This window comes from Scyliorhinus torazame, chromosome 5 (assembly GCF_047496885.1).
Source record: "Scyliorhinus torazame isolate Kashiwa2021f chromosome 5, sScyTor2.1, whole genome shotgun sequence".
Taxonomy (NCBI): Eukaryota; Metazoa; Chordata; class Chondrichthyes; order Carcharhiniformes; family Scyliorhinidae; genus Scyliorhinus; species Scyliorhinus torazame.
This window is the reverse complement of record NC_092711.1, coordinates 69457766-69528762: the sequence shown is the minus strand read 5'-3', so window position 1 is coordinate 69528762 and position 70997 is coordinate 69457766. Positions and strand designations below refer to the sequence as shown.

At 48.7% G+C, this 70997-nt stretch overlaps 2 protein-coding genes and 3 long non-coding RNA genes across 8 annotated transcripts; 2 read left to right on the top strand and 3 right to left on the bottom strand.

Moving 5' to 3' along the window:
• Positions 1-898: 898 nt before the first annotated feature.
• On the bottom strand, positions 899-5477 carry LOC140418311 (uncharacterized). 2 transcript variants are annotated; one of them, XR_011944926.1, is made up of 3 exons: positions 5255-5477; positions 3709-3824; positions 899-2221 (listed from the first exon to the last, which is right to left on the bottom strand). It is a non-coding gene; the product is annotated as an uncharacterized lncRNA (long non-coding RNA). The 2 variants fall into 2 exon arrangements; XR_011944927.1 differs by having other exon boundaries at positions 5267-5476.
• LOC140418312 (uncharacterized) lies at positions 5246-8477 on the top strand. Its single transcript, XR_011944928.1, has 2 exons — positions 5246-5338; positions 7359-8477. It is a non-coding gene; the product is annotated as an uncharacterized lncRNA (long non-coding RNA).
• An 8184-nt stretch (positions 8478-16661) lies between these two features.
• Positions 16662-23738, bottom strand: LOC140418310 (uncharacterized). 3 transcript variants are annotated; one of them, XR_011944925.1, is made up of 3 exons: positions 23674-23738; positions 22480-22746; positions 16662-17200 (listed from the first exon to the last, which is right to left on the bottom strand). XR_011944925.1 is itself a non-coding variant. In XM_072501776.1 (2 exons), exon 2 carries the CDS (start codon positions 22396-22398, stop codon positions 21028-21030), a length of 1371 nt encoding a protein of 456 aa, XP_072357877.1. In that variant the 5' UTR covers positions 22399-22746; positions 23674-23738; the 3' UTR covers positions 16662-21027. The 3 variants fall into 3 exon arrangements, 2 of the variants coding, with proteins under 2 accessions (XP_072357877.1, XP_072357878.1); XM_072501776.1 differs by having other exon boundaries at positions 16662-22746; XM_072501777.1 differs by lacking the exon at positions 23674-23738 and adding an exon at positions 23147-23667 and having other exon boundaries at positions 16662-22746.
• A 3286-nt stretch (positions 23739-27024) lies between these two features.
• LOC140422639 (uncharacterized) lies at positions 27025-32178 on the bottom strand. The gene is made up of 2 exons (XR_011947530.1): positions 32125-32178; positions 27025-27661 (listed from the first exon to the last, which is right to left on the bottom strand). It is a non-coding gene; the product is annotated as an uncharacterized lncRNA (long non-coding RNA).
• Positions 32179-32564: 386 nt separating this feature from the next.
• LOC140422638 (uncharacterized) lies at positions 32565-53121 on the top strand. Its single transcript, XM_072507640.1, has 2 exons — positions 32565-32722; positions 52016-53121. The coding sequence occupies exon 2, from the start codon at positions 52109-52111 to the stop codon at positions 52976-52978; it is 870 nt and encodes a 289-aa protein (XP_072363741.1). The 5' UTR covers positions 32565-32722; positions 52016-52108; the 3' UTR covers positions 52979-53121.
• Positions 53122-70997: the final 17876 nt, after the last annotated feature.

Sequence of the window (70997 nt, the reverse complement as noted above, 5' to 3'; positions counted from 1 at the left end):
ACAATCTATATAAATGATCTGCAAGCGGGGAGAGAGTTTAACATAGCAAAATTTGCAGATGACAGTAGAATAAGTCGGAAAACAGACAGTGAAGAGGAGATCAAGATTTACAGACAGATATAGGTAGTCTAGGAGATTGAACCAAAATTTGGCAGTTGGAGTTTAATGTAGACAAGTGTGAGGTTATCCGTTTAGGCCAAAAAAATAGAAAGGACAATTATCTAAATGGAAAGCAGATTAAAGATGTGTTGGACAGAGGGATCTGGGTGTCTTTTTTCATGAATCGCAGAAAGTCGGTCTGCAGATACAGCATGTAATTAAAAAGGCAAATGGAATGTTTGTGTTTATTGCAAAAGGACTGGAGTATAAAAGTAGAGAAATGTTGTTGCAATTGTATAGGGTGTTAGTGAGACCACATCAGGAGTATTGTGTCCAGTTTTGGTCTCCTGATTTGAGGAAGGATGCGGTGGCTTTGGAGGCAGTTCAGAGGAGGTTCACCAGATTGATTCCCGGAATGAAAGGGTTGAGAGATTAAGCAGTTTAGGCGAATACAAGCCAGATGTTGAGAAGGATGAGGGGGGAAATGATCAGGTGTATAAAATACTAAATGGGATTGATAAAGTAAACGTAGACCAAATGTTCCCCCTTGTGGGGCAATCGAGGACGAGAGGTGATAGATTTCGAACTGAAACGAGGAGGAACTACTTCTCACAGAGGGTGGTGAATTTGTGGAACTCGTTGCCCCATAGTGCAGTGATGTGGAGATGCTGGCGTTGGACTGGGGTGAGCACAGTACGAAGTCTTACAACACCAGGTTAAAGTCCAACAGGTTTGTTTCGATGTCACTAGCTTTCGGAGCGCTGCTCCTTCCTCAGGTGCATTCACCTGAGGAAGGAGCAGCGCTCCGAAAGCTAGTGACATCGAAACGAACCTGTTGGACTTTAACCTGGTGTTGTAAGACTTCGTACCATAGTGCAGTGGAATTGGAGTCATTAAATGCTTTCAAGAAGATAAATATATTTCTGATATACAAAACAGATTAAAGGGATAAAGGGAATAGATGGGAGGTGGATTTGAGACCAGGAACAGATCAGCCGTGTTCTGATTGAACAGCGGAGCAGGCTCGAAGGGCCGAATTGTCTACTTCTGCTCCAAATTCCTATATTCCTGCGTACTATCCAGGATAAAATTAATGTATCACATCTGCTTCTGTGGATCATTTCAGTGGAAAAGTGCTCTCGCTGAAAGAGTATCAGCCCACTGGAGTGAACATTGGAAGACTGGCCAGCCCACAGAGAAACCTTCTGATCGCCCACTTCACCCACTGTTAGAATGACCGTGGTTCAGTCCTGAATGTGATCAAGAGCAGCAAATATCAGCAGAATCCAACCGCTGTAATTACTTGTGAACTCGCTGGTGTTTCTGCAGGTAGGATGTACTGCTGAATCCTTTCCCACACGTGGAGCAGGTAAACGGCTTCTCCTTAGTGTGAACTCGCTGGTGTCTCAGCAGGTTAGATGAATTAACAAATCCCTTCCCACATACAGAGCAGGTGAATGGTCTCTCCCCAGTGTGAACTCGCTGGTGTGTTACCAAGTTGGATGAATTAATAAATCCCTTCCCACACACAGAGCAGGTGAATGGTCTCTCCGCGGTGTGAACCCGCTGGTGTGTCAGCAGGTTAGATGAATTAATAAATCCCTTCTCACACACTGAGCAGGTAAACGGCTTCTCCCCAGAGTGAATTCGCTGATGCGTTACCAAGTTGGATGAATTAATAAATCTCTTCCCGCACACTTTGCAGGTGAATGGCTTCTCTGCGGTGTGAACCCGCTGGTGTGTGAGCAGGTTGGATGAATCTATGAATCCTTGCCTACACACCGAGCAGGTGAATGGCGTCTCCCCGGTGCGAACTCGCTGGTGTGTCAGCAGGTTGTATGAAGTAAATCCCTTCCCACACTGAGAGCAAATGAACAGTCTTTCCCTGGTGTGAATGTGTCGATGAGTTTCCAACGCAGACAGGAAAATGAATTCCTTCCCACAATCCCCACATTTCCACGGTTTCCCCATGGTGCGGCTGTCCTATGTCGGTGATTTTCCAGTCACATTGATGATAAAATGGCCAATGGTATTCCCCGTCCTGATGAATCGAGTGACTGTCAGATCTCGATGTGAAGTTTCGTTTGAGATTTCTTGCTGCAAATCCTCCCCTTTGAACATCCTGTTAAAGGAGTTTACAAATGTCATCACTGTCAGTACAGCTCAGAAATTCAGAACAGACAATTCTAGTTGCTCGTTCCCCAAAAGCTGTAAATTTTCACGTACGCATCTGTACAAACAAAAAACACTCTCTCCTATCTCGCCCCATCCATTCTCACTCCATATACACACTCCTTATTCTCCTGAAGGTGCTAATTCATGCTGATTGACAGATCGACACTCAGCATTTCCTGATCTTGACCGAGAGATCGTGATATTCCAAGAAATAGGAGCAGGAGACAGTCATTCAGCCCATCAAGTCTGCTCCATCATTTAATAAGATCATGGCTGGTCTGATATAATCTCAAATCTTCAATTACAGGGAATAAATATGGAGCAGAATTTAATGGTTAATCAGTTGATGAACAGAAGAGAAATTATGTCTAGAACATAGAACATTACAGCGCAGTACAGGCCCTTTGGCCCTCGATGTTGCACCGACCTGTGAAACCACTCTAAAGCCCATCTACACTATTCCCTTATCGTCCATATGTCTATCCAATGACCATTTGAATGCCCTTAGTGTTGGCGAGTCCACTACTGTTGCAGGCAGGGCATTCCACGCCCTTACTACTCTCTGAGTAAAGAACCTATCTCTGACATCTGTCCTATATCTATCTCCCCTCAATTTAAAGCTATGTCCCCTCGTGCTAGACATCACCATCCGAGGAAAAAGGCTCTCACTGTCCACCCTATCTAATCCTCATCATCTTGTATGCCTCAATTAAGTCAACTCTTAACCTTCTTCTCTCTAATGAAAACAGCCTCAAGTCCCTCAGCCTTCCCTCATAAGATCTTCCCTCCATACCAGGCAACATTCTGGTAAATCTCCTCTGCACCCTTTCCAACATCCTTCCTATAATGCGGCGACCAGAATTGCACGCAATACTCCAAATGCGGCCGCACCAGAGTTTTGTACAGCTGCAACATGACCTCATGACTCCGAAACTCAATCCCTCTACCAATAAAAGCTAACACACCGTATGCCTTCTTAACAACCCTATCAACCTGGGTGGCAACTTTCAGGGATCTATGTACATGGACACCGAGATCTCTCTGCTCATCCACACTACCAAGAATCTTACCATTAGCCCAGTGCTCTGTCTTCCTGTTATTCCTTCCAAAATGAATCACCTCACACTTTTCTGCATTAAACTCCATTTGCCACCTCTCAGCCCAGCGCTGCAGCTTATCTATGTCCCTCTGTAACTTGTAACATCCTTCCGCACTGTCCACAGACTTTAGTGTCATCTGCAAATTTACTCACCCATCTGGTGCAAGAAAAACAATTCCTGACCACGGCAAGATAACGATGGTAAATCAGCAGCACATAGCCGAGGGATGGGCAGCAGTGAAAACATAATTCAGAGACATTGGATAACAAAGCACAGATAATAAAGCACAACACTGAAAACTCTAAATTATAGGTGAATGCTCAATAATACTCACCTCTGGAATAATTTCACTGTTTTCAAATTTAAAACCTCTTATGGAGTCTGCAGCTGGAAAGATATCAGAAGCACTGGAATCAGTGAAAAATCACAGTCTTCCAATCTTCTAACTCCCTGTAAAATGAGATTACAAGAGTCACGTGTCAATTGTCGTCAGAGATTACCATTTTTTCTTTCTCTCAGATTGTTGTGTGTAAATCCTCCCGTTCTAGCTCCCTGTAAAAGTAGTTTCCAAAGTCCATGATATAAATTCCTAACACACTCTCCCCATTTCCTGGCGTAGGATTACTTAAGATGGGATATACTTACATTGGAAGCAGTTCAGACATGGTTCACTCAGCTGATTACTGGCATGAAGGGGTTTGTTTTATGAGGAAAGGTTGCACAGGGTGCGTGTATACTGACTGGATTTTAGATCATAAAATTTACAATGCAGAAGGAGGCCATTCGGCCCATTGAGTCTGCACCGGCCCTTGGAAAGAGCACCCCACTTAAGCCCACACCTGCACCCTATCCCCACAACCTCACCCAACCTTTTTGGATACTAAGTGCAATTTATCATGGCCAATCCACATCTTTGGACTGTGGGAGGAAATCAGAGCACACAGAGGAAACCCACGCAGACATGGGGAGAACATGCAGACTCTGCACAGTGACCCACACCTGGGACCCTGGAGCTGTGCTACCATGCTGCCAATAAATAAGAGGTAATCTTAAAGGAGCAGAAATGATTCTGAGAGTACTTGACAGGTGCTGGAAGGATGTTTCTCCTCAACAGGGAATCTCGAACTACAAGGCCAGTTTAAAAATGAGTGTCTAAGACAGAGATGAGAAGAAATAGCTTCTCTCAAGAGGGCCAGTAGCCAGTGGCACTCTCTCCCTAGTGAGCAGTGGAGGCGGGGCCATTGAATTTATTCAAGGCTGTTTTACCGACTGAGGAGTAAAAAGTTAGGGATGTTGGTTGTCTGAAGGAAAATGGAGTTAAGACAATGATCAAATGAGCCACGAGTTTATTAAATGGCAGAGCAGCCTCTTCCTGCTCCTAATTCTGATAATCTTATTCTTATGTTATTGGGATGGCCGCACATGTGCTTTGCAGCCCCTTCCCCCCTCTCACATCCCTTTGAGATCGCTGCACTCATTTAATTCCAGCCACTTGAGAATTCCTGATTTTAATCTCTCCACCATTGCCAAGGCCTCAATTTCTGGAATTTCCTCCTTAAAACTCTCCGACTCACTTCCCTCCATTAAGATTCTCTTTAAAAGCTAATATATCCTCATGTGGCTCAGTGTCAATTTTGTCATTTTGTAATGTTTAAATGAAAGTCTTAAAAGTTTTATTCTGTTCATGTCATAATATAAATTCGAATTATTGTCACTGCCCTGGACAAATATTCTGCCCCATAAATAGGAATTTGTAACTCAGAGTGAAGCAGTTTGCTGGACATTCTGTTATGGAAAAACGTTGCCCCCAACAATGATGGCGACCAAGCCTGCGCTCTGCTGCTCGTGCCCCGATAAAGATGGTGGGTGCGCATGCGCACCTCTCTCAGTACCAAATAAAGATGGCGGCTGCATAGTCTCGGCTGTAACAAAGCTGCGGCCTCCGCTCAGATCCCCAGGCACCGGTAGGTTATTTTTCCGGATTTTCGATGTGAATAACATGTTCACGAAGCGTGTCTAACGACCCGACTGATTCATCTCTCCCTCCGTCCCGCCATTCCCACCTTCACGGATTGTGGATCCGAGAACGAACGTTTTTCTGCGTCGCCATTAATCTCACTGCGCATGCTTCACTCAGCCCAGTGCCGCCTCCTTATTCACGCTGATTCGTTGGAGGACCAGTTACTCCCGACCGGTCCTCCGGACCCGCCCCCTCTCCTCCTATTGGTCCGGTGCTGCCGTCAATCGTTGCCCGGCCATTGTGAGGTGCCTGGTGAGAGGTCAGGGTTTAGAATACCGAGTGTGGAACACTGAATATTCTGCACTCTCCCGGTCCCGAGGTAAGTTATTTATACTGACTGTCCCGGAGCTGCTCCTCCCCGGATTCGCACCAACCCCGCTCCCTGCCGACTAGGCCGTGAATCCCCGAGGTAAGTTATTTATACTGACTGTCCCGAAGCTGCTCCTCCCCGGATTCGCACCAACCCCGCTCCCTGCCGACTAGGCCGTGAATCCCCGAGGTAAGTTATTTATACTGACTGTCCCGAAGCTGCTCCTCCCCGGATTCGCACCAACCCCGCTCCCTGCCGACTAGACTTTCAGTGAATTCAAATTTTACCTTCTGCGTTGATGAGATTCACACCTGGGTCTCTGGAAAATCATTATGACAGTCAAAAAGATTGTTTTGACCATTTCTCTTAAGCGGATATAAAAATATTGAAAATGGGATAAAGGTTGATTGTCTGACAGTCAAACACTGTCCTGTAAGGGAATGAGTCCTTTTGCTTCCCAATTGGCCGAGGAAGGCAGTGTGTCTTACCATAGAATTTACAGTGCAGAAGGAGGCCATTCGACCCATCGAGACTGCACCGGCTCTTGGAAAGAGCACCCTACCCAAGCCCACCCCCCCCCCACCCTATCCCCATAACCCAGTAACCCCACCCAACACTAATGGGAATTTTGGACACTAAGGGCAATTTAGCATGGCCAATCCACCTAACCTGCACATCTTTGGACTGTGGGAGGAAACCGGAGCACCCGGAGGAAACCCACGCACACACTGGGAGAACGTGCAGACTACACACAGACAGTGACCCAAGCCAGAATTGAACCTGGGACCCTGGACCTGTGAAGCAATTGTGCGGTCCACAATGCTACCGTGCTGCCCATATCAGCAGCATCTGGGTGTGGAAGGTAAAAGGTTTGTCTGTTCTGTTTGTGAGGGGAGATTTCAGGTCTCAGTGTGACTGGAAATGCCCTAAGAATCACAAACCCTGGTTAGACCAAATCGGGAAAACTGTGTTCAGTTCTGGGCAACAAACCTGAGGAAGGATAGAATGGCCTCGGAGGGAGTGTAGCACAGCTTTACCAGAGTGATATCTGAACCCCCCTGGGGTTAAATTACAAAACTAGATTACACAAAAGAGTCAGAGACATGATGGCGCAGAGAATGGCATTCAGCCCATTGAGTCGATGCTAGCTCTCGGGAGCAATCCAGTCAGACCCATTCTCCTACTCTCTCCCTGTATCCTCGCAGGTTTATTTCCCTCAAATGTCTATCCAATTTCCATGGGCTGCATGGTGGCACAGTGGTGAGCACTGCTGCCTCACGGCACTGGGCTTCTCAGCTTCGATCCCAGCCCAGAGTCAATGTCCCTGTGGAGTTTGCACATTCTCCCCGTGTCTGTGAGCGTCTCACCCCCACAACCCAAAGATGTGCAGGGTAGGTGGATTGGCCACGCGAAATTGCCCCTTAATTGGGGAAAAAAGAATTGGGTACTTTAAATTTATTTTAAAAATATTTCTATCCAATTTCCTTTTGAAATCAAATTATTCAAACACCCTCGTAGGCAGCGAGTTTCAGGTCATTGCTGCTCGCTGTAGAAAAACATAATCTCATATCTCCTGTACCTTTTGCATACAAACTTTGTGTTTTTGTGGGTGTTCTCTCCATCCCTATTTTCTGTTTTAAATCCGTTTCACAAGGTGTTCAAAGGAGAGGCTTCAAAGTCCGGAAACTCAAACCAAGCATCACATCAGGATCGGACAGTGTCCTCAATTTATCATATCCTGAATATCAACGTACTTTGAACATGGAAGGAAAAAGCATCGTTCACAGTGGGGAGAAACCGTACACGTGTTGTGTGTGTGGAAGAGGATTCAGTCAAACATCAGGCCTCACAAGCCACAAATGCAGTCACACTGAGGAGAAACCTTGGAAATGTGCGGACTGTGGGAAAGGATTCACTTACCCATCCTACCTGGAAACTCATTGACGCAGAAACACTGGAGAGAGACCATTCACCTGCTCCAAGTGTGGGATAGGATTTATTCGGTCAGCGGCCCTGCAGAACCACCAGCGAGTTCACTCCAGGGAGAGACCATTCACCTGCTCAGAGTGTGGGAAAGTATTTACTGTTTCAGACCACCTGCTGAGACACCAAAAAGTTCACACTGATGAGAGACTGTTTCATTGTCCAGACTGTGGGAAGTGCTATAAAGATTCTGGGTGTCAGATTCGCCATCAACGTGTTCACACTGATGAGAGACCGTTCAGGTGCACACAGTGTGGGACTGGATTCAGTCGAGCATATTACCTCACTGAACATCAGCGAATTCACACTGGGGAGAGGCCATTCACCTGCTCCAAGTGTGCGAAGGGATTCACTCGATCATTTGACCTGCAGAACCACCAGCGAATTCACACTGGAGAGAGGCCATTTGTTTGCACCATGTGTGGAAAAGGATTCATTCACTCATCCGCACTGCAGAACCACCAGCGTGTTCATACTGGGGGGGAGACCGTTCACCTGCTCCAAGTGTGGGAAAGGATTCACGCGGTCATCCCACCCGCAGAGGCACCGGCGAATTCACACTGGGGAGAGGCCATTCGTCTGCATCGTGTGGAAAGGGATTCACCACTTCATCCTCCCTGCTGAGACATCAACGAGGCCACAAGTAACGGCAGTGATTGGATTTTGCTGTTCCTCACATTCAGGACTGAACCATGTTCATTTGGGTCTCTTTCTGCTGATAACAAACTCCAGCCCATTTACAGGGGCTAATATTCTGGCTAAAAGTCAAATAAATTAGATTTATGTTAAATGTGCAGTGTTGAAACTTTTTAATATCTCTGACACAAGTTAGTTCCTTTTGAAGTACTCTCGCTCTCACATTCTCTTCCATCCTCACCAACAAGAATTGTGAGGAGCGCTGGGCAGCACGGTGGCCTAGTGCTTAGCACAGCTGCCCCACGGCGCTGAGGTCCCAGGTTCGATCCCAGCTCTGGGTCACTGTCCGTGTGGAGTTTGCACATTCTCCCCGTGTCTGCGTGTGTTTCGCCCCCACAATCCAAAGATGTGCAGGTTAGGTGGATTGGCCACACTAAATTTCCCCTTAAGTGGAAAAGATAATTGGGTACTTTAAATTTTAAAAAATCCGAGTAAATCCGATCAGTTGCCTCTGCTGCTTCCCTCCCTTCCACGATCCCACCGGACCAAACTGTCTCTACATTTCATCCTTTTGACTTCTGGTGGCGGCCATGGAGTCGGAGGTCGCGCATTTGGTAACTCCCGCTCGTGACGGACCTTTTGGACTTTTCTCCTGATTTTCCGGAATTTTATTAGAAACATCGGTGGAGAGTGAGACAGTGAGGAGAAATCCCCCACTGGTATATGGAGCCATGGACCAGAAGTGGTTGTATAAGAAGAATTAGTTGAGCAGCGAAGGTGACTGTAGAACCTGCAGCACGGGAAAGCATGGCGGAGGCGCAGGATCCCAGTTTGGTGGCACTGGTCACCACTGAGGGCCAGGAACTTTACTTTGAATCGCCAGACGAAGCGATGGACTTTATCAAAGACAAAAGGCTGGCAGGGGTTTGAGGACATGGGGTGGACAGCACGGTAGCAATGTGGATAGCACAATTGCTTCACAGCTCCAGGGTCCCAGGTTCGATTCCGGCTTGGGTCACTGTCTGTGCGGAGTCTGCACATCCTCCCAGTGTGTGCGTGGGTTTTCTCCGGGTGCTCCGGTTTCCTCCCACGTCCAAAGATGTGCTAGTTAGGTGGATTGGTCATGACAAATTGTCCTTAGTGTCCAAAATTGTCCTTAGTGTTGGGTGGGGTTACTGGGTTATGGGGATAGGGTGGAGGTGTTGACCTTGGGTAGGTGCTCTTTCCAAGAGCCGGTGCAGTCTCGATGGGCCGAATGGCCTCCTTCTGCACTGTAAATTCTATGATAATCTATGACATTGAACCTCGGGGGAGGGTATTGCGGTATCGATTCTGTTTAAGTGTTCTTAGTTTTTATCTGTATATGCATTGCTCCCTGTAACTTTTTTAGGCCGTTGCTCAGATTTGTAAGTTAACTTTGTTTCAGTGGGTGGAGGGATTTTTTCGACTTTTTTGGGCACTGTGATGTTTTGAATATGTATGTTTGAGTGGAGGGAGGGGGGGGGGATAGGATGTCTGGCACCATGGGCGGGGATTACCAGGATAGTTAGGTGGGCCTCCTGACTAGGCTGATCACATGGAACGTTAGATTGAGGAAAGGATGGGACGGCCAAGTATTTCATTCAGGGCTGGACTCTAAGACCAGGGGGATCGCCATCCTGATCAACAAACGGGTGGCATTTGAGGCAGGGAGAATAGTGGTGGACGTGGGGGCCAGGTACACCCTGGTGAGTGGGAAGCTTGAGGGGATGCTGGTGCTACTTGTTAATATATATGAACCAAACAAGGACGATGTGGAATTCATGAGGCGGGTGTTAGGTCAGATCCCGGACTGAGAGTCGCATAAGCTGGTCATGGGGGAGACTTCAATATGGTCATTGACCCAAGGTTGGACCGGTCGAGTTCATGGACAGGGAGGGAGTCCTTCGCAGTAGCGAAGGAACTAAAGGGATTCATGGAGCAGATGCGGGGGGGGGGGGGGGAGGGAGGTAAACCCATGGAGGTTCAGACGGCCAAGAGTGAAGGAGTTTTCTTTTTTCTCTCGTGTGCACAAAGCATGCTCCCGGATCAATTTTTTTTTTCTGAGCAGGGTTCTACGGGCGGGGGTGGTTGATACCGAATATTCGGCGATTGCTCTATTGGACCATGCCCCACATTGGGTGGATTTACGGGTGGGCAAGGAGAGAGGGCAGCGCCCGCAATGGAGGTTGGATGTGGGACTGTTAGCAGATGAGGGGGTGAGCGGGCGGGTGAGGGAGTCCATCCAGAACTATTTGGAAATAAATGACACTGGGGAAGTCTCTGTAGAAGCCAGGTATTTCAAATACAACTAGTATAGGTAAAAGATAGCTGTTTAAGCATAAATGTTGAGCCCCAGTTTTAAATACCCATTTATACAGCATAATTCACTTTTACTGAATTCCGTTGTTCTGGCAAATGCATATTTTCAAAGACAGTGTGACATTAAAACAGCACAGTTGCAAGATAATTTGACACTGCTTGTGCTAATTGCCAAGGCCAAGGGATTGAATACACAGCAACATGAAGGCACCATTGTTCACAATGCAGATAACAGCTAGGTCAGAAAAGCTGATGTTGCACATTGAAGATGGACGGCTTGCCATCAAATCAAATGTGTTTGAGTCTAACCCAAACCAATTAGGATTATATTGGGGTGGGATTAGATGACTTAAGACAGATATGAAAGTGTATAACTGAAAATTTTCCGCCCGCCATTTTAGTGTGTTGTCTGTGGTGTATTGTCTTTGGGTGTGTGTTGAGGAGATGTCTTTGTGCTGTCTTTCTGTTAGTTTAGTCAGTTTTGTCCTTTATAGTCTCCATTTTAGAGATGTCTTTTGGGGGTTCTGTCAGTCTAACAGTCTGTGTCAGTGATGTTAGTCCACTTTTGACTTTGAGTTTGAGTTTAGCTGAAGATTAGCTTTCTCTCTCTCTCCATGTTTCATTGCCAGACTTTGACCTTTTAAAAGTTACTTTCGAGCTGTCTGCCTAAGCAAAGAAAGATAATGTCTGTAATTCTCTGAAAGCTTCGAATTGTCTACGAATTGCCTTTTAAATGACTTTCAAATTGTAATCAAGCGACTACAAATAAAACAATTCTTTTTGGCACCTGAGGAGTTTATACTGCAAATTTCTGCTGAGTTCCAGTATTCGCAAAGTGCTACTGATAACCGAATAGCAGAGATGATATAAATTCCTTCAACTATACACAGTCGAATAATACAAGGAATCGAACTACTTAACCCAGTCTACAAATAGTACAAATCTTACAACTTGTCATATTGCGCCAGGACTTGATTCATCAACTAAGCTTCCCCCAAACTTGGCGTAGTTCGACAGGTTAAGATCCCATAAATTATAAGATTCCTTCAGTCTCGGCAGCAACGGTTTGGGAAGCGCTGAAGGCAGTGGTTCGGGTGGAGTTAATCTTGATATGGGCTCAGAGGGAGAAGGTGGAGCGAGCAGAGATGGATAGGTTGGTTGGGGAAATACTCCAGGTGGACAGGAGATATTCGGAGGCCCCGGACATGGGGTTATTGAAGGAGCGGCAGAGGCTGCGGATGGAGTTTGGGCTGTTATCTACAGGGAAGGCAGTGGAGCAACATGAGGGGGGCGGTATATGAGTATGGTGAGAAGGCCAGTACGATGCTAGCGCATGAGTTGAGGAAAAGGGAGGTGGCCAGGGAGATGGGAAGCGTTGAAGGACAGAGATGGGAACGCGGTCTTGCACCCAGCAGGGGTGAACGGGGTGTTTAAGGAGTTTTATCGCAGGCTATATGAGCCGGAATTCCCAACTGGGGTAGAGGGGATGAGGCAGTTCCTGGGTGAGTTGAAGTTCCCGAAGTTGGAGGAAAGACTGGTGGAGGGGTTGGAAGCCCCAATTGGAATTGAAGAAATAGTGGAGGGGCTGGAGGCCAGTTATTGGGTAAGGCCCCGGGACCGGACGGCTACCCAGTGGAATTTTATCAGAAGTTCTCGGAGATGCTGGGCCTGCTGCTGGTGAGGGCATTTAATGAGGCAAGGGAGCGGGGTGCCCTTCCCCCAACCATGTCACAGGCCTCCATCCTGAAGCGGGAGAAGGACCCAGAGCTATGAGGGTCATATAGGCCAATCTCCCTATTGAATGTGGATGCCAAACTGTTGGCCAGAATATTGGCCTCCGGAGGTGATCGGGGAAGACCAGACGGGGTTTGTAAAGGGCAGGCAACTTACGGCCAATGTCAGAAGGCTCTTAAACGTTATGATGCCCTCAGAGGTGGGCGGGGGGGGGGGGGGCGCGGGTTGATGGAGGTGGTGGTTGCGATGGACACGGAGAAGGCCTTTGATCGGGTGGAGTGGAATTATTTGTGGGAGGTGTTGGGAAGGTTTGGGCAGGGCTTCATTGATTGGGTTCGGCTGCTGTACCAGGCACCAGTAGCAAGCGTACGAACGAATCAGCTGATGTTAGGTTATTTTAAGCTGCACCGAGAGAGGAGGCAATGGTGTTCCCTCTCCCCGCTGTTGTTTGCTGTGGCCATAGAGCCATTGACGATGGCTTTAAAGAGCATCTAGGAATTGGAAAGTGTTGGTTCAGTGGGGGAGAGGAACACAGGGTCCCGCTTTACGCTGACGACCCGCTCCTGTGTATTTCCGACCCGTTAGGGGGATGGGGGAGATTATGTGGATCCTCGGGGAATTCGGCCAGTTTTCAGGGTATAAATCGAATATGGGGAAAAATTAGATGTTCGCGATCCAGACGAGGGGGCCGGAGAGGAGACTGGGAGAGCTGCCGTTTAGAATGGTTGGGGGGTGGGGGGAAGCTTACGTTATTTGGGAATCCAGATGGCACGGGAATGGGAGACATTACATAAGTTAAATCTGACCCGGCTAGTAGAGGACATGAAGGAGGACTTTAGAAGGTGGGACATGCTCCCGCTGTCACTGGCGGGGAGGGTGCACACTGTGAAAATGACCGTTCTCCCGAGATTTCTGTTTGTTTTCCAGTGCCTTCCCTTCTTTATCCCAAAGGCCTTTTTTAAATCGGTAAACAAGGCGATTTCGGGTTTTGTGTGGGCGGATAAAACCCCGCGAGTGAAGAAAGTGTTGCTGGAGCGTAGTCGAGGGAAGGGTGTGTTGGCGCTGCCGAACGTTTGCAACTATTACTGGGTGGCAAATATAGCCATGGTTAGGAAGTGGGTAGTGGGGGGGGATCGGTGTGAGAGTGAGGTAGCATTGTGTAAGGACTCAAGTCTGTTAACGGCACCTCTGCCGTTCTCGGCTGCCCGGTAATCGACAAGCCGGGTGGTGGTGACGGCCCTGATAGTCTAGGGGCACTGGAGGAAGCACATGAGAGTGGAGGGTGCATCGGTCTGGGCCCCGATTTGTAACAACCATCGGTTTGTACCGGGAAGGCTGGATGGGGAGTTCCAGAGGTGGCAGAGAGCAGGGATCGAGAGGATGGGAGCTTCCCCTGTCTGAAGGATATAGAGGAGAAATTTGAATTGCCAGCAGGAAATGGATTCAGGTATCTTCAGGTACGGAATTTTTTGTGAAGGCAGGTTTCAACCTTTCCGCTCCTACCACCACGGGGGATACAGGACAAGGTAGTTTCGAGAACGGGGGTGAGAGAGGGAAAGGTATCGGATATCTGCAAAGAATTCATGGAGTCAGAGGTAACTCAGATAGAGCTATGGGGAGAGATAGAGGCAGATCTGTGGGCGAATGCCTTGAGCAGAGTCAATACGTCCTCACCATGTGCCAGGCTCAGCCTGATACAATTTAAGGTCATTCATTGGGGGCACATTTTATTTTTTAATTTTAGAGTACCCAATTTATTTTTTCCTATTAAGGGGCAATTTAGCGTGGCCAATCCACCTACCCTGCACATCTTTGGGTTGTGGGGGCGAAACCCACGCAAACGCGGGGAGAATGGGCAAACTCCACACAGACAGCGACCCAGAGCCGGGATCGAATCTGGGACCTCGGCGCCGTGAGGCAGCAATGCTAGCCACTGTGCTGCCCCGTTCACTGGGCACACATGACGGTGGCCCGGATGAGCAGATGTTTGGGGGTAGAGAACAGGTCTGCAGGGGGGCCAGCAAATCATATCAATATGTTCTGGGCATGCCCTAAGCTTGGGAGATTCTGGCAGGGTTTTGCAGATGTCATGTCCACGGTACTAAAAACACGGGTGGTGCCGAGTCCAGAGGTGGCGGATTTTGGAGTGTCGGGAGTCCAGGGGGCGAGAGAGACTGATGTCTTGGTCCTCCCTAGCATGGAGGGACTCTAAGCCCCCAAAGTCAGAGATCTGGGTTAGCGACATGGCTGGGTTTCTCAGTCTTGAAATAATCAAGTTTGCCCTAAGAGGGTCAGTGCTAGGATTCGTCCGGAGGTGGCAGCCATTTGTCGACTTCTTCAGAGAAAATTAACTGTCAGCAGAGGCAAAAAAAGGGGAGGGGAGTAGTTAGGCTATTTTCTGTTGAGGGTAGGGGGGACTTGTTAGGGATGGAGATGCTTTATGAATGGATTTGCATTGTTTACTGTTGTTGTCACTTATTATAAAATTACAAAAACCTTAATAAAATGTTTTTTTTTTAAATCAACATCACCAAAATCAGATCATCTGCTCATTGTCACATTGCTGTGTGGCATCTTGCTTTGTAAAAATTGGCTGCTGCATTTCCTACAACAGTGACGACACTTCAGAAGCACTTTGGGACATGCTGTGGTTGTGAAAGGTGCTACAGAAGTGCAAGTTTTAAATTGAAGATTGATGCTTTCTGATCCTTAATTGATTTCAGACATCCCCAGTTTATAGATTTGCTTTGGTTCAGACAAGACTTTAACCAATTAAAGCAAAGGCAGAATTCTGGACAGTAAATTTAAAAACAAGTTTTTTAAAAGAAAAGCTTTACTGAACAACTTGAAGACATTGACGTTTACAACTTCAAGCAGGTGATCAGTCTGTAGAAGTGTAACCCTCCCTGGCTCCTTCTTTGACAGTAATTTCCGTGGAACTTGGCCTTGAGAGTCTTCAGTACTTGGCCAGCAAGGAAAACCTTCGGAACCTCGACTTTTATCCCCAAAGTGACCATTACCTCATGTCTGAGTTGGGCCTGTGGTAATGTGACCATTGGTCAATTGGGCACCAGTTTAATTTAATTGGATCTCCAATTACTGACACCACCTTCTCTCATTACCTCAGACAGGAATACAATCAAACTGTTTCATACTATCCCTTTACCCGATTCTGTACAATTCCTTATTCATACAATTTCAAATGTTGAGGCTAATCAGAGTTGGTAGGTCTCTCTATTGCTGTTACATTTATCCCCATTGCACATTCTTTATATACACAGCAATGAAGCTTTTACATTTTTACAACAAATAAAACTTTTAAAATAAAACAAATAAGACTTTTACTACAACTACTGATTAATTATTGTTTAATTAATTGTAACTCAGTTACGGATCACTGCTTATTTCATCATCTGTGACAGACTGGTAGCTAATTAATACAGTAATTTTCAATTAATACATTTGATTGATACAAGATACACTGGTTCTCTACTGAGTAGTACTACACTCCCTATGCTTCACCCAGTGTCTATGTATTTACATTGTGTATTTATTGTATGTCCGAGGTTTTTTCATGTATCGAATGATCTATCTGGACTGTACGCAGAACAATACTTTTCGCTGTAACTAGGTACATGTGACAATAAATCAAATCCAATGAAAGAGACAGTTTCTTACTCTTCTTCAAAACGAACAGTCTTAAAAATTATTCATTCATGGGAGGTGGGGGTCACTGGCTGGGCCAGCATTTACTGCTCATTCCAATTGCCCTTGAACTGCGTGTCTTGTGAGGCAATTTCAGAGGGCACTTACAAATCAACCACAACATTGCTGTGGATCTGGAGTCACGTGCAGGCCAGACCACGTAAGGAGAGCAGATTTCTTAAAGGGCATGAGTGAATCAAACGGGTTTTTACAACAATCAACAATGTCATCATTAGACATTTAATTTGAGACTTTTATTAAATTTCAATATCTGTCATAGCCAGATTCGATCCCAGAGCATTAACCTGGGTCTCTCGATTACTAGCCCAGTAACAATACCATTACGCCACTGCTGAGCCCACATAGTCTTGGCAGAATATGATGTCTTGTAAATTCTCAATTATAAAGTAATTTTTTTCAAACAAATTCTGGTAGTTCTGCTGTTTCTGGAAACATTTTGGTTGGTGTTTTTTTAAAAAACAAAGATCTAGTCTTTGCAATATAATTACCTAATACACCAATTCATCAATAATCATCAATATTCAGTACAGAATAATCGTTAATTTAATTATTGTTTATTGCTATGAAATCAATACATAGTTAATATAGAAAAAGTTACATGCCTACAGGAAACCACATGTTAGAGATGTAAAAGGGTTTCCTTGACCTTGTTACTAATGACAGTGAATACACTATGAAAATAACAATTTAAAAACTAAATGTGATTACACATGGTACTTACAGCTTCCTACATTACAACAGTGAATACATTTCAAAAGTACTCCATTGGCTTTAAAACACTTTAGGAGGTCCAGGGGATGTGAGAGGTTTTATAGAAAGGTACATTTGTTCTAATTGTCCACAAACTAGGAAATATTACACTTGGTGTCCTCACCAATTTATTGATAAAAATTGAGTCTTAATTTTGTGTAATAACCACAGTGTCGACACCATTTTGAATACTCTGAAACTCCAGACACATCATATGCACAATTATTTGTTGTAAAACACAGCGAGTTGTTGTGATTTGGAATACACTGTCTATAAATGGTGGTCGAGCCTCATTGGACTACCTTCCAAAAGGGAAATTGATGCATTCTGAAAAAGAAAACAAAATAGTCGAACTCTGGGATTAAATGGGTCGCTGTACAAAGAGCTGGCATGGGAAAAATGGGCCAAATAGGCTCCTCTGTGCTCTGGGAGCCTTGTGTAGATGTAAAGGGAGTGGTAACAACCTGGAACCTACTGCCTATGAGCATAGGAGATGCAGAGATGACGGAAGGATTTCAATCGGGAATTGGACAGGTACTGAGAGAAATAAACCTACAGGGATTCGGGGAAAGAACGGGGCAATGGACAGACTGGCTTCCTCCACAGGGAGCCGACATGGTCTCAAAGGGCTGAATGGCCCCATTCCCCACCCTCCAGTTGCTGTGATCTCAGGAGAGAAATTCAGCTGCTCCAGTCACTCCAACTAACTGGAGTCCCTCATCTCTGGTGTCATTCTCGTAAATGTCCTCTACACCGTCTCTAAGAAGTTCACATCTTTCCTAAAGTGTGAGGCCCATATATAGGGTTCCATTCCAGAGGGATAGAATTGAAAAACAAGGAGGAAATGTTCAACTTGTTTAGAGCCAGGGTTAGACTACACTGGGAGCACTGTCAACATTGATGATCTCCATTTAGAAAAAGGAAATAGAGGCACTGGATAAGGAGCAACAAAGATTCATAATATACAGAACTGAGAGCATTTAACACTCAGGAAAGGCTGGGGCTGATTTTTCTGGAAAAGAGAAGACTGATGGGTGACCTGATGGAAATCTTTAAGATTATAAAGGGATTCAATAATCCAATAGGAATTTCAATAGAAACCTCTACCCGCGAGTGGTGAGAATGTGGAACTCACTCCCACAGAGAGTGGTTGAGGTGAACAGCATGAATACATTGTACGTAAAGCTAGATACATACATGAGGGAGAAAGAATAGAAGAAGATGCTGATGGGGGAGATGTAGTGGGGTGGGTGGAGGATCATGTGGAGAATAAAGACTGACACAGACCATGGCTAATCTCAGCCGGTATGGGAATTTAACCTGTGCTGTTGGTGTCACTCAGCACGAACCAGCCAATTGAGCTAACCAATCCCCATGTAAATCTGTAATAATTCCTTAAATATTAGTGATTGCCTGTCTCCCACTATACCATTTAATGTAGTTTCCCAGTGCACCTCAGACAACTTGCCCCTCATAACCTGATAGTTTTCTCCTGTGAGAAGCACCAAGATAAATTAAACAAAACAACCGTGTAACCACCTTAGACCATCTTCATGACAAAGTGGCATGATTTTTGCGGTTCCCAAACAGAATAGAGAATGAAACATCTTATCACCTCCAACAGAATGAACAAAATGCAGTCCTGGATGTAATTGAGACCAGAAACAATAACAGCAGAATCCAATCCCTGTAATCAGTTGTGAACTTGTTGGTGTCTCAGGAAGTGCGATGAATTACAAAATCCGAGATTTGCACATTGAGAGCAGGTGAACGGCCTCTCCCCAGTATGAACTCCCTGGTGTGACTGCAGACGGCATAACCGAGTGAATCGTGCAAATAGACGTGAACGGGTGTGATATAATCGGGATTATGGAGACATGGCTGCAGGATGACCAGGGAAGGGAATTTAATATATTTAGTATTTAGGAAGGACAGACAAAAAGGAAAAGGCAGTGGAGTGACAGTGCTGCTTAAAGAGGAAATTAATGCAATAGTGAGAAAGGGTATTAGCTCCGACAATGTGGAATCTGTATGGATAGAGCTCAGAAACACCAAGGGGAAAATAAATTAGTAAAGAGGCCCCCAAACTGCAGTGGTGATGTTAGGAATAGCATAAAACAGGAAATTAGGCTGATTGTAAAAGTTTCTATAAGTATATGAAGAGAAAAAGATTGGTGAAGACAAATGTAGGTTCCTTACAGCTGGGCAAATACATAATTTGGTTCTGTCTTCACAAATCTTATGCCAGAAATGTTGGGGAACACAGGATTTAGTGAGAGGGAGGAGCTGAAGGAGATTAATATAAGTAGAGAAATTATGTTGGGGAAATTGATGGGATTGAAGGCTGGTAAATCCCCAGGGCTTGATAATCTGCATCCCAAAGTAGTTAAGGAAGTGGCTCTAGAAATAGTGGAGGCATTGGTGGTCATCTTCCAAGATTCTATGGACTCTGAAACAGTTCCTGCAGATTGGAGGGTGACTTATGTAATTCCACTGTTTAAAAAGGGAAATGCGGAGAAAAATTGAGGAATTCTCGATCAGTAAGCCTGACCTCGGCAGTGGGGAAATTCGAGAATCCATTATCAAAGATTTTATAGCAAAGCACTTAGAAACCAGTGGCAGGATCGGACAGAGTCAGCATGGATTTATGAAGGGGAAATCATGCTTGACAAATCTGCTGGAGTTCTTCAACGGTGTAACTGGTAGAGTTGACGAGGGGGAGCCAGTGGATGTGGTATATTTGGACTTTCAGAAGGCGTTTGACAAAGTCCCACATAAGAGATTAGTGTGTAAAATTAAAGAACATGGGATTAGGGGTAGTGTAGTGAGATGGATAGAAAACTGGTTGGCAGACAGGAAAGAAAGTGTCGGAATTAATGGGTCTTTTTCAAATTGGCAGGCAGGACGGGGTACCTCAGGGGTCGGTGCTAGGACCCCAGATATTCACAAGATGTATTAATAATTTTTTTTAAAAATTGAAAGTACCCAATTCTTTTTTTCAAATTAAGGGGCAATTTAGCATGCCCAATTCACCTACCCTGCACATCTTTGGGTTATGGGGGTGAGACACACGCAGACACGGGGAGAACCTGTCTCTACACGGACAGTGACCTGGTGGCAGGATTGAACCCTGGTCCTCGGTGCCGTGAGGCAGCACTGTGCCACCCTATATATTAATGATTTAGATGAGGGAACAAAATGCAATATCTCCAAATTTGCAAATTACACCAAGATGCGTGGGAGAGTTTGCTGTGAGGACGATGCAGAGATCCTTCAGTGTGATTTGGACAAGTTGAGTGAGTGGGCAAATGAATGGCAGATACAGTATAATTTGGAGAAATGCGAGGTTGTCCACTTTGGTAGCAAAAACAAGAAGGCAGACTATTAGCTGAATGGCCATAAATTAGGAGAGGGGAATGTGCTACAAGACCTGGGTGTCCTTGTACACCAGTCAGTGAAGGTAAGCATGCAATTCAGCAGGCGGTAAAGAAGGCAAATGATTTGCTAGCCTTCACTGCGAGCGGATTCGAGTACAGGACCATGGTTATCTTGCTATAATTATACAGGGCCTTGGCGAGGCCAATACCTGGAATATTGAGTGCCGTTTTGGTCTCCTTATCTGATGGAAGGATGTTCTTGCTCTAGAGGGAGTGCAGCGATGGGTGACCACACTGATTCCTGGGATGGTGCTACTGACGTATGAGAGAGTGAATCAGTTAGGATTGTATTCGCTGGAGTTCATTAGAATGGGGGATCTCATAGAAACCTATAATATTCTAACAGGACTTGACAGGGTAGATGCAGGAAAGATTTTCCCGAGGGTGGGAGTGTACAGAACCAGAGGGCGCAGTCTGAGGATACGGGGTAAACAATTTAGGACAGAGATGAGGAGTAATTTCTTCAACCAGAGAGGGGAGAGCCTGTGGAATTTGTTACCACAGGAAATAGTTGAGGCCAATACATTGTATGTTTTCAAGAAGCAGTTAGATATAGCAATTAGGGCGAAGGGGATCAAAGGATATGGAGGGGAAGCAGAATTAAGCTACTGAATTGATGATAAGCCATGATCTGAATGAATGGTGGGGCAGGCGCAAAGGGCCAAATGGCCTCTTCCTGCTCCCATTTTCTATGTTTCTATGTAATCCCTTCCCACACTAAGAGCAGGTGAATGGCTTCTCCCCAGTGTGAATTCGCTGGTGTGTCTGCAGGTTGTATAAACATGTGAATCTCTTCTCACAGAGGGAGCAGGTGAATGGTTTCTCCCCAGTGTGGATTCGCTGATGTCTCAGCAGGCTGGATGAATCAATGAATCCCTTCCCACACTGAGAACAGGTGAATGGTCTCTCTCCAGTGTGAACTCGCTGGTGTGCCTGCAGGTGAGATAACTGAGAGAATCCCTTCCCACACTGCGAGCAGCTGAATGGCCTCTCTCCAGTGTGAACTCGCTGGTGTGCCTGCAGGTTAGATAACCGAGTGAATCCCTTCCCACACTGAGAGCAGGTGAATGGCCTCTCTCCAGTCTGAACTCGCTGGTGTGCCTGCAGGTTGGATGAATTAATGAATCCCTTCCCGCACACAGGGCAGGTGAATGGCCTCTCTCCAGTGTGAACTCGCTGGTGTGTCTGCAGGGTGGATGAATTAATGAATCCCTTCCCACATTCAGAGGTGGTGAATGGCTTCTCCCCAGTGTGAACTCGCTGGTGTGCCTGCAGGTGAGATAACTGAGTGAATCCCTTCCCACACTGCGAGCAGCTGAATGGCCTCTCTCCAGTGTGAACTCGCTGGTGTGCCTGCAGGTTAGATAACCGAGTGAATCCCTTCCCACACTGAGAGCAGGTGAATGGCCTCTCCCCAGTGTGAACCCGCTGGTGTGTCTGCAGACTGGATAACTGTGTGAATCCCTTTCCACACTGAGAGCAGGTGAATGGCCTCTCCCCAGTGTGAACCCGCTGGTGTTTCTGCAGGCTGGATGAATCAATGAATCCCTTCCCACATTCAGAGGTGGTGAATGGCTTCTCCCCAGTGTGAACTCGCTGGTGTGCCTGCAGGTGAGATAACTGAGTGAATCCCTTCCCACACTGAGAGCAGATGAATGGCCTCTCCCCAGTGTGAATTCGCTGATGTCTCAGCAGGGTAGATGAATTAATGAATCCCTTCCCACACGGAGAGCAGGTGAATGGCCTCTCCCCAGTGTGAACCCGCTGGTGTTTCTGCAGGCTGGATGAATCAATGAATCCCTTCCCACATTCAGAGGTGGTGAATGGCTTCTCCCCAGTGTGAACTCGCTGGTGTGCCTGCAGGTGAGATAACTGAGTGAATCCCTTCCCACACTGAGAGCAGATGAATGGCCTCTCCCCAGTATGAATTCGCTGGTGTGCCTGCAGGGCATATAAATGACTGAATCCCTTCCCACACTGAGAGCAGCTGAACGGCCTCTCTCCGGTGTGAATGCGGCGATGAATCTCCAGCTGAGATGGGGCTCTGTATCCCTTCCCACAGTCCCCACATTTCCACGGTTTCTCCATGTTTTGGGTCTCCTTGTGTCTCTCCAGGCTGGACAATCAGTGGAAGCCTCGTCTACAAACAGAACATGTGCACTGTCTCACCTCACTGTGAATGGTGTGATGTTTTTCCAGGCTGTGTGACTGGTTAAAGCTCTTTCCACAGTCAGTTCACTGGGACACTCTCACTGGGGTGTGTGTTGTGTGGGTCTCGGTGCTTTTCCAGTCACATTAATGTTTAAAATCTTTTGAAGCGACAGATCGGACAAACATTTCTCCTTCTCACGATGATATTCAGATCAGAAGGAATCGAGTGAGTTTGGCATATTGAAACGTTGAGATTTCTGTCTATAATTCGCCTCTTCCAATATCCTTTAAAAACAATTTACAAAAGTAATTATTGTTAGTACAGGATAGAAACTCAGGACAGTTCTAGTTCCTATGGAACATTATTTCCCCTCTCGTTCTCCAAAAGCTGTAAATCTCCATCCTACACAATCTCCCTCCATTCTCACTCTGCTGTATCTAATATTCACCCTCTCAATTCTCCAGAAGGTGCTGATTCATGTTGATTGACAGATCCAAGCTCAGCTCACTGCTTCCTGACCAGGACACAGAGATTATAATAGGATCAAGAGTAGGCCATTCGGCCCACCGAGTCTGCTCAACCATTCAATGAGATCCTTGGCCGATCTACCTCAGCACCATTTTCCCACACGATCCCCATATCCCTCAATATCTAGAAACCTGTTAATATTTGTCTTGAACATACCTGACCACTGAGGCTCCACATTCCTCTGGGGTAGCGAATTCCAAAGCTTCACCACATCCACGAGTGAAGAAATCCCTCCTCATCTCAGATTTAACTCTATAAATACCCGAATACCCGGAGGAAACCCACGCAGACAGTGAAATGAGACAGTGAAATCCGGAGAGCAGGATTGGCTTCCTTTTCTTTCCATCTCTGCCACCGCTTTGCATCATCAATAAGACATTGGGACTCAAAGACTAATCCAGTTTGATGGACAAGTTGTCTCCATTCTGAACAATGGGGAACAAGCTCCTCCCACTCATTGAAACATCGCCTCGACAAAGATAACAACCGCGCATGCGCCCTGATGCACATCCAATAAAGATGGCGGCCGTTAACCCGAGTCTAAAATGAGGAGCTGCAGCCTCGCTCGATCCAAACTGTTTTCCGTAACTTTTCCGAGGTTTGCGGCTTACAACAGCTTTACACAACGTTTCCGCCCACTCCCGCGATCTCTCGCTCCCTCCATATTGTCAAACGCCCCTTACCAATTTCACATCTGATGGCATAGCCCTTCTCCTTCGCCATTACCCACACTGCGCATGCTTCAATCACAGCGGGCCCCGCCCCTCATTCACTCCGATTAGTTGGAGGATCAGGCGCTCCCAGTCGTCCTCCAGTCCCGCCCCTCCTCTTCCTATTGGTCCGGTGCTGCCGTCAATCACCCGGGCATTGTGACGGTTACAGATGGTGAGAGCGGCCACAGGCTCAGGCTGACTCGCTGATTGTCCAATAATAACAGTGAGAGTCTCAGTGGGACAATTAGACAATAATACTGGAGATGGGGCCCAGAGGAGAAACAGCAAAGGATTCACTCACTTTGAGAGGAACAAACACAGTGTCTCTCCCCATAATAAGTCAGACTGCAGTGTGTGAGTGAACATATATGAACATATGGCAGCACGGTAGCATTGTGGATAGCACAATTGCTTCACAGCTCCAGGGTCCCAGGTTTGATTCCGGCTTGGGTCACTGTCTGTGCGGAGTCTGCACATCCTCCCAGTGTGTGCGTGGGTTTCCTCCGGGTGCTCGGGTTTCCTCCCACAGTCCAAAGATGTGCAGGTTAGGTGGATTGGCCATGATAAATTGCCCTTAGTGTGCAAAATTGCCCTTAGTGTTGGCTTGGGTTACTGGGTTATGGGGATAGGGTGGAGGTGTTGACCTTGGGTAGGGTGCTCTTTCCAAGAGCCGGTGCAGACTCGATGGGCCAAATGGCCTCCTTCTGCACTGTAAATTCTATGATATCATTGGATTCAATGTAGAATCATAGAATCCCTACAGTGCTGAAGGAGGACATTCGGCCCATCGAATCTGCACCGACCCTGTGAAATATCACCCTATCTGGGCCAATCTCGGGTGGCATGGTAGCACAGTAGGTAGCACTGTTGCTTCCCAGATCCAGGGTCCCAGATAATAACTCTGTCACTGTTATTATTAGACAATAACCTGCCTGTTATTCCAATTCCGATGTGTGTCACTCCGTCGCTGTTATCATTAGACAATAGTAGGAGGACAAGATGCAAGGTAGCAATGATAATATGATGTTTTTGTGTTATAGTCAATGTCACTGGGAGGTGTGTGATAACATGGAAACACCATGACAGAGGCACGTGTGACTGACTCCACCTGATTCAGAGCTGTTCTACCCAAGGTGAAAGCAATGATGACATGGGAAACTCCAGAGATTTCTGGTATCTGAGGGAGATCTGTAGAGGAACTGAAATCATTCTAGTGGTTCTCGATTTGCACAGTCACACAGGAAAAATATATGACAGCTAAAACCAATGTTTCAGTCTTCTCTTTGAGACACATTGTGATTGAAAAGATCAAATGTTAAAACATCATGAGAGGAAATTTGAGACTGTCGCAAAGGGCATCATTGCTACCTCTTGGCACCATGGACCCTGTTTCAATTCTGGCCTTGGGTCACTGTCTGTGTGGAGTTTGCACTTTCTCCCAGTGTCTGCATGGGTTTCCTACCAGCATTCAAAGATTTGCAGCTTAGGTAGATTGGCCATGATCAACTTCCCCTCAGTGTCCAAAAATGTGTGGGTTAGGTGGGGTTACAGGGATAGGATGGGGGATTGTGCCTAGGTATAGTGTAAACTCAATGGGCCGAATGGCCTCCTTTTGCACTGTAGAGATTCTGAGTGAACTGTCGCATTCATCTGATTCACCATAACACTGCCAATTTACACTCTACAAGTGCAACTCCCTTTGAAAGTTACTGTAAATCTGCTTCCAGCAGCCTGTCAGTGTCAATTCCACATTACATCACATCACGGTGTAAAATCAATTCTCCTCACCACCCCCTTGGGTTCTGTTGTCAAATATCTTAAATCTCTGTGTCCTCTGGTTACAAACCCTCCTGCTCTTGGGAAACAGTTTCTCCCCATCGACACTATCACAAATCCTTCCTCATTTTAAACACCTCTATTAAATCTCCCCTTCACCTTCCCTGATCTCAGAGGGGCAATTCCTGTTTCTCCTGCTCTGAGTCACAGGGACACAAAATGTTAACTCTTTTTCTCTCAATACCGATGCTGCCAGAACTGCTGAGTTTTTCCAACATTTACTGTTTTTCACCTTCTTTCTTTCTTTAATCTATTACAACCCCTTCATGAAATTCTACACCTCTATTAAATAGGAACATACAGACACCGAGAGAGAAGGAGAGAGATACAGAGGAAAGGAGAGACAAAACTGAGATTTTAAACGGCAGAAAGATGAGATGGCGAGAGATAAATGCTGAGAAATAGAGGAAACAAGTAACACAGAAAGAATAATATAAAATATAAGGGAGCAGGTGATCAGTTCCCAGCTACAAAGAGCAGAAAGAACTCAGTGACTGATCCACAGACACAGCCGGTGCTGTCCGGGAATGGAGACTCTGAATAGAAATAACCGGCTCATTTGTAAATGTCACCACAATGTGATCTGTGTGACTCTGCCCTGACTCTGTGGACAGATACAGGCCGCCTTGACAGATGTTCTCACCAGATTGTGGTCCCTGGATTTATTTTCTGCTCAGAAGTGAGATGTGTGGTTTGGAACTGGCAGCAGAGAAACAGGAAGTTGTGTTTCCTGAGAATGAAACGCAGGCGTCAGTTTCATGTTATCACCATGAACAGTCTTCCTGTCTGTGAGGGTGAACTCACTCTGACAGTATCAAGAACACCCACACATATTGCTGCCAGTCCCAGCATTACATTCACCTCCATTCCCATTTTAAACATTAAAATATGAGGTTATTTAGATTTTTAACATATTAACTGAACAGGAAGATGGACTGAGGATATCACTGGGAGAAATGAGGGGACATTATCCAAAATTAAATTTTCCTCAATGAGGGTTATTAGAAAATTGGAGATGTAAAGTTAGTCGGGGCCGATCAGAGAGAGAGAGAGAAAGTGAGAGGTAGAGAGAGAAAAGATTCAGTCTCCATAAATGAGATGTTGGAGAGGTTCAGTGTGTTCTGTGCTTCTTCAGAGAGAGAAATTAAGTGAGTTTAGGCGCTCTGTGAAATAGAAAGGTTAAAGGAGTGAGTGTCTGAGAGAAAGATAGAGAGGTAGGAGGTCTGTGGAATGAGTGAGTGTGAGAGCGGAGAGAGGTTAAGTCAGAATCTGAAACAGAACAGAGATGTTCAGTGTGTGAGAGACAGGAGAGCAGGTTCATATACCTGAGGATCACTGAGAATAATCAGAATAAGGAGACAACCCAGAAAGCAGCCAATAGGAATCTTCAGCTGAACACATCACTTATTCTTAAAGGGACATCCGGGGTTCTGACACTGTTCAGCTCCCAGTTAAAGGGGCGGGCACAGCTTTGCCCTTACTCTATTATGTTTCTGATTGTTAAAGGCCCGCAGGGCTGAGGTTTATTTAAAAAGACAGAATGTGGGAAGCACACATAAACAAAACTGGGAATTCTTGGATACACACTGCAGCTCCTTCATTATCTGGGAATCAAACTGTTGTCCAATTATCCCAGCAGTTAACAGCTGCTATTTTAACGCAGACTTCAACCAATCTATGTTAAGTAGGTTTCTATTCAATTATTTCATTGTGATTGTCACACAAACACATTTTCAGTCTGGAAACTTAAACCAGCTGCTTTAAATTCAATCAGGAACATCACAGTTTTACACCAATCTCAGATCTGACAGCACATTTCCAGCATTCACCATTGTTCTTCCTGACTCTGAACACAGTTGTAAAGGAGCTTCTGTTCTAGGAGCTCTGAAACATGGAAGAGAGCGGTTGGGACACATTTCTTACACGCCTCAGGATTAACCCACACGGGGGCTTTGCTGACAGTGAAACGAGATGAGAAAGACCAAAGTGTTGTTTGTCCCTCTCAGCGTGACCCTGAAGGACTGTGTCCAGGCTGAAGTTCTGTTCCTGCCGTATGATCCTTCCACAGATTGTCCTTTCTGAGCTCCAGACAGGTGATGTTAAACACTCAGGTGTGAAAGATCTGCAACAACATTTCAAATAAAGTTGATTTATTTCACATTTATAAACCTCATCAGCAGATTAAGACAGTCAGAGTGAACATTATTCAGTCCTGGACATAATTAACAGCATCAATAATGGTATAATCTAAACCTTGTAGTCGCTTGTGAACTCGCTGATGTGTTAGCAGGTGGGATGAGTGAGTAAACTCCCTTTCCACAGACATTACAGTTGAATAGCCGCTCCCCAGTGTGAACTTGATGATGTTTCAGAAGATAAGATAAATGAGAAAATTCCTTCCCACATATGGAGCAAGTGAATGGCCTCTCTCCACTGTGAACTCTCTGGTGTGTCAGCAGGTTGGATGACTGACTGAATCCCTTCCCACACACAGAGCAGGTGAATGGCCTCTCCCCAGTGTGAACTCGCTGGTGATTCAATAGGTAGGAGGAACGAGTGAATCCCTTCCCACACACTGAGCAGGTGAACGGTCTGCTCACTGTGAACCTGCTGATGTGTCAGAAAGTTGTATGAACGTGTGAATCCCTTCCCACATTCAGAACAGGTGAACGGTCAGTCCCCTGTATGAAGTTACTGGTGTATCAGAAGGTTGGATGAATTAATGAATCCTTTCCCACAATCAGAGCAGGTGAATGGCTTCTCCCCGGTGTGAATTCTCTGGTAGTTCAGTGGGGCATATGGATGGCTGAATCCTTTCCCACACACAGAGCAGGTGAATGGTCTCTCCCCAGTGTGAGCATATTGGCGTGTTGGTAAATCCTTTTTGTTAAAGCTCTTCTCAGTCAGGACAGTTAAAATGTTTGTTATCAGAGTGAACACGTTGATGTGTCTGCAGGTGGGATGACTGAATGAATCCTTTCCCACACACGGAGCAGGTGAACGGTCTCTCCCCAGTGTGACTACGTTGATGTGTCAGCAGATCCTTTTTACATTTAAAACTCTTTTCACAGTTAGGATATGTAAACGGTCTCTTATCAGTATGAACAAGTTGGTGTGTCACAATGTGGGATGATCAAGCAAATCACTTCCCACAAACAGGGCAGGTGAATGGCCTCTCCTCAATGTGAACTCGCTGGTGTGTGTGAAGGTTGTATGAATGGGTGAATCCCTCCCACAAATGGAGCAGGTGAACAGTCTCTCCCCAGTGTGACTGTGCCGATGAACCTCCAGTTGTGATGGTAACTGAAACCCCTCCCACAGTCCGCACATTTCCAGGGTTTCTCCATTGTGAGGGGTCTTTATGTCTCTCCCACTTAAAGCCTTGTCGACACACGCAACAGGAGTATAGTTTTTCCCTGCTGTGAATGGTGTGATTTTCTTTCAGGCTGTGTAACAAGTTCAAGCTCTTTCCAGTCAGTGCAATGAAACACTCTCATTCGAGTGTGTGTTGTGTGTGTCTCGTGCTTTTCCAGTCACACTGATCATTGACATTTTTTTTCCTTAAACGGAAGAGACAAAGAACAAAGAAATGTACAGCACAGGAACAGGCCCTTCGGCCCTCCAAGCCCGTGCCGACCATGCTGCCCGACTAAACTACAATCTTCTACACTTCCTGGGTCCGTATCCTTCTATTCCCATCCTATTCATAGATTTGTCAAGATGCCCCTTAAATGTCCCTATCGTCCCTGCTTCCACTACCTCCTCCGGTAGCGAGTTCCAGGCACCCACTACCCTCTGCGTAAAAAACTTGCCTCGTACATCTACTCTAAACCTTGCCCCTCTCACCTTAAACCTATGCCCCCTAGTAATTGACCCCTCTACCCTGGGGAAACGCCTCTGACTATCCACTCTGTCTATGCCCCTCATAATTTTGTATACCTCTATCAGGTCTCCCCTCAACCTCCTTCGTTCCAGTGAGAACAAACCGAGTTTATTCAATCGCTCCTCATAGCTAATGCCCTCCATACCAGGCAGCATTCTGGTAAATCTCTTCTGCACCCTCTCTAAAGCCTCCACATCCTTCTGGTAGTGTGGCGACCAGAATTGAACACTATACTCCAAGTGTGGCCTAACTAAGGTTCTATACAGCTGCAACATGACTTGCCAATTCTTATACTCAATGCCCCGGCCAATGAAGGCAAGCATGCCGTATGCCTTCTTGACTACCTTCTCCACCTGTGTTGCCCCTTTCAATGACCTGTGGACCTGTACTCCTAGATCTCTTTGACTTTCAATACTCTTGAGGGTTTCACCATTCACTGTATATTCCCTACCTGCATTAGACCTTCCAAAATGCATTACCTCACATTTGTCCGGATTAAACTCCATCTGCCATCTCTCCGCCCAAGTCTCCAGACAATCTAAATCCTGCTGTATCCTCCGACAGTCCTCATCGCTATCCACAATTCCACCAACCTTTGTGTCGTCTGCAAACTTACTAATCAGACCAGTTACATTTTCCTCCAAATCATTTATATATACTACAAACAGCAAAGGTCCCAGCACTGATCCCTGTGGAACACCACTGGTCACAGCCCTCCAATTAGAAAAGCATCCCTCCATTGCTACTCTCTGCCTTCTATGGCCTAGCCAGTTCTGTATCCACCTTGCCAGCTCACCCCTGATCCCGTGTGACTTCACCTTTTGTACTAGTCTACCATGAGGGACCTTGTCAAAGGCCTTACTGAAGTCCATATAGACAACATCTACTGCCCTACCTGCATCAATCATCTTAGTGACCTCCTCGAAAAACTCTATCAAGTTAGTGAGACACGACCTCCCCTTCACAAAACCGTGCTGCCTCTCACTAATATGTCCATTTGCTTCCAAATGGGAGTAGATCCTGTCTCGAAGAATTCTCTCCAGTAATTTCCCTACCACTGAAGTAAGGCTCACCGGCCTGTAGTTCCCGGGATTATCCTTGCTACCCTTCTTAAACAGAGGAACAACATTGGCTATTCTCCAGTCCTCCGGGACATCCCCTGAAGACAGCAAGGATCCAAAGATTTCTGTCAAGGCCTCAGCAATTTCCTCTCCAGCCTCCTTCAGTATTCTGGGGTAGATCCCATCAGGCCCTGGGGACTTATCTACCTTAATATTTTTTAAGACACCCAACACCTCGTCTTTTTGGATCACAATGTGACCCAGGCTATCTACACCCCCTTCTCCAGACTCAACATCTACCAATTCCTTCTCTTTGGTGAATACTGATGCAAATTATTCATTTAGTACCTCGCCCATTTCCTCTGGCTCCACACATAGATTCCCTTGCCTATCCTTCAGTGGGCCAACCCTTTCCCTGGCTACACTCTTGCTTTTTATGTACGTGTAAAAAGCCTTGGGATTTTCCTTAACCCTATTTGCCAATGACTTTTCGTGACCCCTTCTAGCCCTCCTGACTCCTTGCTTAAATTCCTTCCTACTTTCCTTATATTCCACGCAGGCTTCGTCTGTTCCCAGCCTTTTAGCCCTGACAAATACCTCCTTTTTCTTTTTGACGAGGCCTACAATATCACTCGTCATCCAAGGTTCCCGAAAATTGCCGTATTTATCTTTCTTCCTCACAGGAACATGCCGGTCCTGTATTCCTTTCAACTGCCACTTGAAAGCCTCCCACATGTCAGATGTTGATTTGCCCTCAAACATCCGCCCCCAATCTATGTTCTTCAGTTCCCGTCTAATATTGTTATAATTAGCCTTCCCCCAATTTAGCACATTCATCCTCGGACCACTCTTATCCTTGTCCACCAGTACTTTAAAACTTACTGAATTGTGGTCACTGTTACCGAAATGCTCCCCTACTGAAACATCTACCACCTGGCCAGGCTCATTCCCCAATACCAAGTCCAGTACCGCCCCTTCCCTAGTTGGACTGTCTACATATTGTTTTAAGAAGCCCTCCTGGATGCTCCTACAAACTCCGCCCCGTCTAAGCCCCAGGCACTAAGTGAGTCCCAGTCAATATTGGGGAAGTTGAAGTCTCCCATCACCACAACCCTGTTGTTTTTACTCTTTTCCAAAATCTGTCTACCTATCTGCTCCTCTATCTCCCGCTGGCTGTTGGGAGGCCTGTAGTATACCCCCAACATTGTGACTGCACCCTTCTTATTCCTGACAAACATTTCTCCTTCCAGTTTCAAAGCCTGATGATATTCAGCTCCTGATGAATCGAGTGGCTGTCAGATCTCGATGTGATGTTTGGTTTTGAGTTTTCTGTGGCCAATCCTCCACTTCCAATATCCTGTAAAAGTAGTTTGCAAAAGCCATCACTGTCAGTCCAGGATAGAAATTCTGAACAGCGAATTCTAGTTTCTCTGGAACATTTTTTCCTCTCTTGTTCCCCCAAAGCTGTAAATCCCCGTCCCACACACTCTCCCTCCTCCCTGGGCTGAAATCCAAACCCATCTCTTTCCTCCACTGCCAGTTTTCTCCCTCCCTCTCCTCTGCCTGGGTTCAGTTCTCCAGCTCCTGTCTGCAGACTGACAATAAAACCAATGGGTCTTATTGGGGGTTTTGGGTTCTCACCATTGTCCCCGCTCGCGGCGGCTCTCATTCAGCCTCTGGAAGCCGCACTCACTCACTGCGGCTGCGCTCAGCCCGGAGCAGCACCGCGCATGCTCCACACAGAGAGGCGACTTTCGGAGGCGGGACATTCTGACGCCTGCGCGTTCTGACTCCTGTGACGAACATAGGGCGTATTCATCCTCGCCCGGCATTCTGGGTAGCCTTATCCGCCATTATTTCATTACGTTCCTCAGGGTGATATATTGGTTCCGGTACTTTTGATACAATTCGGTGTATGTCCCGAATGGGGAGGCCGCATCGGTGTTTTTCTCTCTGATCGGCCCCTGTTGACGGCTGTTATCTGTTTTGTGGGTGCTATGCCGCAGGGCGCCTGCGCGGCCGCCATCTTTCTCAGGTGCAACAGGGCGCATGCGCGGCCGTCCAGGACCCGGAAGCCGGAAGAGAGAATCTTGTGAATTTCTCTCCTGGACTGAGAGTGAAATTCCTTTGGAAACCCCTTTCGAAAGAGGAGGATTTACTAACGGGAACTTCAAACCAAACATCACATCATCGTCTGACTGAGTTACTCGAATCATCAGGACCTGAATATCATTGGGAGGTAAAATGGTTTGTCTGTTCTGTCCGTGGATAAAGATTTCAGATATCAGAGTGACTGGGAAATTTTTAATGACCATTCCGGGTTAAATTTGAGACTAACTTCCCCAATGTGATCGGTGTAATTAAATAATTTGCTGTTGTACTTGATGCGCGATCAATTGCACAAAGACTCAGATTGGATACAACTGTGGCTTTTTTGCAGTCATGCGTGGCCTCCTACTGCAGCTGGCAAAATGGCAGATCAATGGAGGTCACGCATATTTATACAGCTCCTCGTGGGCGGAGCCAGTCGGCAGTGGCTACCGGCGAACCAGTAGTGCAGGTCCTACCTTACATCCCCTAATACATGTGTACACAGTGGTTCACCACATTCACCCCCTTTAAAATGAGTCCGGCGGGGGTGGTGTGGAACTATATACAACGTTGCAAATTATGTACAGTGTCTTATAATATGAGTGGGAAAGGAAAAAAATGTCCATTTTGACGGTCCGGAGCCGTCAGAGGTTCAGTCGATCCGGTGCTTTGACAATTCGCTGCGAGCGACGTTACGGTGGCGCCGATGTCGGTGCTGGTGCTGGCCAGTAGTCGGATGACCCCGGGAGCGTGCCAAAATCTTCTTCATCCTCTTGTGTGGGCAGGGGGGGGGGATGGGCCTGGGCCTGGGCCTGGTGGGGTTAATGTTGGTAGCGGCGGGAGAGGGGAGGGAGGCGCATGGGCGGGGGAGTGTGCTGGGGTGGAACCTGATGGTGCCAGGTCCCTGAGGGAGACAGTATCTTGGCGGCCGTCGGGGAACTCCACGTAGGCATACTGAGGGTTGGTGTGGAGCAAGTGTACCCTGTCCACCAAGGGGTCCGCCTTGTGGAGTCGGACGTGCCTACGGAGCAGGACCGGTCCTGGAGCTGCAAGCCAAGTCAGGAGCGACACCCCAGATGTGGACTTCCTGGGGAAGGTAAAAACACGTTCATGGGGTGTGTTATTTGTGGCGGTGCATAGTAGTGACCGGATGGAGTGTAGTGCTTCAGGGAGGACCTCCTGCCAACGAGAGGCTGGGATGTTCCTGGACACTAAGGCCAGTTGGACGGCCCTCCAAACCGTCCCATTCTCCCTTTCTACTTGCCCGTTACCCCGGGGGTTGTGGCTGGTCGTCCTGCTGGAGGCGATACCCCTGCTGAGCAGGAACTGACGCAGCTCATCACTCATGAATGAGGATCCCCTATCACTGTGGATGTAGGCGGGGAAACCGAACAGAGCAAAAATGGTGTTGAGGGCCTTGATGACGGTGGCAGACGTTATATCGGGCATGGGATGGTGAAGGGGAATCTGGAGTATTCATCGACTACACTGAGAATGTACGTGTTATGGTAGGTGGAGGGGAGGGGCCCTTTGAAATCCACACTGAGGCGTTCAAAGGGGCGGGAAGGCTTCACCAGGCGCGCACGGTCCAGCCGATAGAAGTGCGCCTTGCACTCCGCACAGACCTGGCATTCCCTGGTTACTGTCCGTACTTCCTCGATGGAGTAGGGCAGATTGCAGGCCTTGACGAGGTGGTACAACCATGTGACCCCCCCCAAGGTGACAAAGGCTGTCATGAAGGGCCCGGAGTTGGTCTAGTTGTGCGCTGGCACATGTACCTCGGGAGAGGGCGTCTGGGGGCTCGTTGAGTTTGCCGGGGTGATACAAAATCTCGTAATTATAGGTGGAGAGCTCGATTCTCCACCGTAAGATTTTATCATTTTTGATCTTGCCCCGCTGCGTGTTGTTGAACTGAAGGCTACCGACCATTGGTCAGTGAGACGAGTGAATCTCCTGCCGGCCAGGTAATGCCTCCAATGGCGCACAGCTTCAACGATAGCTTGGGCCTCCTTTTCGACAGATGAGTGCCGAATTTCATAGGCATGAAGGGTGCAGTAAAAGAATGCCACGGGTCTGTCTACCTGATTTAGAGTGGCGGCAAGGACGACATCTGAAGCGTCGCTTTCTACTTGAAAGCTCAGTGCCTCGTCCACTGCGTGCATCCCGGCCGTGGCTATGTCAGCTTTGATACGGGCGAAGGCATGTTGTGCCTCGGCCGCGAGGGGAAATTGAGTGGACTGTATGAATGGGCGGGCCTTGTCTGCATAGTTTAGGACCCACTGGGTGTAGTAGGAAAAGAGCACCAGGCAGTGTTTGAGTGCCTTGGGGCAGTGGGGGAGGGGGAGCTCCATGAGGGGGCGCATGCGTTCGGGGTCAGGTCCCAGAAGTCCGATTTGGACTACATAGCCAAGGATGGCTAAGCGGGTCGTGCTGAACACACACTTCTCTTTATTATACGTAATGTTGAGAAGAGTGGCAGTGCGGAGGAATTTAGCAAGGTTGGCATCGTGGTCCTGCTGATCATGGCCGCAGATGGTGACATTATCTAAGTACGGAAATGTGGCCCGCAAACCGTACTGGTCGACCATTTGGTCCATCTCCCTTTGGAAGACCGAGACCCTGTTAGTGACGCCGAAAAGAACCCAAAGAAAGTGATAAAGCCGACCGTCCGCCTCAAAGGCAGTATATGTACGGTCCGATTTCAGGATGGGGAGCTGGTGGTAGGCGGATTTCAGGTCAATTGTTGAGACGACCCGGTACTGCGCAATCTGATTGACCATATCAGATATGTGTGGGAGGGGGTACGCGTTGAGCTGCGTGTACCGATTGATGGTCTGGCTGTAGTCCACGACCATTCTGTGTTTCTCCCCAGTTTTTACTACTACCACTTGGGCTCTCCAGGGGCTGTTGCTGGCCTCGATGATGCCTTCCCGAAGCAGCCGCTGGACCTTGGACCTGATGAAGGCCTTGTCCTGAGCGCTGTACCGTCTGCTCCTGGTGGCAACGGGCTTGCAATCCGCAGTTAGATTGGCAAAGTGGGAGGGGGGGTTAACCTTGAGGGTCGCAAGACCGCAAACGGTGAGTGGAGGTAGGGGCCTGCCGAATGTAAAGGTGAGGCTCTGGAGATTGCACTGAAAATCCAGGCCCAGCAATAGTGCAGCGCAGAGATTAGCAAGGACGTAGAGAAGGAAACCGCTGAATTCTACGCCCTGAACAGTGAGAGTGACCATACAGAACTCTCGGATCGGGACGGAGTGGTATCCGGAGGCCATGGAGATCCTTTGATTGGCGGGTTGGACTGCAAGGAAGCAGCGCCTTACTGTATCTGGGTGTATAAAGCTTTCGGTGCTCCCGGAGTCGAGCAGGCAAGTGGTCACGTGGCCGTTGATTTTCACCGTTGTCGAAGCGGTGGCCAGGTTGTGTGGACGAGATTGGTCCAGCGTCATTGAGGTGAGCTGCGGGTGGTCATCAGATGTTTCGGATGGAGAGTGTCAGCGACCCAGATTGTGGGATGTCCGGAGGTCCTGTGGGGAACAAAATAGCGGCGCCTATGCGGCGCACATTACAGGGCGGGACAAGATGGCGGCACCCATGGGATGCACGTTGGTGGTGCTGGGCAAGATGGCGGTGCCCATGGCCGCATGTGGACTGAGGGGGGGAAGATGGCGGCACCGACTGCCCACAAATGGCCCCGGGAGGAGAAGATGGCGGCGCCCATTGTGCATTTGGCAGGGGGAGGGGGCGATAGCGGGCACGAAAGCGGTGACTGCGTGGGCCTGGCACACAGCTGTGAAGTGGCCCTTTTTACTACAGGACTTGCAAGTGGAGGTGCGGGCCTGGCAGAGTTGGCGGGGGGGCTTCTGTTGACCACAGAAGTAGCAGCGGGGACCCCCTGGGTGTGTGGATCGGCATGCGGCTAGGCGGATTGGCTAGGCTGGGCCCCAGTTGGGGGGGTTGTTTGCGGGGTCCAGGAGGGGTAGGACGGTAGGTCGCGTGGTGAGGGGGGTATGCCTAGACATTACGGGATGCGACCGTCATGGAGAGCGCTAACGTTTTCATCTCCGCTAGGTCAAGCGTGGCCCCTTCCAGCAGTCGTTCTCTGATGCGGTCCGACGCAATCCCTGTTACGAAAGTATCGCGCATGAGGAGATTAGCATGTTCAGCGGCCGTAACAGCCTGACAGTCACGGTCCTGGACGAGTGGGATTAGGGCCCGCCAGAAGTCTTCGATGGACGCACCAGGAGTTGAGAGCGAGTGGGGAGTACGTGCCTGGCAAAGAGCGTGTTGGTTTTCTGCGCATAGTGTTCTTTTAGGAGTGCCATCGCTTCCGCGTAACTGAGGCGTCCTGGATCAACGGGAACACGCTGGAGCTCAACCTAGAATACAAGACGTTTATCTTCTGAGCCTCCGTTGGCATCGGGATCACAGCGTTGATGTAAGCCTCAAAACAAGCTAGCCAGTGAGTAAAGTCCTTTCTGGCGTTGGGCGAGTGCAGATCCAGCTGCAGGCGATCTGGTTTGATTTTGATATCCATTTTGTTGAAAACCTGACTGCAATAAATTGATGCGCGATCAATTGCACAAAGACTCAGATTGGGTACAACTGTGGCTTTATTGCAGTCAGATGTGTGGCCTCCTACTGCAGCTGGCAAAATGGCAGATCAATGGAGGACACGCATATTTATACAGCTCCTAGTGGATGGAGCCAGCCGGCAGGGGCTACCGGCGAACCTGTAGTGCAGGTCCTACCTTACATCCCCTAATATAGGTGTACACAGTGGTTCACCACAGTACTCTTACGTATGCAGGTAAATTTTAAAACTACCGCATTAGCATACTTGGCAGCTAAACTGGGCAAACTGCTGACCTTGTTTGCAGTGAGAGTTACTATACCAGATTTTGTTAAAGTTTGTTGTTTCTGTTGCATTTCATTCAGCTCATCGTGGCTACAAAGTAGGTATTCAGCCTAATCTCAATTTCCAGATTGTGGTCTGTAGCTTTTTAAGTTACATCAATTCAAATGTCTGTCTGAATACTTTTTAAATGTTATGAGGGTTTCTGCCATCATTTCAGGCAGCATTGTCCTAATGATTTCCGAGCTTTGACGCTCACAAAGGCAGAAGGTAATATTTGAATTCAATACTTTGCAGACCTAATGGGGCCAATGGCCTCCTTCAGCACCGTAAATTCTATGATCATTGTCGATTATTGTAACGACCCATGAATCTCACCAAGGCAGAAGGTGAAATTTGAACTCGTTGAAAGTTTACTGATGACCATGAAACAATTGCCGATTGTTGCAAAGACCCATCTGGTTCACTCCTGTCCTTCAGTGAAGGAAACCTTCTATCCTTACCTGGTCGGCCTACATGTGATTCCAGATCCAGATCCAGTCAGCCGGTTGACTCTTAATATGCTCTCTGAGATGCACTCAGTTCAAGGGCAATTAGGGCTGGGCAGTGAATGCTGGCCCAGCCGGCGACACCCACATCCCGTGAATGAACAGAAAAGAAAATCTGCCATCCTTACCTGATCTGCCCGACACTATTCCAAACCACAGCAACGTGGTCGACTCTTTTAATGCCCTCCGAGATGGCCGAGCAAGCCACTCGGTTTAAGGAACATTAGGGATGGGCAATAAATGTTGGCCCAGCCAGTGACTCCCACAAATGAATCAAATCAAATCCTGGAGACTCCATTCAGTCAATCCAGGAGAGCGAAAACAGCGCGGGAGCAGAGAGAGCCGGGACAGCGAAAACAGCGCCGGAAGAGAGAGCCGGGAGATTTAAAAAGTGTGGGAGGAGAGAGCCGGGACAGTGCTGGGAGAGGTGAGTGCACAAAAGGTGTGGTAGGAGTGCCTTTAGTCACGGAGTGCTGATTGGAACAGAGTGCATCTGAGTTTAGGTGAGTGACTGAGTGCTGATTGGAACAGAGTGCATCTGAGTTTAGGTGAGTGACTGAGTGCTGATTGGAACAGAGTGCATCTGAGTTTAGGTGAGTGACTGAGTGCTGATTGGAACAGAGTGCACCTGAGTTTAGGTGAGTGACTGAGTTCGGGTGAGTGGCGAGAGAGGGCTGTGTTTAGGTTGGTGTTCTTGTTTATCCTTGAGGTTCTATAAAGAAAATTTAAAAAATATATATTTAAATTAATTAACTAGTTGAATGTGGCTGGACAGGTGATGTGCTGTTGCTGTATGATGATGGAACTGGTGGATCCCATTGAGACCGTCAGTGACCATGACGAATGTGATATAAAATAGTTACTTTAGAGTTACTAGTTAATGTAATGTAGAAATAAGCCACTTTGATTCTTGCAGTTAGGGACAAAGGAATTTGAGACCGCATGGAAAAAGCAGGAAGAGGTGTGTCTATGAGAGTGATGCTTCATTGATAGGGGCCAGAGAAAGGGATTGGAAGTGAGCCAATCAGAATAGATCGAACAGGTCAGGAGGGACCTAGGCTGACCTATGTCCGTCGAGTATGTGAAACTTGATACCATTTGAACTGATTTTGCAGAGATCCCTTTGTCTTTTAGTCAGTCGTTTTCTGGAGTGTAAGAGGCTGGATGTCCTGTTACATTTCTGTAAGATGATTCAAGCTTGCAAGCTAAATAAATAACTTCTGTGTACGTGCGAATCCGTCTCAACTTTTATTGAGGCCAGACTGACAGGGAAAGAAATTTGGAGATCAACATTTGGTGCCGAAAACCGGGATTTCTCTGGGCGATCCTGATCCAACTGCGAAATCAGAATTAGACTGATTATGAACAGGAGGACGGGAACAAAGGGCCCTCAATGTAGAAATGGAAAACGACCAGCATTGATTGTTCCCCTCTTCTTATCGTCTGATTAGTCTGGTCACTCGCGGTTGGCACAGAAAGACCGCCTCGACGAAATCACAGGTCAGTCTGGGGATTAGCACTTTAATTGATGGGATTTCATATTGTTGTTTCGGCTTGGGTTAGGGTTTTGGGCTGATGGGACTTTAAATAATGAAGGTTCAGTCTATTATCAGGGTTCAGAGGCTGATGGGACTTTAAATAATAAAGGTTCAGTCTATTATCAGGGTTCAGAGGCTGATGTGACTTAAATAATAAAGGTTCAGTCTATTATCAGGGTTCAGAGGCTGATGTGACTTAAATAATAAAGGTTCAGTCTATTATCAGGGTTCAGAGGCTGATGTGACTTAAATAATAAAGGTTCAGTCCAGTATAACTTTTTAAATCTGAAGATGGTTCAACTCTATGTGTGAGTGTTTTAAATATATAGTTGATTAAGCTAAAATTGTCTCCTTGGACTGTAAAGTTCCGAGGTCTAGTTGAGATTGTGAGGTTGAAGCAGAAGTCTCTCAAAGGGTTAACAGCAGCAGGCGGAGTTGAAAACAGACAGTGCTTCTCACTCAGGCCTTGAGATAACAGCACCAGTCTGCAGTGTAATCGGATACCTTTCCTTTGAGTCAGTGAACACCAGCAAAGTTACGTTTTGAATTAATTAAAGGAAACCAGTGGGTTTCTCCACCTCTTTGATAAAAGTTATTATTTTCGAAAGCAATTGATTGAAATTGCCAGAATCTTAAATTTTACTTACTTGAAATAAGGTTTATCTCATTTTATCTGGAGATTAATAGAAACTTAAAGAAGATCATGGACACCATTTTAAAAAGTGTCAATCTGGAGATGATAATTGATTTTGCTAATACTTATGATAGTTGATTTTGCTAATACTTATGTGTATGTAACAGAAAAGAAACTTGTTAAAAGAAAAATTGTTAAGATAAAGAAATAATTAAGTTGTAAATGTTATACAAGTTTGTGTTAAGCAAATTGTAAATTTAGTTCTGAGTTGAGATCAGAGCTAAGCTTGCAAGTTGCAGTAATTCAATTTGAATTTTCAAACATTTTTAAGTTTAAAAAAAAAAGAGAGCAAATAGAGAAAAGAAGGACACAGATCTTGAATGCGTTGAATAGCACATTTCAAAGGCCCATAAATCTTTCTGTTATCTTAGACCTAAAACCTAGGAAGATTGACGAGCCATAGGAATGTCTGGGGCGTTTTAATGAAATCTACCGGGGGCAGTCAGGCGATTTGCTGTATCAAAATGGTCAGAATTCCCCTCAATACTGTGCTATGTTAATGCATTGCCTACCACCTTCTGTGGTTACTGCTGTGAAATGTAATAACATGAATTGGACAGAGAACGACCCTTCCCAGATGGCAAGGGCAGTCAGATTTTACTGGAAGGAGGGTGTAGGCCAAGAAGGAGGCTCAGTTACAAAGGTTAAGACTGAGTATGTAATGAAAAAGGATGATCTGCGATCCCAACAAGCGGCAGAAATGGTAGTTTACCAGCAGGAGCTCCAATATAGTGACTTTGGGTGGGTGGATCAGCGAAGAGGAGGATGAGACAACAGTGCTATATTTCTATCACCCCCCAGTGGTGGACGTTAGACATTGAACAGTCACTCCATCACGTTACCCTGGCCTATGACAGAACTGGACGAAACAGGGAGTTGGAGGACAAATACCGGCCATTACTTGAGACCGAATGGCCAGTCAAGGTTACAGCCACAGTCACGGGAAAAGAAGGCACAGCCGATTTTGTTACAATATCACCACATTTATGGCCACAGTCAGCTTCGGTAAGCCCTCATATTACACGTCAGGTCCATGACCAGTACCATGCCAGGGATATTGGGCAAATGGTCAGCATCTTACCGCAGCTCGTCAGAATAGGTATGAGATATACCTTTTGAACAATCCACGTCTGACATTTAAACACTGTACCACTATCAATCCAGCCTGTTTTCTTAGTGGTCCCCCTGTCCATGAAGACGCACCTGGCCACGACTGTTTAGCCTTGATTCAGGAAACTACCACAATAAGGGGCGATTTGAGTGACATTTCGTCAGAACAACCTGACATGATTATGTGTGGTCAAATATCCCACCGGGGTTTAGTTAATGACCTACTGCAGGCCCTCCTTCTGCCAGCGCAGATTTCCGTTATTAAATGCGCTGCCCACACGAATGGTACAACCCCAGTTGACGTTGGTAATGAACGAGCAGATTGTGCAGCGCGCACAGCCGCACAAATTCAGCAAGTGATGGTGCCTAAAATGTTAAGTCAGACTAAACGATCTACTATGAATGTGTCTGCTTCTGACAAGCCAATGCCAGACGTCATAAGGTTACAGGAGGACGCTCCTGAGAGTGATAAACAAATGTGGAAACGGTTAGGTTGTACATATGATTCTGTTTCCTCTTTATGGACCACGCCTGCACATCAGACTTGTATGTCTGATGTACTGGCTTTATGGGTCATCGAATGTGTACACTTTGCAACTCATTGTGGGGCTCGAGGGACTAGTGATTTGTTGCTGGACACTTGGTGGCACCCTAAAATGCAGGGGTTGGCCCAAAGTATCAGTAATCGGTGTTTGATTTGTCAGCAATATAACACCGGAAAAGGTATCCCTTGTGGGAAGGGGCAAACCCCGTTGCCCAGTGGTCCCTTTGAGACGCTCCAAATGGATTACATTGAGTTAGAAAGGTGTCAATGTTATAAATATGTTTTGGTCATTGTGGATGAGTTCAGCAGATGGGTTGAGGCGTATCCGAATATCTATAGTAAAGCTGTTACTGTGGTTAAAGTCTTGATGAGGGAAATCATTCCCCGGTACGGTATACCAGCTCAGTTAAGTTCTGATAATGGGCCTCATTTTATTGGACAAATTAACAAGGAGTTTTGCTCCCAGTTGGGCATACGCCAGCAGTTACACTGTGCTTACAGACCGCAGGCAGCCGGGGTGGTTGAGAGACACAATCAGACCCTCAAAACTAAATTGGCTAAATTAAGAGCAGACACGGGACTGACATGGCTTAAGTTGCTCCCCGTTGCCCTCTTCCAGCTGCGGGTTACACCTGCGGGACCAGCCCGGCTCTCTCCCGCCGAGATTCTTTATGGCAGGCCTCTTAGAATTCCTTGGAGCCTGCAGGTTCCCAGACGGGTTCAGTTTCATCAGATGACTGAAGAAATGACCACCTATGTTCTAGCCTTTACGCAAGTGCTCAAGGAACTCCATGGCCCAGTCCGTGCGGCTCACCAGCCATTGCCCCAGTACCTAGCTCACTTTCAGTCCAGCCCGGTAGTTATGTAATGGTCAAAAATTGGACTAGGAAGGGGTCGGAGCCGCGATGGGACGGGCCCTTCCAAGTTCTCCTTACCACCCCCACAGCAGTTAAAGTGGAGGGGCGAAGTGCTTGGGTCCACCTACATCACTGTAAATTGAGTCCATCTCCACTACTGTAAAGGGTCGGATACTAACCTGCCTCCCTTCTCCAGTGCTATTTTACAGGTGTGGAGCATGATGGAGTGGCTACGCATCGTCTGTCTGATATTTGGCCTCACTTCGCTTGGCGTGTTATTGGCGATGGACATGGAAAAGGGGAATATTATGTATCTGTGTAGCCCCAACCAATCTACAAGGATACATCACCTATGCAAAGGTGATGTTCTTCACTGCCCCCATATACGAGGACATGGTATCGACTCATGGAAGGTCATCAAAGTTAAGGAGAATGCGGGAGTCATGAAGCAGCTGCACCGGCCCCGGTGATGGGAAGGGAACATTATATGGACATTGCCTTGTTTTTGGAATACATGTAAATTTGATTTTGGATGTGTTAAAAGTGGTACAATAAATGTAACATCAGGCTGTCAGAAGAGCGTAGGAAGAGACCATGAGAAAGAGAAAGGGACTAGAGAGAGGACGGGGCGTGTGAGAAGGGAAGTACAGCTAGAACGTAGGTTACCGGGAGATGCACTTAAGTTAATTAAAGGCCAAACTGAGGAAAACCCGGGTAGTATGAATCTCTTCTACCAGATTTACCACCGTCTGTATGGCCAGGGACGGGTTGTCTGCTACCCAAACCCCGCAGCGGTGTCTAGGTTATTTTCTGTTTCACCGCTTTGGGGCACTCCCCAAACGGTGGTTCATTGTCAGTGTTCCGAGCCATTGCCCCAGCAAGTCACTCTTCCTTACGATCCGGATTCAGCACCACCGGCTATTTGCCTTCCCCTTCCTCGGGATAATCCCCACTCACAGTACGATAGGCTGCGACGGTGGAGGGCGTACATACCTAGCCACTTCACTCCCAATAGGGATTCCCGGTCGTACGAGAATTGCTTCAGCAGTGAAGGATATGGCTGTTTGCTGGTAGAGGTGGACACAAATATAACATGTCTGTTTCCCACCTGTACGGACAGGAGGTGCCATATCACCCAGGCGTCTGGCCAATGCGTTTGTTACAACATCACTTGCGTTCCATTGAACGCTGGCCTCCAGCTCCTTTGTGGCTGGGCGAATGTCTCTCATATCACTGTTGGGAATAGGGCTTTCTGCATTGCTGGGCGGCCCGAATGGGCATTTCAAAATTGGATAAACTGGGCTACTGGGAGGTCCTTACGCAACCGATATGCTGATTGTGATGCTAGTCTCCACACGGAACAAGGATACTACTTTTTATTTAATGGTACGGCGACCAACGTTTTTTCACCCCATTTCCCCGCCGAATTGCTATAGGGACTCTAGTCCCTACCACAGTCCCCTGCCCTTCGGCGTGGAACCTGCATAATCAGTTAGCACGCCGGGCAGTCTCTGCTGAATTTTGCGAGAACTGGAAAAAACCTCAGGTTCTTGCACCCAACCGGGGCCACTCAGCCGGGTGGGGCATTCTGAGCGTATTGACACTGGGAGGTGTGGGGGGTTCCTTGGCTGTTAGTGATCGGAATTATTTTATTTGCGGCCTTACCATCTTGGGAAATGAAACCTTGGGAGCCCTCGGGGCAATAACCAAGGAGTTGCCTCAGCTACGGTTGTTTGCAATGCAGAACCGGTATGCTCTTGACTATCTTCTGGCCCGTGAGGGTGGGGTATGCGCCGTAGTACAGGGCAAGTGGATCATGGGTGTTCAGGACTTGACCGCTAACATTACTAAATTTATGGATCGCATACGGGATCACTTGGACGGGATGCAGGATCCTGACTCTTGGGGTAACTGGGGATCTGGAGGATGGAAGGACTGGTTGATAAATATGGCCATGTATCTAGTGGTAGCTATCGGCTGCATCTTTGTGGGCCTGGCCATCCTTAAATGTGTGATGGGTAGAATGCGGGGTGCACTAGATCAGATCACCGCCCCAATCACCGAGAAAAAAAATTTAACTGTTAAAATCCATGAGGGTGAGGCAGATGAAGGGGGGCTAAGACAGGAATTGGAAATGCAGCGACGGATCTTTTTAGATGAGGAACCGTAGCTATAGATTGGATAGTTCGGTTATCATGGAATGATAAAAGGAGGGAATGGCGAATGTGATATAAAATAGTTACTTTAGAGTTACTAGTTAATGTAATGTAGAAATAAGCCACTTTGATTCTTGCAGTTAGGGACAAAGGAATTTGAGACCGCATGGAAAAAGCAGGAAGAGGTGTGTCTATGAGAGTGATGCTTCATTGATAGGGGCCAGAGAAAGGGATTGGAAGTGAGCCAATCAGAATAGATCGAACAGGTCAGGAGGGACCTAGGCTGACCTATGTCCGTCGAGTATGTGAAACTTGATACCATTTGAACTGATTTTGCAGAGATCCCTTTGTCTTTTAGTCAGTCGTTTTCTGGAGTGTAAGAGGCTGGATGTCCTGTTACATTTCTGTAAGATGATTCAAGCTTGCAAGCTAAATAAATAACTTCTGTTTACGTGCGAATCTGTCTCAACTTTTATTGAGGCCAGACTGACAGGGAAAGAAATTTGGAGATCAACAACCACATCTGCAGCAAGTGTTGGCTGCTCGAGGAATTTTGGCTCAGAATTGATGAGCTGGAGACCGAGCTGCACACACTGCGGCACATCAGGGAGGGGGAACATTACCTGGATGCTTTGTTTCAGGAGGCAGTCACACCCGGTAGAATAAGTACTGTTAATTCGGACAGTGGTCAGGGACAGAGTGGTGTGACTGCAAGGGAGGCAGGTAGGGGGATCCTGAGTTTAGGAGTTGAGGAGCCTCAGCCCTTGACCTTGTCCAACAGGTATGAGGTGCTTGCTCCCTGTGTGGATGAGGAAGAGGGCTGTAGGGAGGATGCGTTGACTGACCACTGCACCGTGGTACAGGAAGCCATTCAAGAGGGGGGAGCAAAAAGACAAGTGGTAGTTGTAGGGGATTCTATAATTAGGGGGATTGATGGCATCCTTTGTAAGCCAGATCGAGAGTCCCGCATGGTATGTTGCCTGCCCGGTGCCAGGGTGAGGGACATCTCTGATCGGCTTGAAAGGATTTTGGAGAGGGAGGTGGAGGATCCAGTTGTTGTGGTCCACGTTGGGAGTAACAACATAGGTAAGACTAGGAAAGAGGACCTGTTTGGGGATTATCAAACACTAGGGACTACATTAAAGAGCAGGTCCTCCAGGGTTATAATCTCTGGATTACTACCCGTGCCACGTGCCAATTGGCATAGGTTGAGAAAATTAGAGAAGTTAACACGTGGCTAAAGGAGTGGTGCGGGAAAGAGGGATTCCATTTCATGGGGCATTGGCATCAGTACTGGGGCAGGAGGGACCAGTACCGTTGGGACAGTCTTCACCTGAACCATTCTGGGACCAGTGTTCTAGTGAATAGGATAAATAGGTTGGTCACAAGGACTTTAAACTAGCAAGTTGGGGGGAAGGGAAGTGTAAAGCTATGAACAGTATAATGGTTAATGGAGATCAAGGCAGCAGGTTACGTGACAGGTTATTATGTAGAGATATGGGTTCAAAGACAAGGAAAATTAGGAGAAAGGGTAAGAGGAAAAATAAATTGCGAAAAGTTACTGATCAAGGTGTTAGGATTCATAACAAAGACATAAAAAACAGCATAAGTGTACTTTACCTGAATGCTGGTAGTATACGAAATAAGGTAAATGAGTTGATGGCGCAAATCATCGTGAATGACTATGATTTAGTGGCCATTACTGAAACATGGTTAAAAGATGGTCACGACTGGGAGTTAAATATCCAAGGGTATCAGACTATACGAAAGGATAGAATGGACGGTAAGGGCGGTGGTGTAGCTTTGTTGTTTAAGGATGGCATCCGGGCAATAGTAAGGGATGATATTGGTGCTATGGAGGACAAGGTTGAATCAATTTGGGTGGAAATCAGGAATAGTAAGGCGAAAAGGTCACTGATAGGAGTAGTCTATAGGCCACCAACAGGATGGTAGGGCAGGCAATAAGCAAAGAAATAACGGATGCATGTAGAAATGGTACAGCGGTTATCATGGGAGATTTTAATCTGCATATCGATTGGTTTAACCAGGTTGGTAAAGGCAGCCTTGAGGAGGAGTTTATAGAATGTGCCCAGGATAATTTCCTGGAACAGTATGTAATGGAACCTACAAGGGAACAAGCGGTCCTAGATCTGGTCCTGTGTAATGAGGCAGGATTGATTAATTATCTCATAGTTCGGGATCCTCTTGGAAGGAGTGACCACAATATGGTGGAATTTAAAATACAGTTGGAGGATGACAAGGTAAAATCAAACACTAGTGTTTTGTGCTTAAACAAAGGCGATTACATTGGGATGAGAGAAGAACTAGCTAAGGTAGACTGGGAGCAAAGACTTCATGGTGAAGCAGTTGAGGAACAGTGGAGAACCTTCCGAGCGATCTTTCACAGTGTTCAGAAAAGGTTCATCCCGACAAAAAAGAAAGACGGTAGAAAGGGGAAAAATCGACCGTGGATATCTAAGGAGATGAGGGAGAGTATCAAATTGAAGGAAAAAACATACAAAGTGGCAAACATTAGTGGGAGACTAGAGGACTGGGAAGTCTTTAGGGGACAACAGAAAGCTACTAAAAAAGCCATAAAGAAGAGTAAGGTAGACTATGAAAGTAAACTGGCTCAGAACATAAAAGCAGATAGTAAAAGCTTCTACACATATATAAGACAAAAAAGAGTGGCTAAGGTAAATATTGGTCCTTTGGAAGATGAGAAGGGAGATTTAATAATAGGAGATGGGGAAATGGCTGAGGAGTTGAACAGGTTTTTTCACAGTGGAGGACACAAATAACATGTCAGTGACTGATGGAAATAAGGATATGATAGGTGAGGCCCTTGAGATGATTGTAATCACTAAGGAGGCAGTATTGGGCAAGCTAATGGGGCTAAAGGTAGACAAGTCTCCTGGCCCTGATGGGATGCATCCCAGAGTGTTAAAAGAGATGGCTAGGGAAATTGTAAACGCACTAGTGATAATTTATCAAAATTCACTAGACTCTGGGGTTGTCCCAGAGGATTTGAAAGTAGCAAACGTGACACCACTGTTTAAAAAAGGAGGTCGGCAGAAAGCGGGTAATTATAGGCCGGTAAGCTTAACTTCGGTTGTAGGGAAAATGCTGGAATCTATCATTAAGGGGGAAATAGTGGGGCACCTGGAGGGAAATTGTCCCATTGGGCAGACGCAGCATGGGTTCACAAAGGGTAGGTCGTGTCTGACTAATTTGGTAGAGTTTTTTGAGGACGTTACCAGTGCAGTAGATAACGGGGAGCCAATGGATGTGGTATATCTGGCTTTCCAGAAAGCTTTTGACAAGGTGCCACACAAAAGGGTGCTGCATAAACTAAAGATGCATGGCATTGAGGGTAAAGTGGTAGCATGGGTAGAGGATTGGTTAACTAACAGAAAGCAGAGAGTGGGGATAAATGGGTGTTTCTCTGGTTGGCAACCTGTAACTAGTGGGGTCCCTCAAGGATCAGTGTTGGGCCCGCAGTTGTTCACAATTTACATAGACGATTTGGAGTTGGGGACCAAGTGCAATGTGTCAAAGTTTGCAGACGACACTAAGATGAGTGGTAAAGCAAAAAGGGCAGAGGATACCAGAAGTCTGCAGAATGATTTGGATAGGTTAGGTGAATGGGCTAGGGTCTGGCAGATGTAATTCAATGTTGCCAAGTGTGAGGCTATCCATTTTGGGAGGAATAACAGCAGAATGGATTATTATTTAAACGGTAAGATGTTAAAACATGCTGCTGTGCAGAGGGACCTGGGTGTGCTGGTGCACGAGTCGCAAAAAGTTGGTGTGCAGGTGCAACAGGTGATTAAGAAGGCTAATCGAGTTTTGTCTTTCATTGCTAGAGGGATGGAGTTCAAGACTAGTGAGGTTATGCTGCAATTGTATAGGGTGTTGGTGAGGCCGCATCTGGAGTATTGTGTTCAGTTTTGGTCTCCTTACCTGAGAAAGGACATATTGGCACTGGAGGGAGTGCAGAGGAGAGTCACTAGGTTGATCCCAGAGTTGAGGGGATTAGATTATGACGAGAGGTTGAGTAGACTGGGACTGTACTCATTGGAGTTTAGAAGGATGCGGGGGGATCTTATTGAGACATATAAAACTATGAAGGGAATAGATAGGATAGATGCGGGCAGGTTGTTTCCACTGGTCGGGGAAAGCAGAACTAGGGGGCATAGCCTCAAAATAAGGGGAGGTAGATTTAGGACGGAGTGTAGGAGGAGCTTCTTCATCCAAAGGGTTGTGAATCTATGGAATTCCTTGCTCAGTGAAGCAGTTGAGGCTCCTTCTTTAAACGTTTTTAAGAAAAAGATAGATGCCTTTCTAAAGAATAACGGGATTCGGGGATATGGTGTACGGGCCGGAGAGTGGGGCTGAGTCCACAAAGATCAGACATGATCTCATTAAATGGCGGAGCAGGCTCGAGGGGCCAGATGAACTCCTGTTCCTATTTCTTATGTTCTTATGTAGTTGGCATCCGGTCCAGGCTGGCAGCGCATGTGCCTGCGGCACCTTGTCCTCTGTAAAGATGGCGGCCGGTAACCCGGGCCTGTCACCGCTCAGCTCTCTCTCTATTCGGTGCTGTTTAAGACGGGACCATTAACATTTTCCTCGGGAGTTGAAGCCTCCACGGGGTATTTATGAAGCCTCCCGGCTCACTCCGCAGCTTCTATCGCTCCCCGGCCACCCACCGGCTCCAATCCTGAAAGTCGCTCAATTGTTTATATCCCGCCCCTCGCACCGTCAGCGACAACCTGAACAGCGCATGCGCCGGGCACAGCCGGACTCTGTGCATGTGCGAGGACCATCTGTAATGTAGATAGAGCACATTCTCAGCTGCTATGCATGATGAGTAATACCCCAGCCATTGAAATCGATATTGCAGATAGAAACTATGCTTTGCCAACCGATTACGATTGGTACCATTTGGCCAAGGTAAGAAATTTATTACATAAATTAATAAAGCAACTAAATAGTACAGGCCGTCCACCACAGGTCTGTCCTGGGTGTGATTGACAACAGACCAAACATGATCAGGGAGTTGTTAACGTGTTGGGGTCTGAGCAGGTTCAGGTGAACAGTGATTTTTGTCTCCCTGGACAGAACAGTTAAACTGCCCCTCGTCAATAACAATGTGCTGAAATCGGATCAAATGGTTTGGGACTTTTAAAGTTGGAGTGTTAACCAGTGGGAAAACTGAGGAAATCTCTTTGCACACGTGAAATGTATGAGTGAAATCCGTCTGAACTGCTCTTGAACTGCACATTCGATTAACTAATGACTAACTCCTATTTATTCTTATCCAGTGGAAACATTTTCCACTTGTCTATCATATCAAACCTTTTCATAATCTTACAGGATCAGGTCATCCTTCATTCCCTTTTCCAGTCCAAAAGGTTTTTTTTGTAATTTTCTTGAAATGAAAATTGAAAATCGCTTATTGTCACGAGTAGGCTTCAATGAAGTAACTGTGAAAAGCCCCTAGTCGCCACATTCCGGCGCCTGTTCGGGGAGGCTGGTACGGGAATTGAACCGTGCTGCTGGCCTGCCTTGGTCTGCTTTAAAAGCCAGCGATTTAGCCCAGTGAGCTAAACCAGCCCCTTTGAACATTTCTCTTCAGCGGATATAAAAATATTGAAAATGGGATAAAGGTTGTTTGGCTGACGGTCAATCACTGTCCTGCTAGCTCTCTGGAGCAATCCAGTCAGTGCCATTCTCCTGCTCTATCCCTGTATCCTCGTAGGTTTATTTCCCTCAGACGTCTATCCAATTTCCTTTTGAAATCAAATCACTCATTGTAACTATTTTCAAACTCCCTCATAGGCAGCAAGTTTCAGATCATTGCCGCTCGCTGTGTAAAAACATATCTCATATCACCTCATATCTCCTGTACCTTTTACATACAAACTAGGAACAGGCCACTCGGCCCCTCGAGCCTGCTCAGCATTCAATAAGATTGCGGCTGATCTCATTCTAACCTCAACTCCACATTCCTGCCTACCCCTGATGACCTTTCACCCCCTTGCTCATCAAGAATCTATCCCGCTCTGCTTAAAAATATTCAAGGACTCTGCTTCTACTGCCTTTTAAGGACGTGAGTTCCAAAGTCTTACAACCCTCAAGAGAATAAAAAATCCTTATCTCCATCTGAAATGGGCGACCCCTTATTTTGCAACAGTGACGCCTCGTTCTCGATTCTCCCACAAGAGGAAACATCCTCTCCACATCCACCCTGTCAAAACCCCTCAGGATCTTATATAGTTCAATCCAGGTTTTACCCCAAACTTTAAATCTGTGTCCCGGCTGCTTGTACGATCAGTGAATGGAAACAGAGTTTCTTTGTCCACCTGATGGAAATCTGGCATAATGTTGTGGCCCTCGATCAAATCTCCCCTCAACCTCCTTTGCTGGAACCATTCTGGTAAATCGCCTCTGCACCTTCTCAAGAACCTTCAGATCCTTCCTGAAGAGTGGTGACCAGAGCTTTATAAAGATTCATAGAATAGAATTAGAACCATAGAGTTCCTACAGTGCAGAAGGAGGCCATTCGCCCCATCAAGTCTGCAACGATTCTCTGAAAGGGCACCTTGCCTAGGCCCACACCCCTACCCTATCCCTGTAACCCCATAGCCCCACCTAACCTGCACATCCCTGGACACTAAGCGGCAATTTATCAAGGCCAATCCACCTAACTTGCCCGTCTTTGGACTGTGGGAGGAAACCCACGCAGACTGGGAGAAAGTGCAAACTCCACACAGCCAGTCACCATGGCCGGAATTGAACCCAGGTCCCTGGAGCTGTGAGGCAGCAGTGCTAATCCATGTGCCACCAGAAGCATAGTTTCAGTATCAATATTACTCTTGATGATGCTCAGATCGAATTTGCTTTGCCAACTGCTCTCTTAATATGTCTTGTAGATATACAAAATCCCTCTTCACCTCTTTCTCCTCCCAAAGAGGTCAATTGGGTTTTATAACAATTCAACCATTTTCATGGTCACTTTTTCCAAGTGTCGGCCCCACAAGTGACCAGATTCATTCAGTTCAATTTCACAACCTGCCTTTATGTTTTTGTGGGTTCTCTCTCACTCCCTATTTTCTGTTTTTAAATCCGTTTCACAGGGTGTTCGAAGTGGAGGCTTCAAAGTCTGGAAACTCAAACCAAGCACCAGACTCCTCAGTTTATCGTATCCTGAATATCAACGTACTTTGAACATGGAAGGAAAAAACATTGTTCACAGTGGAGGGAAACCGTACACGTGTTGTGTGTGTGGACGAGGATTTGCTCAATCATCAGGCCTCACAAGCCACAAATGCAGTCACACTGAGGAGAAACCGTGGAAATGTGCGGACTGTGGGAAAGGATTCACTTACCCATCCCAGCTGGAAACTCATCGACGCAGTCACACTGGGGAGAGACCATTCACCTGCTCCAAGTGTGGGAAGGGATTCACTCATTTAACAGCCCTGCAGAGTCACCAGCGAGTTCACACTGGGGAGAGACCGTTCACCTGCTCCAAGTGTGGGAAGGGATTCATTCAGTCATCCGACCTGCAGAGACACCAGCGAGTTCACACTGGGGAGAGACCGTTTCAATGTCCAGACTGTGGGAAGTGCTACAAAAGTTCTGGGAATCTGATGTGCCATCAACGTGTTCACACTGATGAGAGACCATTTAGGTGCTCTGATTGCGGGACTGGGTTCAGACACTCGTCTCACCTCGCTGTACATCAGCGAGTTCACACTGGGGAGAGACCATTCACCTGCTCCAAGTGTGGGAAGAGATTCACTCAGTTATCCCACCTGCTGAATCACCAGCGAGTTCACACTGATGAGAGACCGTTTCAATGTCCAGACTGCGGGAAGTGCTATAAAAGTTCTGGGGAACTGATGAGCCATCAACGTGTTCACACTGAGGAGAAACCGTTCAGGTGCTCTCACTGCGGGACTGGGTTCAGACGATCATCTGACCTCACTGAACACCAGCGAACTCACACTGGAGAGAGACCATTCACCTGCTCTCAGTGTGGGAAGGGATTCACTCAGTCATCCTCCCTGCTGAGACACCAACGAGGCCACAAGTAATGACAGTGATTGGATTTTGCTGTTTCTCACAATCAGGACAGAACCATGTTCATTTGGGTCTCTTTCTGCTGATAAGAAACTCCAGCCCATTTACAGGGGCTAATATTCTGGCTAAAAGTCAAATAAATTAGATTTGTGTTAAATATGCAGTGTGTTAATGGTAAAAGGTGCGATTTATGAGCATGGGGAGAAGGCCAGTAGAATGCTTGCGCAGCAACTGAGGAAGAGGGAAGCGGCCATGGAAGTAGGGAGGGTAGTGGATGGGGAAGGTAATCTAGTGGGTGACCCGGCAGGGCTGGACAAGGTCTTCAGCGACTTTTATAGGAAGCTGTACAATTCGGAACCACCCGGGGGACCGGGGGGGGGGGGGGATGAGGCGATTCCTGGACGGACTGACCTTCCCAAGAGTGGGGAGGGGGTTGGTGGATGGACTGGGGGCCCTGGTCAGGATTGAAGAGGTATTGGGGGGGCCTGAGGGTCATGCAGCCGGGTAAAGCCCCGGTGCTGGACGGGTATCCGGTGGAGTTTTACAAAAGATTTGCCGGGATAGTGGGGCCGGTGCTGGTCAGGGCCTTTAACGAGACAAGAGACAGAGGGAGTTTACCCCCGACGATGTCGCAGGCCACCATCTTGCTCATTCTGAAACGGGATAAGGACCCGGAGGCTTGTGGGTCATACAGGCCGACCTCTCTGATCAACGTAGATGCCAAGTTTCTGGCCAAGAGTTTGGTGACCAGAATTGAGGACTGTGTACCGGATGTAATTGTGGAGGACCAAACCGGGTTTGTAAAGGGGAGGCAGCTGGTGGCCAACATAAGAAAGCTGCTCAACGTGATTATGATGCCCCGGAGAGTAGGGAGGTAGAGATAGTGGTAGCCATGGATGCTGAAAAGGCTTTTGACCGGGTCGATTGGGAGTGGGAGGCACTAGGACGGTTCGGGTTCGGGGCGGGGGTCATCGACTGGGTTAGGCTATTGTATCAGGCCCCGGAGGCGAGTGTAAGGATGAACAGGATGACATCGGATTACTTTAGACTGCAACGTGGGACAAGACAGGGCTGCCCTCTCTCCCCACTGCTGTTTGCGCTGGCCATAGAGCCGCTGGCAATTGCACTGAGAGCTTCTAGGTGCTGGAAAGGGCTGGTCCGGGGGAGAGTGGAACCAGAGTCTCGTTATACACGGATGATCTGCTGTTATATGTATCAGACCCAATGGTGGGATGAACGGTATTATGGCAACCATTCAGGCTGGTGGGAGAGGGTTTCCGATATTTGGGGATTCAGTTGGCACGGGACTGGGGTTGGTTGCATAAGCTCAACCTGTCCTGACTGGTGGAACGAGTGAGGGAGGAGGTCCAGAGGTGGGATGCGCTCCCGCTGTCATTGGCGGGGAGGGTGCAGACTGTTAAAATGACGATTCTCCCATGGTTCTTGTTTGTTTTTCAGTGTCTCTCCATCTTTATTTCCGGTCCTTCATTAAGAAACTGAATAAAATTATTCTGGGATTTGTATGGGCAGGGATGTCCCCACGGGTGAAGAGGGCAATGCTTAAAAGGAGCAGAGGAGAAGGGGGGCTGGCATTGCCGAACTTCAACTATTTATTTACGGGCAGCACGGTAGCCTTGTGGATAGCACAATTGCTTCACAGCTCCAGGGTCCCAGGTTCGATTCCAGCTTGGGTCACTGTCTGTGCGGAGTCTGCACGTCCTCCCCGTGTGTGCGTGGGTTTCCTCCGGGTGCTCCGGTTTCCTCCCACAGTCCAAAGATGTGCAGGTTAGGTGGATTGGCCATGATGAATTGCCCTTAGTGTCCAAAATTGCCCTTAGTGTTGGCTGGGGTTACTGGGTTATAGGGATAGGGTGGCGGTGTTGACCTTGGGTAGGGTGCTCTTTCCAAGAGCCAGTGCAGACTCGCTGGGCCGAATGGCCTCCTTCTGCACTGTAAATTCTATGATAATCTATGAAACTCTTACTGGGCGGCCAACATAGTGATGATAAGGAAATGGATGGTGGGTGCGGGGTCGGTTTGGAATCAGATGGAGGCTGCTTCGTGAAGGGGCACTAGCTTAGCAGCCCTGGTCACGGCACCTCTGCCGCTTCCGCCGGCACGGTACTCCACCAGCCTGATAGCGGTGGTGGCTCTTCGGATCTGGGGCCACTGGAGGAGGCATGTAGGGGAGGTAAGAGCATCAGTGTGGACCCCAATCTGCGGCAACCACCGATTTGCCCCAGAGAACATGGACGGGGGGTATCGACTGTGAAGGAGGGCGGGGATTGTGAGGATGGGGGATGTGTTCCTGGAAGGGAGCTTTCCGAGCATGAGGGCGCTGGAGGAGAGGTTTGGGCTGACGAGAGGGAACGACTGTAGATACTTGCAGGTGAGGGATTTTGTATGCAGCCTGGTGCCGTCCTTCCCATGTCTCCCGCCGAAGGGGAGGCAGGACAGGGGTAGTTTCTAGGGGAGAGGCGGGAGAGGGTAGAGTTTCAGATGTCTACAAGGAACTAATGGGAGCTGAGGAAACGCAGACCGAGGACCTGAAACTTAAGTGGGAGGAGGAGCTTGGGGAGGGAGCTGGAGGACGGTATTTGGGCAGATGCCCTGAGCAGAGTAAACCTGACCGCAACATGCGCCAGGCTCAGCCTGATCCGGTTTAAGGTCGTGCACCGGGCCCACATGACGGTGGCCCAGATGAGCAGATTCTACGGGCTGGAGGACAAGTGTGCTAGATGCGCCGGAGGGCCGGCTAACCATGTACACATGTTCTGATCGTGCCCTAAACGTGCGGTATTGGCAGGGATTCGCAGATGTCATGTCCCAGGTATTGAAAACTGAGGTGGTAATGAGCCCTGAGGTGGCAATCTTTGGGGTTTCGGAGGACCCGGGAGTCCAGGAAGAGAGGGAGGCCGACATTCTGGCCTTTGCTTCCCTGGTAGCCCGGCGCCGAATACTGTTAGCATGGAGGGACTCAAAGCCCCCGAGGGCTGAGGTATGGCTATCGGACATGAATAGTTTTCTTCGCCTAGAGAAAGTCAAGTTCGCCTTGAGAGGTTCGCTATTAGTGTTCGCCCGAAGGTGGCAGCCATTTATTTACTTCTTTGCAGAGGAGTAAGCGTCAGCAGGAGAGGGTGGCGGGAGGTGGCTAGGGTAGAGTAGAGTAGGGGGATATTGAGGCAGGCCCGTGCGTGAACAGAGCCGTGGTTTGCACTATGTTTAATTTGTAATTTGTGTCTTGACTTTTTTTTTGTACTGTACAATGTCACTTTTTCTATATGCCTAAAATACCTTAATAAAAATTGTTTGTTTAAAAAAAAATAAGCAGTGTGTTGAAACTTTTTTTAACAAACAATTTTAATGAGGTATTTTTCGGCCTTGTAAACAGAGGAATTCCAGAACGAGAAAACAAAAGGGCTGTACAGTAAACAAAGTACATAGTGCAATTGCCGTAGCCCAACCCACCCAGAGCTGCCTAAATGACCCCCTATACCACATTCCCCTAACCCCCACGCCGCCCCTGCTGATGATTAATTCTCCGCAAAGAAGTCAATGAATGGTTGCCACCTCCGGGCGAACCCTAACAACGACCCTCTCAAGGCGAACTTGATTTTCTCCAAGCCCAGGAAACTCGCCATGTCTGACAGCCAGGCTTCCGACTTCAGGGGCTTCGAGTCCCTCCAAGCTAGAAGTATCCGTCTCCGGGCGACCAGGGAAGCAAAGGCCAAGACGTCGGCCTCTTTCTCCCCCTGGACTTCCTGGGCCACTGAAACCCCAAAAATCACCACCTCTGGACTAATTGCCACCCTCGTGTTCAATACTCTAGACATGACGTCCTCGAACCCCTGATATTATCTCCTAAGTTTTGGACACGCCCAAAGCATGTGGACATGGTCTGCCAGCCCTCTCAGACACTTTACACACCTGTCCTCCACGCCGAAGAATCTGCTCATCCGGGACACTGTCATGTGGGCCCGGTGGACGACCTGAAATTGAATCAGGCCAAGCCTGGCACATGTTGCAGTCCCATTAATCCTGCTCAGCGCGTCCACCACAGGCCTTCCTCAATCTCCCCTCCCAACTCCTCGTCCCATTTATGCCTCAGCTCCTCGGTCTGCATCTCCTCTGCTCCCATGAGCTCCTTGTAAATTATCCGAGACACTTCCCTCTCCCACTAGACACTACCCTATCTTGGATCCCGCTTATTAGCAAGAGTGGAAAAGATGGATCTGGCTGTGACAATATTGAATTCTTTACCCGTCAGTCTGGCCTCAATAAAACTCGAGATGGATTTGTAGGCATAGTATTATTTATTTTTAACCAACTTGCAAGTCTGACTCGCTTCATAATGACCCTCAGAACACACAAGGTTTCTTCTGAAACCCTAGGAGCCGGGTGCTATCCGAGACAAAGGAATCTCTACAAATATATTCAAATGGCATCAAGTTTCACATACAAGATTCCTATAGGCCATCCTATACACCTCCTGACCTGGCCATATATCCTGATTGGCTCACTTCTCATTCCTTAACCCTGGGCCTCTTGTTACCCAGCATCCTTTTCCCATCCTCCACCAGACACCCCTCCCTCCTTCCTTGCCATGCTTTCTGAAATCCTTTGTCTGTGAACTCAGTACTATTAGACTGATCACATCCACATTACGGTAACTAATATTTGAACTATCTATTTTATATCACATTCGTTTGTTCAATTCCTCAATCCCTCCTTTTATCATTTCATGATGACCTATCTGTCCAACCCGTAGCTATGGCCCCTCATCTAAGAAGATTCCTCGCTGCATTTCCAATTCCTGTTGCAGCACTCCGTCATCCGCTGCACCCTCGTGGATCCTAACAGCCAAGACTCAAGGGGTGTTTGTCCGTTCCAGTGCACCCTGCATTTTACCCATCACGCATTTAAGGATGGCCAGGCCCACAAAGATGCAGCCGAGTGCCACTGCTAAATACATGGCCATATTTATCAACCAGTCCTTCCAACCTCCGAATCCCCAGTTACCCCAAGAGCCAGGGTCCTGCATTCCGTCCAGGCGATCCCGTATGCGATCCATCAACTTAGTGATGTTAGCGGTTAGGTCTTGAACTCCCATGATACACTTGCCCTGCACTTATGGCGCATACCCCACCCTCACGGGCCAGAAGATAGTCAAGAGCATACCGGTTCTCTTTTGGGAAGTCTCATTCCAGGTGTGATTCTGGTGTACCCCATCCATACCTTTAACCAGGACTTGACATTTACTTTTTCAGCTTGCTTTGCCAACTGCTCGGCCCAAGATCGCAAGAAAGTGCAAAGTGTGATGAACTCAGCTCAACGCATTACACAAGCTTGCCACATGCATATTGATTTTGTATACAACTCCCGCTGCCTCAGGGAGGCAGACAGCATTATCAGAGACTCCTCCCACCCAGGCAGTGCCTTCTTCCAGATCCTTCCATCAGGCAGAAGGTACAGAAGTCTGAAGACCCGAACATCCAGACATATGAACAGCTTCTTCCCCACAGCTACTAGACTCCTCAACGACTCCCCCTCGGACTGATCCGTTCCCTGTAAGAACACTATTACTATACAGGGAGGCACAGTGTCAGATAAAAGACAAAAACTCGTACAACAACCTCCGCGACTATTTTTTTCTCGGCTGAGTGTTTTTGATGCCTCTAACTGCGAAATGAGTTCGTTACCGTGTTCTCAGTGAACAAAACTAACAGGTTTATATAAGACACATTTGAATTCTGTCTTTATCCTTGGCCACATGAACAGAAAGTCGGTACAGGACACGCTGAGAATTATCTCCATGATCCGAGTTATATCACCTCGGTAATTATTTCGGAGCTTACCTTGAATATTGATGTTCCAACAGAGGCGATCCAGGAGTAGTGAGTCTATTACTTGTTGCTGCAACAGAACACAGGCTGTGTCAAAGTCTGGGATGGATTCTAACACATGGAATAGACAATGTCCCTTTGAACATAGACTTACCATTATCAGAAACGGCCGTGGAGAGAACACGGTGTCTAATGTAGACTTAAGTAGAAAAAGAACCCTTGTTAATAAACGGAGATCAGAATCAGATTTCACTTCGGGCGACTGAGGGACGTTTTCCAGCGACAGTGTTACAAAAAGGTCCGTCTCAGCAGCTTTTTGCAGAGCTAACCACTGTTCCACCGCAGCCCAATGATGCTTTAGCATCTGTACCTGGGGAACTGGCTGTCAGTGAATCTAAACAACCCGAACAGAGATCGAGTCAGTATCCTGGTAAGAATACAGGTTTCATTGTTAGGCACGGGGTAGGAATGGCCCCGGTCATCTGGTTATTGTCAGGGGGAAGAATTGGACTGTGAATTGTGTCAGAAAACATTCAACCAGAAGGTAAATAAACATTGAGGTAATTCTGAGCTCCCGGCTTGTTACCAGCAAAATACTCTAGCCAAATAGACACCATGTGTCGGCTGTGGTCTGAGAGACCTAGAAACTGAGAGTGTAAATGGAGAAAGGATTTCATCTTGCTTTCGAAAGACATGACAAGATCACAAAACGGCAAAACGTGAGTGAAAGCACCATAAATTGATTTGTGAAATTGATTTACGGTATAGCTGCAAGTTAAAAAAAACTAACAAATAACATTCCTCAGCTGCTGCTCACCTGTTATTGTTGGGTGTTGTGTTTTTGGATTGGATTGGATTTGTTTCTTGTCACGTGTACCGAGGTACAGTGAAAAGTATTTTTCTGCAAGCAGCTCAACAGATCATTGTGGTGGTATGTATTAGGGGTCATGTGGGACCTGTGAAGCCGAGATGCTATTGGCTGACAGATCCCGGGTCCTGGTTGGATCTGCCGACTTCTGGCTCTGCCCTGAAGGCGGAGTATAAGAACCCGAGCTTCTCCCCGCAGCTTCATTCTGTTGCTGAGCTGCTGGGGACAAGCATCGCTTAATAAAGCCTGGATCGACTTCATCACTTCTCGTCTCTCGTAAGTCATTGTGCGCTACAATTTATTAGGCGAGCTTAAAACACTATGGAGCTCCGGATCGCCCCGGAATGCCTGCGGATCAGCCCCCACGCAGCGAACTCGGCAGCAGTATTCAAACACTGGCAAGCATGCTTTGAAGGCTACCTCCGAACGGACCCCGGCCGGATCACAGAAGACCAGAAAATGCAGGTCCTGCATTCGAGGGTAAGCCTGGAAATTTACCCTCTCATAGAAGACGCAGAGGATTTCCCGACGGCGCTCGCATTGCTGGAGGGCATCTACGTTCGGCCCGTTAACCAGGTCTACGCGCGCCACCAACTCGCGACGAGATGGCAAAGTCCCGGAGAATCGCTAGAGGAATTCTACGCCGCGCTGCTAATTTTGGGACGAGGCTGCAGCTGCCCGCCGGCGAACGCGATGGAACACACGGACCTGCTAATTCGTGATGCATTTGTGGCAGGTATGAACTCTCCCCAAATCCACCAAAGACTTTTGGAAAGAGAGTTGCTAGGACTCTCAGAGGCACGGGCCCATGCAGCCTCCCTTGATGTGGCCTCGCAAAACGCCCGCGCCTACGACCCCGACCGCGCGGCAGCCCCTTGGGCTCCGTGGACCCCCGTCGCGACAAACCCCCCCCCCTCATAAGCTTGCGCGGTTAAAGTGCCAGACCATCCCGGGGGGGCCCGCTGCTATTTCTGTGGACAAGCGAAACACCCCCGGCAGCGCTGCCCAGCCCGCGCAGCTATTTGTAAAAGCTGCGGCAAAAAGGGCCATTACGCGGCAGTGTGCCGGTCCCGGGGGGTCGCCGCAATCCCCGGCGAAGAACGAGCCCAGCACATCCCAAACACCCCCCAACCCCCCCAGCGCCCCATGTGCGACCCGCGGGCACCGCCATTTTGGGTCCCGGGCACCACGAGGGGAGGATGGGCGCCGCCATCTTGTGACCCCCCAGCCACGTGCGATCTATGGGGGCGACCATTTTGTCCGCCCCCGGCCGCGTGCGATTCATGGACACCACCATCTTGGTTGACATAAAAGGACCCCAGCATCGACGGTTCCACGGGGTCCGAAGAAGACGCCGCGACACTACTACCACGACTGGCTTCGGTGACACTGGATCAATCGCGGCCCCGGACGCTCCAGACGACGACAACAACGGTGCTGGTCAACGGATACGAGACGCCATGCCTGATCGACTCTGGGAGCACTGAAAGTTTTATTCACCCAGACACGGTAAGACGCTGTTTTCTGACCATCCATCCAAGCACGCAAAAGATTTCCCTAGCTGCAGGATCCCATTCCGTAGAGATCAAAGGGCTCTGCATCGCAAACCTAACGGTGCAAGGGAGGGAGTTTAAGAACTATAGGCTCTACATCCTTCCCCAAATCTGCGCGCCCACATTACTGGGATTAGATTTCCAGTGTAACCTGCAGAGCCTAACATTCCAATTCGGCGGCCCAATACCCCCACTCACTATCTGCGGCCTCGCAACCCTCAAGGTTGAACCGCCGTCCTTGTTTGCAAACCTCACCCCGGATTGCAAACCCGTCGCCACTAGGAGCAGACGGTACAGCGCCCAGGACCGGATGTTTATTCGGTCTGAAGTCCAGCGGTTGCTGAAGGAAGGCATAATCCAGGCCAGCAATAGTCCCTGGAGAGCCCAGGTGGTAGTAGTAAAGACCGGGGAGAAGCAAAGGATGGTCGTAGACTATAGTCAGACCATCAACAGGTACACGCAGCTAGATGCGTACCCTCTCCTCCGCATATCCGACATGGTCAATCGGATTGCTCAGTATAAGGTCTTTTCCACCGTGGACCTCAAGTCCGCCTACCACCAGCTCCCCATCCGCCCAGGTGACCGCAGGTACACCGCCTTCGAGGCAGACGGGCGTCTATACCACTTCCTAAGGGTCCCATTTGGCGTCACGAACGGGGTCTCGGTCTTCCAACGGGAGATGGACCGAATGGTTCACCAGCACGGGTTGCAGGCCACGTTCCCGTATCTCGACAACGTAACCATCTGCGGCCACGATCAGCAGGACCATGACGCCAACCTCCAAATGTTCCTCCAGACCGCTAACGCCCTGAACCTCACATATAACGAGGAAAAATGCGTCTTTAGCACAAACTGGTTGGCCATCCTGGGATACGTAGTGCGCAATGGGATAATAGGCCCCGACCCCGTACGCATGCGCCCCCTCATGGAATTCCCCCTCCCCCCACTGCTCCAAAGCCCTGAAACGTTGCCTGGGTTTCTTTTCATATTACTCCCAGTGGGTCCCCCAGTACGCAGACAAAGCCCGCCCGCTAATACAGTCCACTACCTTCCCCCTGTCGACAGAGGCTCGCCAGGCCTTCAGCCGCATCAAAGCGGATATCGCAAAGGCCACGATGCGCGCCATCGACGAGTCCCTCCCCTTCCAGGTCGAGAGCGACGCATCCGACGTAGCTCTGTTGGCCACCCTTAGCCAAGTGGGCAGACCCGTGGCCTTTTTCTCCCGGACCCTCCAAGCCTCAGAAATCCGCCACTCCTCAGTGGAAAAGGAAGCCCAAGCCATAGTGGAAGCTGTGCGACATTGGAGGCATTACCTGGCCGGCAGGAGATTCACTCTCCTCACCGACCAACGGTCGGTAGCCTTCATGTTCGATAATGCACAGCGGGGCAAAATTAAGAATGACAAGATCCTAAGGTGGAGGATCGAGCTCTCCACCTTAAACTATGAGATCTTGTATCATCCCGGAAAGCTGAACGAGCCGTCCGATGCCCTATCCCTCGGCACGTGCCAACGCACAAATAGACCGCCTCCAAGCCCTCCACGAGGACCTCTGCCGCCCGGGGGTCACTCGATTCTACCATTTTGTAAAGTCCCGCAACCTCCCCTACTCTGTGGAGGAGGTCCGTACAGTCACCAGGAACTGCCACATCTGCGCAGAGTGCAAACCGCACTTTTTCAGGCCGGATAGAGCGCACCTGATCAAGGCTTCCCGCCCCTTTGAACGCCTCAGTTTGGATTTCATAGGGCCCCTCCCCTCCACCGACCGCAACGCCTACTTCCTGAACGTGGTGGACGAGTACTCTCGTTTCCCCTTCGCCATCCCCTGCCCCGACATGACAGCGGCCACAGTCATTAAAGCCCTTGGCACCATATTCACACTGTTCGGTTGCCCCACGTATATCCATAGCGACAGGGGGTCCTCCTTCATGAGTGACGAGCTGCGCCAGTTCCTGCTCAGCAAGGGCATAGCCTCGAGCAGGACGACCAGCTACAACCCCCGGGGCAATGGGCAAGTAGAGAGGGAGAACGGCACGGTCTGGAAAACCGTCCTACTGGCCCTACGGTCCAGGGATCTCCCAGTTTCCCAGTGGCAGGAGGTCCTCCCGGACGCTCTCCACTCCATCCGGTCGCTGCTGTGTACCACCACTAACCAAACGCCTCATGAGCGCCTCCTTGTCTTCCCCAGGAAGTCCTCCTCCGGAACGTCGCTGCCGACCTGGCTGGCGGCCCCAGGACCCATCTTGCTTGGAAACATGTGCGGGTGCACAAATCGGACCCGTTGGTCGAGAGAGGTTCACCTTCTCCACGCGGGTCCTGGTTGGATCTGCCAACTTCTGACTCCGCCCTGAAGGCGGAGTATAAGAACCCGAGCTTCTCCCCGCAGCTTCATTCTGTTGCTGAGCTGCTGGGGACAAGCATCGCTTAATAAAGCCTGGATCGACTTCATCACTTCTCGTCTCTCGTAAGTCATTGTGCGCTACAATCTTTATTTAAAAATATATATTTTATTAAAGTTTTTCGATCAAAAAGAATTTTCCATTTTTACAACTTTGTAACAAATGTACATTGACCGTTATTTAAACAATATATCAAACTAACAACAAGTGCAGAAAAAGAACAAGAAAAGAGAAATAATAATACTGAAAAAATAAATATAAACAAGTAGCATGGAAAGAAAGAAAAGAACAAAAAACCCAAACACTGAATACTCTCTCCCCCCCCCCCCCCCATCCCCCCCCCCCCCCCTCCCTGGGTTGCTGCTGCTGTATTTCCTGTTTTCCCTTATCGCTCTGCGAGATAGTCAAGGAACGGTTGCCACCGCCTGGTGAACCCTTGAGCCGAACCTCTTAGTGCGTATTTTATTCGCTCCAATTTTATAAACCCTGCCATGTTGTTTATCCAGGCCTCCACGCCCGGGGGTCTGGCTTCTTTCCACATAAGTAGAATCCTTCGCCGGGCTACTAGGGACGCAAAGGCCAAAACATCGGCCTCTCTCGCCTCCTGCACTCCCGGCTCTTCTGCAACCCCAAATATAGCTAACCCCCAGCTCGGTTCGACCCGGACCCCCACCACCTTTGAGATCACTCTTGCCACACCCACCCAGAACCCATGCAATACCGGACATGACCAAAACATGTGGGTGTGGTTCGCCACCACTACTGGGTTTGTGGTGTATTTTTTCGGGGGGGAACGGTAACGGCGCCGTTGCCAGTGCTTTTAAACTTGTTCCCTTACAGGACGCCATCTCCAGCCTTTTCCACGCCGCCCCTTCTTCTTCCCTCATCCACTTACATATCTTAGACACGTTGGCGGCCCAATAATAGTCACTCAGACTCGGCAGTGCCAGTCCCCCTCTGTCCCTACTGCGCTGCAGGAACCCCCTCTTTACCCTCGGGGTCTTTCCAGCCCCCACAAAGCTCATAATACTCCTGTCCACTTTCTTGAAAAAGGCCTTTGTAATCAGTATGGGGAGGCAGTGAAACACGAAAAGAAACCTCGGGAGGACCACCATTTTAACCGCCTGTACTCTGCCCGCCAGTGACAGGGGCACCATGACCCACTTATTAAAGTCCTCCTCCATCTGCTCTACCAGTCGCGTCAAGTTAAGCTTATGCAAGGTTCCCCAGTTCCTGGCCACCTGGATCCCTAGATATCGAAAATCCCTTGCTGCTCTCCTCAGCGGCAGATCGTATATCCCCCTGCCCTGTTCCCCGGGGTGCATCACAAATAGTTCACTCTTTCCCATATTCAATTTATATCCCGAGAACTCTCCAAACTCCCTGAGTGTCTGCATTATCTCTGGCATCCCCTCCACTGGGTCCGCCACATATAGCAGCAAGTCATCCGCATATAATGACACCCGATGTTCCTCTCCTCCTCTGAGCACCCCCCCTCCACTTCTTAGAGCCCCTCAGTGCTATGGCCAATGGCTCGATTGCCAACGCGAACAGTAACGGGGACAAGGGACACCCCTGTCTTGTGCCCCTATGTAATCGGAAATAGTCGGATCGTTGCCTGTTTGTAACCACGCTTGCCACCGGGGCCCCGTACAGGAGCTGAACCCATCTGATGAACCCCTCTCCAAATCCAAATCTCTTCAGTACCTCCCACAGGTAGTTCCACTCCACTCTATCAAATGCCTTCTCTGCATCCATCGCCACCACTATCTCCACCTCCCCCTCCGGTGGGGGCATCAGCATCATCCCCAGTAACCTTCGCATATTGGTATTCAATTGCCTCCCTTTAACAAACCCTGTCTGGTCGTCATGTACCACCCCTGGGACACAGTCCTCTATCCTTGTCGCCATCACTTTGGCCAGTAACTTGGCATCTACATTTAGGAGGGAGATGGGCCTGTATGACCCGCACTGCAGCGGGTCTTTATCTCATTTCAGGATCAACGATATCGTCGCCTCCGACATTGTCGGGGGTAGTGTCCCCCTCATTGAAGGTTCTCGTCAGGAGTGGGGCCAGTAGGTCCACATATTTCCTGTAAAATTCCACCGGGAACCCATCTGGTCCCAGGGCCTTTCCTGCCTGCATGTTCCCAATTCCTTTAATCACCTCCTCCACATCAATCTGCGCTCCCAAACCTGCCACCTCCTCCTCCTCAACCCTCGGGAACTCCAGCTGTTTCAGGAAGTGTATCATTCCCTCTTTCCCCTCCGGGGGTTGGGACTTATACAGCCTCTCATAAAATGACTTAAACACCCCGTTCACCCTCCCCGCTCTCTGCTCCATCCTTCCCTCCCCGTCCCTAACTCCTCCGATCTCTCTCGCCGCCCCCCTCTTCCTAAGTTGTTGGGCCAGCAGTCGGCTCGCCTTTTCCCCATATTCGTATTGTATTCCCTGTGCCTTCCTCCACTGCGTCTCTGCCTTACCCGTGGTCAGCAGGTCAAACTCCGTCTGTAGTCTCCGTCTTTCCCTGTATAGCCCTTCATCCGGGGCCTCCGCATATTGCCTATCCACCCTCAGAGTCTCCCCAATCAGTCTCTCCCTTTCTTTACCCTCTTGTTTCCCCCTGTGGGCTCTTATGGAAATCAACTCCCCCCTAACCACCGCCTTCAGCGCCTCCCATACTACTCCCACATGGACCGCTCCATCATCATTGACCTCTAGGTATCTTTCAATACATCCCCTCACCCTTCCACATAACTCCTCGTCCGCCAACAGTCCCATGTCTAATCTCCAAAGTGGGCGCTGCTCCTTCTCCTCTCCTAGATCCAGATCCACCCAATGTGGGGCATGATCTGAAATGGCTGTAGCGCACAAAGACTTACGAGAGACGAATAGAGATGAAGTTGATGAGGCTTTATTAAGCGTGACTTGTTCCCCGCAGTTCAGCAACAGACTGGAGCTGCGGGGAGAACTCCTGGTTCTCCAACCAGGACCCGGGATCTGTCAGCCAATGACATCACGGCTTCACAGTCCCACATGACCCCTAATGCATGCTACCACATTCACCCCTTGTTAAAAATGAACCCGGCGGGGTGGTGCTTCGCATGGTGGTAGGGGTTTACAAGGCTGGTCCTGGGAGGAAAAAAAATTTTTTTTGCATGTCGTTACAGTGCCCTACACTGGGCTATGTACAGGGTTTGTGAACTATTTATAATATTCGTAAGAGGAACAGAACATTCTCGTTATAGTCCCACAACATTCTTGTGTTATACCGATGCCAGGAGTCGAGCGGGCGGTCTGGTCTTCCTTGTCGATCGCCTCAGCCTCGGTGGTGGTGCAGGTGCTTGTTCCAGCGTTGTCGTTTCCGGGAGCTTTTCGGTGTCTGCTTCTGTTTCACTCCTGGTCGGACATGGGAGGAGGACCGATCCTCCCGGGAAGGGGGCGGTCGCGGGGTGCGCCGGTGGCAGGGAGGGGATGATCGGTGTCGGGGGGGTGTGCGTGTTGCCGGCGGGCGCCAGGTCTCGCAGGGAGACCGTGTCCTGTCGGCCGTCGGGGTACGCCACGTAGGCGTACTGCGGGTTTGCGTGGAGGAGGTGAACCCTCTCGACCAACGGGTCCGACTTGTGCGCCCGCACATGTTTCCGGAGCAAGATGGGTCCTGGGGCCGCCAGCCAGGTCGGCAGCGACGTTCCGGAGGAGGACTTCCTGGGGAAGACAAGGAGGCGCTCATGAGGCGTTTGGTTAGTGGTGGTACACAGCAGCGACCGGATGGAGTGGAGAGCATCCGGGAGGACCTCCTGCCACCGTGAAGCTGGGAGATCCCTGGACCGTAGGGCCAGTAGGACGGTCTTCCCGACCGTGCCATTCTCCCTCTCTACTTGCCCGTTGCCCCGGGGGTTGTAGCTGGTCGTCCTGCTCGAGGCTATACCCTTGCTGAGCAGGAACTGGCGCAGCTCGTCACTCATGAAGGAGGACCCCCTGTCGCTATGGATATATGCGGGGCAACCGAACAGTGTGAATATGGTGCTAAGGGCTTTAATAACTGTGGCCGCTGTCATGTCGGGGCAGGGGATGGCGAAAGGGAAACGAGAGTACTCGTCCACCACGTTCAGGAAGTATGTGTTGCGGTCGGTGGAGGGGAGGGGCCCTTTGAAATCCAGACTGAGGCGTTCAAAGGGGCGGGAAGCCTTGATCAGGTGCGCTCTACCCGGCCTGAAAAAGTGCGGTTTGCACTCGTGGCAGTTCCTGGTGACTGTACGGACCTCCTCCATGGAGTAAGGGAGGTTGCGGGACTTTATAAAATGGTAGAACCGAGTGACCCCCGGGTGGCAGAGGTCCTCGTGGAGGGTTTGGAGACGGTCTATTTGTGCATTGGCACATGTGCCGCGGGATAGGGCATCGGACGGCTCGTTCAGCTTTCCGGGACGGTACAAGATCTCGTAGTTGAAGGTGGAGAGCTCGATCCTCCACCTTAAGATCTTGTCATTTTTAATTTTGCCCCGCTGTGCATTATCGAACATGAAAGCTACCAACCGTTGGTCAGTGAGGAGAGTGAATCTCCTGCCGGCCAGGTAATGCCTCCAATGTCGCACAGCTTCCACTATGGCTTGGGCTTCCTTTTCCACTGAGGAGTGGCGGATTTCTGAGGCGTGGAGGGTTCGGGAGAAAAAGGCCACGGGTCTGCCCGCTTGGTAAGGGTGGCCGCCAGATCTACGTCGGAGGCGTCGCTCTCGACCTGAAAGGGGAGGGGCTCGTCGATGGCGCGCATCGTGGCCTTTGCGATATCCGCTTTGATGCGGCTGAAGGCCTGGCGAGCCTCTGTCGACAAGGGGAAGGCAGTGGTCTGTATTAGGGGGCGGGCCTTGTCTGTGTACTGGGGGACCCACTGGGCGTAATATGAAAAGAACCCCAGGCGGCGTTTCAGGGCTTTGGAGCAGTGGGGGAGGGGGAATTCCATGAGGGGGCGCATGCGTTTGGGGTCGGGGCCTATTATCCCATTGCGCACTACATACCCCAAGATGGCTAGCCGGTTTGTGCTAAACACGCTCTTGTCCTCGTTGTGTGTGAGGTTCAAGGCTTTAGCGGTCTGGAGGAATTTTTGGAGGTTGGCGTCGTGGTCCTGCTGATCGTGGCCGCAGATGGTTACGTTGTCAAGATACGGGAACGTGGCCTGCAACCTGTGTTGATCAACCATTCGGTCCATCTCCCGTTGGAAGACCGAGACCCCGTTTGTGACGCCAAATGGGACCCTTAGGAAGTGGTATAGTCGCCCGTCTGCCTCGAAGGCTGTGTACTTGCGGTCACTTGGGCGGATGGGGAGCTGGTGGTAGGCGGACTTGTGGTCCACGGTGGAGAAGACCTTATATTGGGCAATCCGATTGACCATGTCGGATATGCGTGGGAGAGGGTACGCATCTAGCTGTGTGTACCTGTTGATGGTCTGGCTATAGTCTATGACCATCCTTTGCTTCTCCCCTGTCTTTACTACTACCACCTGTGCTCTCCAGGGACTATTGCTGGCCTGGATTATGCCTTCCTTCAGCAACCGCTGGACCTCGGACCGAATAAATGTCCGGTCCTGGGCGCTGTACAGTCTGCTCCTAGTGGCGACGGGTTTGCAATCCGGGGTGAGGTTTGCAAACAAGGATGGGGGTTCAACTTTGAGGGTTGCGAGGCCGCAGATAGTGAGTGGGGGTATTGGGCCGCCGAATTGGAATGCTAGGCTCTGCAGGTTGTACTGGAAGTTTAATCCCAGTAATGTGGGCGCGCAGAGTTGGGGAAGGACGTAGAGCCTGTAGTTTTTAAACTCCCTCCCTTGCACCGTTAGGGTCACTATGCAGAACCCTTTGATCTGTACGGAGTGGGATCCTGCAGCTAGGGAAATCTTTTCCATACTTGGGCGGATGGTCAAGAAACAGCGTCTTACCGTGTCGGGGTGGATGAAACTTTCGGTGCTCCCGGAGTCGATCAGGCATGGTGTCTCGTGTCCGTTGATCAGCACCGTTGTTGTCGTCGTCTGGAGCGTCCGTGGCCATGCTTGGTCCAGCGTCACCGAGGCCAGATGTGGTCGCAGTGTCTCAGCGTCTTCTTCGAACCCCGTGGACCCGTCGATGCTGGGGTCCTTTGTTGTCGTCCAAGATGGCGGCGGGGGTGGACAAAATGGCCGCCCCCATGCATCGCACATGGTTGGGGGGTCACATGATGGCGGCGGGGGTGGACAAAATGGCCGCCCCCATGCATTGCACATGGTTGGGGGGTCACATGATGGCGGCGCCCCTCCTCCCCTCGTGGTGGCCGGGACCCAAAATGGCGGCGCCTGCGGGTCGCACATGGGGCGCTGGGGGGGGGGGGGGGTTGGGGCGCGTTTGGGATGCGCTGGACTCTTTCTTCTCCGGGGACAGCGGCGACCCCCCGGGACCGGCACACAGCCGCGAAATGGCCCTTTTTCCCGCAGCTCTTGCAAGTTGCTGCGCGGGCCGGGCAGCGCTGCCGGGGGTGTTTCGCCTGCCTGCAGAAATAGCAGCGGGCCCCCCCTGGATGACCTGGTGTCTGAACCGCGCAAGCCTGTGAGGGGGGGGGGGGGGTTTGTCGCGACAAGGGTCCACGGAGCCCAAGGGGCTGCCGCGCGGACGGGGCCGTACGCGCGGGCGTTTTGCGCGGCCACATCTAGGGAAACTGCAAGGGCCCGTGCCTCTGAGAGTCCTAGCGACTCTTTTTCTAACAGTCTTTGGCGGATTTGGTGAGAGTTCATACCTGCCACAAACGCATCGCAAATTAACATGTCCGTGTGTTCAGCCGTGTTTATGGGTGGGCAGCTGCAGGCCGGTCCCAAAATTAGCAGCGCGGCGTAGAATTCGTCTAGCGATTCTCCGGGACTTTGCCGTCTCGTTGCGAGTTGGTGGCGTGCGTAGACCTGGTTCACTGGGCGAACGTAGACGCTCTTTAGTGCTGCGAACGCCGTCGGGAAATCCTCTGCGTCTTCTATGAGAGGGTAAATTTCCGGGCTTACCCTCGAATGCAGGACCTGCAGTTTCTGGTCTTCTGTGATCCGGCCGGGGGCCGTTCGGAGGTAGCCTTCGAAACAAGCTTGCCAGTGTTTAAAAACTGCTGCTGAGTTCACTGCGTGGGGGCTGATCCGCAGGAATTCCGGTGCGATCCTGAGCTCCCTAGTCCTTTAATCACGCTTAATAAATTGTAGCGCACAAAGACTTACGAGAGACGAATAGAGATGAAGTCGATGAGGCTTTATTAAGCGTGACTTGTTCCCCGCAGTTCAGCAACAGACTGGAGCTGCGGGGAGAACTCCTGGTTCTTATACTCCGCCTTCAGGGCGGAGCTAGAGATCAACAGCCAACCAGGACCCGGGATCTG

Bases quoted from the DNA above. Each gene is read 5' to 3' on its own strand.
- LOC140422638 (XM_072507640.1), top strand. From the start codon at position 52,109: ATGGAAGGAAAAAACATTGTTCACAGTGGAGGGAAACCGTACACGTGT.
- LOC140418310 (XM_072501776.1), bottom strand. From the start codon at position 22,398: ATGGAGAAACCGTGGAAATGTGGGGACTGTGGGAAGGGATACAGAGCC.